This window comes from Ciconia boyciana, chromosome 7 (assembly GCF_034638445.1).
Source record: "Ciconia boyciana chromosome 7, ASM3463844v1, whole genome shotgun sequence".
Taxonomy (NCBI): domain Eukaryota; kingdom Metazoa; phylum Chordata; class Aves; order Ciconiiformes; family Ciconiidae; genus Ciconia; species Ciconia boyciana.
This window is the reverse complement of record NC_132940.1, coordinates 27,818,401-27,876,769: the sequence shown is the minus strand read 5'-3', so window position 1 is coordinate 27,876,769 and position 58,369 is coordinate 27,818,401. Positions and strand designations below refer to the sequence as shown.

Below are 58,369 nucleotides of genomic sequence, written 5' to 3'. Positions count from 1 at the left end.
ATAGGAAACACCACTAGAAAACTGAAAGCATCAAGCAGAGCAGGGGCATGAGGATGAACCTTGCAGAGGTCTGTGGTGAGCCTGAAATGAGAGGCCATTGACTGAGCTGGATCTTTGATAGCGAACCAGAAAATTTATCTCAACTTAAAAATTATGTTCAGTTTCCTCATTAATATAGGTGCAATTCTATGAAGTATTGGTTTTTAATTAGAATTTTCTAATGAAAATATACACTGAAAAATTGCAAGTCTGTCTACTAAGAATGATGAATAAGTTTCCTAATGCTACTCTAGCAGTGCCACAGATTTCTTAGAGCCCCTGGCCAAATGACTTCCTTTTATCTGCTTTTGAAATAAGACCAGTGCTTTTCACTGTTGGGGTAAGCTTTAACAGTTGCTAATTTGTATTTATAGAGCATCCTACAGTTCTGTGAATGCTGAATGAAACTTCCTCATCTGCCCCCTGCCAAAAATATTCTGCAATAAGCTGGCTACTCAGCAGAGATCCCAACAAAGGCAGTTGGGCTCATTTATGTAGAAGGAAGTAGAGAAGGGGAATGTGAATCAGCAAGATACTGCTATGCAAATGCTCTGCATAAGTGACAGATTTCCAAGTTTATTCCAGAGAATCATGGCTTTGGGTTTGTCCAAAATCTCAGGTATACCCTCCCTACCATATCTTGTTGGCTATTGTAACAGTGAAAAGGAATCAGTTACCTTTTGAAAAAGGCTGATAAACATTGCACAGACAGCGGAAAACCACTCATTCTGAAGTGGTTTCCTTTTGCCGACCCTAGGGATAGCAGCTGCAGATGCACTGGTGGCCACAACTGCTTCAGGTGTTTGAGAGTCAAGCAGCATGCCTCAGATCACATGAAAAAGGAGAGAGGAATGCCTTACAGCTTTGGAATTAGGTCTAGAAAAAAACAGGTTTGTGCAGGCTGGGTTTTCTGTATCACTCCTGGAGTCAATGTATGGTAAGCAGATCTCACTACCACCCTCAAAAGACTGAAAAGTTTAAAACTATGAGTCATTTGTTTCTAAAACCTCACTTTACATATCCTTGGCAAGTTTTGCATTTGGGACAGTACTGGGCTTTCTATGTTATTTTCATGGAAAGTTTCTGTGAACATGAGGAAATTTCAAGCTAAACTCTGCTTATCAAGTTTAGGGAGAAGAAAGAAGGTAACAGCTTCTTCCTCGTCTCACTAAAATCTATTGACCTGAGAAAGTATGGGGTTTGGACTCATTCCACAGCACAGCTGCAGGTTGTATGGGAAAAGTGCCCTCTCACTCTTTTATTCCTTTATTTTTTCTTTCTTGCCAGCTCCTTTGTTTCAGTCACCTATTACCATTACCTCACCCACAGTCCTGCACATTGCCATCTTCTGGAAGTTCACATGCAGTAATAACATGATAGAAAGGCTGAGCTGAATGGTCTCTCTAGCACTGACAGAGATGCTTCATAGAAAGAAGAGGATGAAAAGCAAGAGTTATGGTCATAAGGGAAAAAAAATCCAGATAAACTACAGGTCCAGGGCGATACATACATAAAAATATTTTGGGGGGGCAATTATGTTATTTGTTTCTTTGTCTTAGCATTAGCCCTCACTTCATTTCTTGAAAATGTAAGAAGCATATACAGTACTGAGTTAAGTCTTGTGGTTGTCTGTCTTCAGAGAAGAAATGCCTAAAGAGATTCTTTTAGATTGCAAGTGCTCTTACTTCTTTATGAATACAAGATATAACACAAGTTAGGCAGAAAGGAAAGAGGTGTGAGTATGAGCCAGTGAAAGCAAGAAAGTAAAATTCACAGAAATGACATTTGCAGAAAGAACAGAATAGTCTGAAAACATGTCTGGTCTTGAACTGAGCCTGTCAACTGATCAGGTAAACAGCATCCTCATTCAAGAATACAACCATGAGCTTTATAAACTATATATTCCATGTGTTGTAATGTTTTCAGGTCTGTGATAGTCTCTTAGGTTCTGAGATCATATTTTTCCAATTGTTTTGCTCTGTGACTGGAAACCAAATGGAGCCTTGGGCTCTGTTATACCACAGCTCCCTAATATTTGGAATGTTCCATAGCAACACACAGTGAGACTAAACCAGATGACAAGTGAAAGTGGTGCTGGTTATTCAATGAACGTAAGAGGAATTAAAAAAAGAGGTTGGCTTGTAAAAAACAAATCTCGCTACAATAGGAGACAAAAGCCAGTTAAAAAAAAAAAAAAAGAGAACAATATGCAAACAGTATTCTGATCTTCAGATGACACATGTAAATGTTGTTAGGTCTCTCTCTTTTATTATGACCTGACTTTAGAGGCTGATTTGCATGAAACATGAGAATACGGTAAGGATGTATTAAATATTCATCAAGGTTCATTGTAGCTTTTTGTTTAGTATATTCTGCTTGTACCATCCTTGATAGCCAAATTTAGAGTGGCCATGTCAAGCTGAATGTCAGATTACAGGTTTTTTTCCCCAGCAGTAATAAGACATCCTTATTTTGTCATTTACAAAGCAACAGTATTTGTTCATGTGAGGGGGAAATCTGCCACATTCAAGATCCTAAGCAAAACGTAACCAAGCAAAAACATTACAATAGGAAAGATTTTCCCATGGGAAAGAATCCATGAAAAAAAATCTTCATAACCAATAATCATCTGAAAAATACGTGGCATGACATGGCAATTCACTAGAGGAAGACAACCATAAAGTAGGAAAAATCCTGCCATTTTCCAGTGGTAGGAGAAATTTTATCAATAGTCTTCCACTATTTATCTGTGCCCTTCTGGTGCAGGTGAAGACTGTTATTTATTATTCAGCTCTGAAGTTAGCTTTCTTATGTGCCAACTTGTTGTCTTCACTTATGTTGGTCCTTAGGTCCCAACCTTTATATTAAAAAGTCCAGGACGCTTTTGCTCCACACTCTTTTGCCTTTTAACAGACCAAAAAAAACCCACTGTAAATTTGTTACTGAGTTTCCTCCTTCTGAATAACAGTAATGAGAGGAAGGAAATGACAACTAAAAAGAAAGAAAAAGCCTCCAAGCTGAGGGAAATGTCATTACAATTAAGGGGAAGATTTTTTGGCATCGATCAGTCTAGCTCCACTAACTTTAATTCAAACTGTATTATTACTTGGCTCGATTTTTTCATTAAAAGCAAATAGGTGGGGGGGCTATTCTGCAGTTTGCAGAAAAACATATACAGCAAGTGTTAGGATTTCAAGGGCATTCACAAACATAAAAAAAATGAGAGAGTCATACCTGAAAAATCTAAGTAATCTTCCATTTCCTTCATTTACTGTAGGTATTCCTACATTAACTGAGGTAAAACTGAAGGGTGTAATCAGATCCTAAACAATTCTAAAAATCAGACCTGTGCTTCTATATAGAATAATAATCTATCACGTTACTCTTATTTTCTAGTTGTAACACCAACAGTCCAGTGCTTCTGCATCACTGAATACAGCGTGTTCCAATACATTGCTTGAGTGTTAAAGATGACAGCCAAGGTTTAAATGAAAACCAAGAATAAACTGTGTTTGAGTGGACTTGGAAATTGCAAAGCTGCTTTTAACTAACACTAAGAATAAGACATATGTAAAGATCTACAAATATTTCCTAACAGCTATGTTTTCATCAGATCTGCTGCAAACATTCTGATGTTATCTATTATGTATGGAAAGAAGAGAGCCATTCTACTATTTAAAGGGATATTAGGGATAAAGTTATATGTACACATACATATCCACATGTTTTTACAAATATCTTACACTCTTAAGACAGAAAAGATTTAAAAAGTCTTTTTTGCTTCTTTTACACTACCTAGGCAGTGCCAACCAATAGAAAAGCTATCCTTATAAGGGTGTAGTTATCCTGTGGTTTCCAGGCCCCATTTCTCAGGCCAAGGTTAGAACATGTACCAAGCTTTGATGACTGCTTTCAGAGTAACTTAGAGCAGCACAAAAAAGCTCAGCAGTTAATAGCAAAACTATTATTGTCATGAAACTCAGCGGGTTCCGTTTCCTGCTGCTCATATGAAAACTTCCCTCCAGATCTGGTTCTCTTGGTTTGTATACTGAATTTTCTTCTGTTCATCTTCAAATTCATTTCAAAATTAAAGGGAAATGGTCACATATATTAAAACTCACCTGGTTTACAGTACTGCAGTACTGACATGTACACCACACAGTCAACGGGGAATTCCAGACCTGCCAGCGTATAGCCCACATTGCAGAAACGGCAGTTTTAATTGTCTATGGAAGTCACAGAAACAAGGCTGAAATAATTAGTTTTCACCACTGGTGGGACATGGTAGTTACTTTGTGTTTTAATAATGTGAAAATCCATTCTGAGGGTGTGACACTCCTCATTTGAACAAAGTTTATATTCAGTACTCATATCAGACAAGGTCTGTAGACTTCCAGATAGATAATTAGTGAGGAACAGTCATTTTGAATGACAAGGGCCCATCTTTCTATGTCCTGTAATTTAGATGCGAATTAAAGTAGAGTAATTTCCCACCCACTTTAGAGAGGAGCCAGATACTTTGGGACCCAAAGAGGCAGATATGCATTTTAGTAAAACCATGGGCACCTACATAAGCTCTGTTCCCAACTCTGCAAGGAGAAGGTATGTGAAGGATTAGGCTGTTCTTAATCTAACTCACACACCACAGACTTTGCTAAGCATTCAGACTGGCATCCTGAATGATGCATGCCTGAAAACAGGTGCCAAGCACAGGCACTGGTAACATGGGGGAATACATTCAGGAATATGTGTCTTGTCAAACATAAAACCACTGTTTGTTAGAAATAACTTGTTTTAACTAAGTAGTACATGATCAAAGGGGAGTTCAGTTTTCAAAGAAACATAGTGGACTTGCATTGTAATAATGCCTTTGCCCACATTCTTCCCAGGAATGATATGCTAACCACTGGTAGCTGGATTTCCCCAAATGCACAGAAGTGCCCACAGTTCACAAGTAGCAGCCACTCTAGCAAAGACATTTCATAGAATCATAGAATGGTTTGGGTTGGAAGGGACCTTTACAGGTCATCTAGTCCAACCCCCCTGCAATGAGCAGGGACATCTTCAACTAGATCAGGTTGCTCAGAGCCCCATCCAGCCTGACCTTGAATGCTTCCGGGGATGGGGCAGCTACCACCTCTCTGGGCAACCTGTTCCCATGTTTCACCACCCTCATCATAAAAAAATTCTTCCCTATACCTAGTCTAAATCTGCCCTCTTTTGGTTTAAAACCATTACCCATTGTCCTATTGCAATAGGCCCTACTAAAAAGTCTGTCCCCATCTTTCTTATAAGCCCCCTTTAAGTATTGAAAGGCTGCAATAAGGTGTCCCCAGAGCCTTCTCTTCTCCAGGCTGAACAACCCCAACTCTCTCAGCCTGTCCTCATAGGAGAGGTGTTCCATCCCTCCGATCATTTTTGTGGCCCTCCTCTGGATCTGCTCCAACAGGTCCATGTCTTTCCTGTACTGGGGACCCCAGAGCTGGATGCAGTACTCCAGGTGGGGTCTCACCAGAGCAGAGTAGAAGGGAAGGATCACCTCCCTCGACCTGCTGGCCACACTGCTTTTGATGCAGCCCAGGATACAGTTGGCTTTCTGGGCTGCAAGCACACATTGGCAGCTCACGTCCAGCTTTTCATCCACCAGTACCCCCAAGTCCTTTTCCACAGGGCTGCTCTCAATCCCTTCATCCCCCAGCCTCTATTGATACCAGGGGTTGCCCTGATCCAGGTGCAGGACCTTGCACTTGGCCCTGTTGAACCTCATGAGGTTCACATGGGCCCACTTCTTGAGCTTGTCCAGGGCCCTCTGAACATCATCCTGTCCCTCAGGTGTGTCAACTACACCACTCACCTTGGTGTCATCTGCAAGTTTGCTGAAGATGCAGTCAATCCCACCATGTATGTCACTGATGAAAATATGAAATAGTACTGGTCCCAACACAGACCCCTGAGGGACACCACTCATCACTGATCTCCATCTGGACATTGAGCCGTTGACCACTACTCTTTGGATGCAATTTATTACAGGCTTCTTCCTCATTAAACTAAACTGACACTAATCACCCTGCTAGCAAGTCAAACCCCTGGCATTTTCATTGTCGAGGGTTATCTTCATCTTCCTCAAGCATCTGGAGACTCTGCAAATCATCAGATCTCTATCCTGCTCCTTGTTTCCTCCTCCTCCCTTTCAGTGCTTCCTTTGCAGCTCCTACGCATGCATCAGCAACTGTTAAAATACCAGCAGCATATCAGCTCTTTCCCAGCTAGCCCAAGCTCTGCAGGGATGTGTGTGCAAACTCATAAGGCACTGCAGCAGCTTTTGTTTCACTGTGCTATCAGCAGCGGGACTGGCTTTGCCTTAGAGGTCAAATGGATTGAGGGAGGCAGCATGGTTGTCAGGAAACAACCTTCCTGAGCATCAAGGAAACCAAAGATTCAGCTGTACTATCAGGATGTGTCAGGTGCAAGGCATATGGAAGGGCAGGGAGGTAGACTAATAGGATGGATGGGGTCTGTCTCTGTGTTACAGCTTGTAAAGTGCCAAGTTCACACATAAAACAGCAAATATGACAAGTATGAGGCAATTCAAGTCCTTCTGTTGCACACATTCTAATACCTGATAATTCAAAGTAGACAGCAGGTGAGATTCAAAGTAAATTACAGGAAATGGAACTAAACTCTCTTCCTTCCCTGGTTCATCATAAGCAGAGCTAGTTCTAAGAGAACATCACAGAAAACATTTAGCTTTTAAACCTTTATATATTTAAATTGAGACTATGTAGCTATCTTCAATTTTCTCATTTCTTGAAGTAACTTTCTGCTACTTCACCTATATACTAGGCAAGTATTTTCAGAGGGAGATAGAGGAAATGGTAATTTGAATGATGCACTTTCGGTATGCAGTTCTCATTCAAAAAAGTCAAGTTGGAAACTTGTATTAATTTCTACAGTTACTATTCTTTCCTAAGCAGGACTATTCTAACTTAATTAGACTTCTATAGTGTGGTTTTCATTCCTTAGTTATAGATAGGATCTCAGAATAAATCAGGTTGGAAAGGAACTCATGAAGTTTCTAGTCCACCCCCCTGTTCTAAGCAGAATCAGCTATGAGCTTAGACCAGGTTGCTCAGGGCTTTATCCAGTCTGGTCTGGAAAATCTTCAAGGATGTAGATGGCCTAGCCCCCCAAGCAGCCTGCTCCGCTGCTTGACTGCCTTTAAGGGGGAAAAAGTTTTTCTGTATCTCCATGAACTGCTCTTATGCCAACTTGCACCCGTTGTGTCTCATCTTCCTACCACACACTGTTGTGAGAGCCTGGTTTCATCTTCTTGATAACTCCCCTAATAAGGATGCTTTCTAACAGCTGTCCCTACACACCTGGACAATGTACTCTTGTACGCTGCTTTTTTGAATCTGAGCTCTGTCGTGAGTTCCTTGCTTAGCCAAGATAGTCTCCTGATATATCTTCTTGTTTTCCTGAGTGTCAGGACAGACCCTTCTTGTGTCTGGAGTGGGTTCCAGTAACAAGGCAATCTTGGATGAACTCATCCCTTTGAGGATTTTTTTTGGTCAAAGTGAAAGCTGTATCTGAGCCTGCACTGATGTGATAATTCAGCTAGGAAAATTATAACACCAAGTATAAAACAGACACTTGAAACTGTTTGTAATTCTACAGAAAAGTCTTTATCAGCATAACTCCACTTAATGCTTCAGTAATATTTTTCCTGTTTAAAAGTGGCTAAAAACATTTTCAAAATGGAAACCAAGAGTTTTAGCTTGCTGGCTGTGTTCAATCAAACCATTTGTTATTTTAAAAGTGAGGGATACAGAATTTTGCCATCTATTAGAACAATAAAAGAGAAAAAGCACCTGATTTTTCTCCATTAAGATTCAGGTGAAACTGAAGCCTGCAAATTTCAAAAGCTAAACTTGTATTATATTCACATACCACATTTCCACGTTCACAGTGAAAATGCTCAGCAAACTCTGCTTCACACCCCAGTACCTCGGGTCCTGTTCTCACATTTTTTTTGCTTAATAACACACAAGAAAATGCACTGGTGCAGTGCATCAGTCTGCGACTGCATAAAATGTGAGTAGGTAATCAGAAATGTGTGCGTTTCCCAGATGGTGCCTGATGAGCACATTTCCTGCACTACCAAACATCAGACACAGGAAGCATCACCATCAGCACGCAAAAGTCACTGTACTGCTTTTTTTTTTTTTTAAATCCAGGTGTCAGTCAGTATGGCTGAGAACCAAAAGTCCCCCAATTTCACAGAAATAAAACAGTTAATTTATTTCAGATGGAAAGCCCCAGAATGAAAAGGATCTGATTTCTGATAAACTGTATAAGCTTATTACAGTCTAATTAAGAAATGGTCATAAGAAAAAGGAGAGTTACTGGGTATGCGTGTCTCAGTGAAATGTGCTTCAGTGTGATGAAATATACGTCTATAATTCCTTGCACTGACTCTATAGTATAAACATGATTGTTAATGCTAACAACATTTATAATAAAATATTGTTAATATTTTTCTGTAAAGATAAATCAAAGTTTGAAAAGATGCCATAGAAAAAATAGTAACAGTAAGAACAACTTATATTCAGCAATGTTTTTTATTGGAGACTTCCAGTAGCTAATGGTGACCCACAACAGCCACATGAAGTAGCCAGAGAAGTTAGTAACATGACTGAAGTCACACAAGCTAGGAGCTCAGTGCCTGTGGAAATATTTAGAAGTTGAGACAAAGGAAAAACCCATCATAACCTCTTTACAGAGCTAGTAAGCATACCAGAATGGATGCAGGGAACAGACTATATTTTAATCTCCATATGGTCCATAAAAACAGGGAACACTTCACTTATAGGCTCTCCACAGTGATTTCAAGAGCTCCTGCAAGGTCTCCCCTTCACGGTCGTGGTAAAAAAACTCCACAAGGTCCTCTACAGAAGCAAGGGGAACCCCTAAAAAAAAGTCCCCTAAAAGTATTCTGCCAATACTTGAGAAGTAGACAGGGCAATTTTGGACACAACTGGCAGTTTGCAGGAGTGTTTCTGTGAAGCCATTTTATACTGAGGAAGTGAAAGAGCTAAAACAGAATTCAGGAAAGCTCTGCTCACTTGTCCTCCAGAGTCAAGTCTATGGCTCTGTCCATGCATGAACTGAAACTTTGGGCTAAGTATGTCCTTTATTCATTTTATGCTGCCCACATAACAAGTGCAACAAGACTTTTTCAAGTGGAAGATCGTTACCCAAAGTTTAACTTGTGGCATTCCTTGCTCTAGGTTGGCGTCAGACTTCAGGTATTGTTCAACTATAAAAGTCCTCTTGTATTTTGAGAGGTCTGATGCCATACAGCCCTGGTTATGCCTTACTGGTTGCAAAAATAAAACTACCATTGAACTAATTAGGAATAAAAGCTAACGTTGGGAACATCTGAAAGTTCAAACAAAAGAAATATCTCTGAAAAAAACCCAATTCTCAATGAAATCAGTCCAACATCAAGAATGAGACCACTAAAACCAGTACCAAGGTTTTAATCTCAGTGGCTTCAGGATTTCATTCCAGAAAAAAACATTTCCTTGTAGCAGAAATTAGATCTAAAAGAAAATTCATAATGATACCATCACTTCATTACAGTCTGACTACATGATATTAGAGAAAATTTGAACGTTCCAAAATATTATCCTTGCCGCTCAAAAGCGCCCCCCCTTTTTTTGTAAAATGAACACTGTTTCCTCTCACATTGAAACTAGTTTCTATTTCCTTTAAGTGGCTCTTTTGCTTAAGAGATGGATTATCAGTAGCTTGCCTCTTTAGGTCATGTAAGAGACAGAAACATTTCAAAGAAATCACTTGTTTTCATAGTTAAGTTCAAGCTCAGCTACGTGACCGACAAGTGGATATCCTGCAATGGGGCAGCATTGCTTGACTGGGCACTCACACTCAGCCCTCCAGCCCAGCACAGATTTGGCCAGCCAACTCCAGAGAAGTGCATGATGAACAGCAAGAGTACAGGAAAGCTGAAAATTGGCCATACATGGAAGCTCATAGCTTGCCTAAGCCAAAACATAACATTCAGAAACAAACCTAGGTTGAAATGGAGAATGAATGAGGGTAAGGCCAGTCAAGAGCGACCAAAAAGAAACCTAAAAGCAGAAGTCAGAAGGAGAAGCTTGAAATCATTTACACCAGCAAGCAGGACTTAGAGAGTTCATGGGACTTTTTATCCTCTTTGCTTTAACTAAACTTGCCCAGTGTTGTAATCTTGGAAATTCTTTCACATTTTCTCTGTCTTGCACTCTACCAAGTGGTCACTGGAAAGAATGGGAAACAATGCATGGAAACAGGTTGAATACTAGCAAGTATTTGCAGGTTTCTTCTGTGCACATTCTTCTGAGCACATTAAGAAGTTAGATTAATTACTCATCACAAACCTACAAGAGATCTGGAAAACAGTAAAAAACCAGCTGGTGATAGCCAGCTGGGGTACTGTTGATGCAAAAAATGCTCCTCTGTCCTTTTATTGGACAGGCAAATGAGACAATGCCAACCTTAGGACAAAGAGGGTTTTGTATCGAATTATGGGGTTATTCTAATAAGCCCTACAACTGTAAGGCTCAAAGTATACTTTTTGCAATTTCCTGTAATGATAATAATAGAAGAAAAGGAGACTATTTATTAAACAAGAAAGTATTTCAAGCAGTAATTAGCCATCATGCTCTACATGAAACAGAGCAAAGTATTATATAGGTAGATTAAGATGGTGGGAGATAAAAGAGACAGGTCTGTTACCAACCATCTCATGATGAAACTGAGAAAAACCCAGCAAATTAGAAGGACAGAAAATATGTGAAAAGCTTTCCACTGGGTCAGGACATAAATATTCCTCATGGTATCATATTAAAACCCACCAGAGCCTGGACTACACTTCTGTCTACAGGAAACAAGGATAGTGAACCTGAATATGGATGAACACACAAGATTTTGAACTATTATATTTTTAAAGTTGTGTTAAGAATAAGTAGCACTTTTGACACTACAAATATCAAGTCAGGGTATTTGGAACAATAGAATCATGCAAGCTGGAGGGGACCAACATCTAGTCCATCTGTGGGATCTAGTCCAACTCCTGCTCAAAGCAGGACCTTCTACAATAGCCATATTCATAGTTAGCAAGATATTTTTAATTTAGGAAATTCCATGCAGGTGTTTTCCTGGTTTCCTGTGGTCTACAGAAGCAGAATGTAACTCAAGTAACAGAAAAATTCTTGTCAGCCCTATTAATCTTATAGTTTCTCTTTTTCCTCTCACTTCAATTGCACACACACACCTAAGTCTTGTAGACCCATTCTTGAAATCGGGTAACTTGCATTGAGCTCAACAAATAAAATCTTAAAGATAAGTAGGCTTGCATAGAAAGAGTGAATCAGAGTCAGTGAATTATTCCATCAAGAGAAAAAAGGATGCCTTGAAGATCAGAGTTACTCAGAGGAAGAAAATAATTGTCCACGGTGGAAAAAAATGAAAAGTGAATAATAATCAAACTCCCATGTTGAGATATCTGCTACTGAATGCAGTAGGCTTTGGTTTTGTAGTTTGAGCAAGGCTTACAGGAGAATGTGAGGATACTGTCGCTTTACATTGTCTTTACACCTCCTTTGACCCTAGGCTAGAAGTCTAGATGCCACACTTCTTCCTAGATACACATTGTTCATATCTTCTCCAAATCAGATACTCATAAATCCCGGTCTTATTTCTACTTTTGCCAATCTTACATAAATCTTTACACAAGTTGACAAATAGACCTGGCTTAGAGTGAACCAGAGAGGCAGCATTGATTTTATTTGCACAGGGATAAAGAGCAGCAGTAGTAGTCCAGAGACTGGGGCTTACTGATTTGGCAGACTGGAGAGGACTCTCAGATGACAGCTTAGAGGATCAGGACATAACATTAGTATATTACAAGCATTATAAATTCAGAATATGAGAACAGCAGAATGTAAGAACGTCAGCTAATGCCAGGTGGTTTGCTTGGTAATCACGACCTTTTCCTCCTTTACAGTACAGTAGTCCACCTCTTCCTCCTTCCCTTTTGACTGCCTTAAAGTCCAGTAGCACCAGGATCCTAAAAGCAAAGGGCTACTGCCTACCCTAGAGCCCAGTGGTGTAATATCTTCCAAGGGGCTACATACAATCTTTCCACAAATAGGCATTTTTCTTGAACGTACTTTACCTCCCACTTATTCCAACCTTCCTCCAACCTGTAGCAAATGCAGCCAAAAAAATTCCTGCATTTATTTTTGTCGGTGTCTGTTACCATCAGAATATCCTTGAGTGCATTCAGTACAACATTATCAAGAAAAAGTAATGTCATCTCCTATTGATCTCCCAACAAGAATGTCAAAAGCAGAATAGGCTGTACAGAGATGAGGCTGGAAAAGACTTCAGACTCACCGAAGTTTGTTGGGTATAAGCCAAGTGAATTCATGCAATGTGCCAGAAAACAAGCTTGTGGCCTCTGTAGAGGCCTCATTTCAGAATCCTTTAAGATAGCAAGGCCAAAGCTCACAGTGAAATGAATTCCACCCTACAAACTACACTGTTGTCTAATACGAACATAACTGATCTCCACCAAATAAAGTACCTGGAAAACAATTCAAATATTGTGCGACAGGAGCATTACCTGGATGTAAGTGACAAGAATACTAGTCCTTATTTACTCAGGAGAATATTTATTGCAAGAAGGTGAAGTACAAAGTCCATGCAGTAGCATGTGAGAATCTCTTTCTAGAGGAAGGTCTGAAGCAACACCTGTAACATGCATTGATATGTTTAACAAATCCCAAAGATAAAGATAGTAACTTCATTTTAAATGGAGAACAGACATTCCTTGTCTGGTAAATGAACTGTCAACAGTCCTACATTGATAATAGGCACAAACAAACCTACCTTCCTGTTCTTCAGGGGAGGAACTCTATCTAGTCCCTCTTAGACTCACAGAACCTAACTGATGGCTTACTTATACCTGCTTATAATTATAAGTTCAAGGCATTGCCCCACTTTTAGCCTGCAGCTACAAAGTACAAAGAGATGTGGTAGGGAATAGGGATTTTCCCTTGATGTAACTTACGTCTGTTGCCTTTTACCCTTTTATTGCACCCTTCTGAGAAGAATTTGGATGCAGCATCTCTATAACCCTCCCAGTAATTCACTGAGGACGGCTACTAACTGAAGAAATACAATGAGACATTGAGGGGGATGAATGTCAAAAAACAGCTTACTAGGTACAGAAACAAATATGGTACTGATAACATCTCTTCCTTCCTTTTTAGCCTTGTTCAGGGGGTTTAAAAGCAGTTAGTAAATACCTCCACCTTACAAAGGTCAGTGTTTACCTGATAGCGTGGAGACAAATGTTTCCTGCAGTACAGCCTATGCAGACACATTTATGTCACTGCTAATATTCAGAGGATCAGTAGCCTCCTGTGGCTAAAACCACCCTGATGCAGACTGTCTGTCCTTGCGTGCACATCTGTCTGCAGGCAGCTTTCAGTCTCTCCGAGTCCTTTGTATCACAGTCCACTATAAAACTGTAGATATGCGAGCAAGTTCTCAGTTACCATAATCATATGCAGCCCTGTACAAATCATTCGTGAACTATTTATAAGTAATCAAAGTTGTACGCATTATTCAATTAAAAAAAAAAAAGCCTTTGAAACTTCCCAGAAAAAACCCTAAAAACAAACAAGCAGAAATTGGGCTGCCCACAGACTAGATTAAGGACTTAAACCTCTAAATCATCAACCCAGATGGATAAATAGAGGGTAACAATTAATTCTTCATCTCGCTTTATACCCATGATTTCTTCTTGCAGTGGAACTCAAGTATATACAAAGAATACAAACCTCCCTCAAACACATTGTAATGTTTGCACGGTCTTTACAAACAACAGCTCTTTAACTTAATCTTTAAACATGCCAAATCACTTAAAATTATGGAGGCATTCTTGAAATATGGCAGCGTGCTTCCAAAAAATCTGACTTGGAAAAATTAAGCCAAATTAAATAAGTTTTTGCTGCTTCAAAAGCCTTTCCTATGAAAATAACTTTTAAACACTTCCACAGAACATGTGTCTAAACAAATCAGATTCGTCTATGTAACACAGTATTCTAGTGTTGAAGAGCAACTGTTGACTTGCAAATAGCTTGTTGCATATGGAACCTTAATACTGGCATATCTGAAAGTCTTTTTTTCTAATAGTCCATTGAGCCCATCAAATCAATTGTAAAGTATGAAATTTGAGAACACAGGCATGTAGCAGGTGAATTTTGTCAAGACAAAACTGCAGTATTTGCAGCCCATTTGGTAAAAATCAAGAAGTACTTCTGATTTGACAGTACCAATCAGAAAGGGACAAGAATTCAAAGTTCTAAAGGCGATTTTTTTTTTTTTGTAACACAGACATACACAGACACACAAAACAAACGCAAAGTAATTCAGTCTCATCCGGTTTAACCTCAACCACGAGACATCGCTGTCTGTTTTCTTTCTCAAAAGACTCACGTCACTGTGCACTGAAAAAAGGGAACTTCCACAGTTTGTGGTGATGATACACGATAAACAGATCTGTTCACACCAACTAGCAGGGCTGCCTGCGTCAATAAAAGGCGGTAGCAGAGTCAGTGAACTGACATTTGGTGCTTGGAGGATTATCCTTGCAAAAGTCGCTTCGCATTAAAGTTAAGTAAAATGCCAGGATTCTTTTTTCCCCACAACAACATGACTGAATTAAATGGAAAAGACGACTGCAAGCTTGCAGAAGGCAAAATCCATAAAAAGAAGCAAAAGGCTTTGTAAGTATACACATCTTAGTATAAACTCTAATGTATTAGAAGTGAACACGAGAATCTTGGAGATTAAGAATTAGCACCATGTTTCGAGCTAAATGACTGCAAAGCCTGCTCAAAGCCCAGGACTATAGCCCATCACTAAAATGGCTTGAGCTGATGCATACCAATGAATTGATACCCTTAAGTAATGAGGAGTAGATTTTGGATACATTGGGAGCCTCTTAGTCTTTTGAAAAAAGTTACTTGGATACGTAACTTCCCAGACTCCAGTCATAGGATGGAGCTGTTGGCCTCTGTTTAAAAGTTTTAAGAGATTTAAGTAGAACTGAAATGCAACTCCTATTTTGATGGATTACAAAAATGTGTGTTCATTGGTTTCAGTGGTGCAGATGTCAAAAGTTATTTGAAATGCATGGTACCACATATTGAATCTGGGATGAAGACTTCTAACTCCAGAAATGTCACGTAAGTATTGTGATATATTGTTATAACTTAGTGTAAGTATAGCTAGATTACTATAAACTATTTTATTAATTTCTAAACTACTTCTAGAACAACAAATATTATAATAATGCCTAGAATTTCCAAAATACAAAAGAGGTGAACGTTAGGAAGCAGAAAATATTCATGGAGTTAAGAGTTTTTTCTTAGTGATGTCTATATGTTTGCATCAAACAGTGAGGGAGAAGACACCTCAGTTAAATCTATTTTCTTCAGAGGGATGTTGTATCCATTCTCTAAAGATTTACAAGAAATGATGCTTCACACTTAAGTGAAGAGCAGTGGTATTACGATTCTTATTTCAGGATTATGGAAGCAGAAGTACAGATACAAAATTATTTGGTCATAGCTACAGTAAAAGCTCATCTGTCTGGGGACAGAATTCAGGATAACATCATAGTTCCTTGTTTTCCAACTGTGATTATTTTTCTCAATGCGGGCTTGCCTCTAGGGTCTCAGACTATGAGAAAGCCATAAGTTTAATAAATACCTGGTACATATTCCTAGAACAGAATAATAAATTATAAAATTTGTCTCCTTTAAATATGCAAATAAACCCACATGGTTTCTTGCCTAAAGTATTTTCTTTTTCTTGTCATCTTAGGCTTTCTGCAGAGGAAGTAATACAGTGGTCCCAGTCTCTGGAAAAGCTCTTGGCCAGCCAAAGTAAGTCTGTTACTTCAGCATGACTTCGTTCTTATTCAGAGAATAAAATTTTATCTAATCTCACCAAATAGGCAAAGCTGTAGCATTCTGCAAACACTGCCAGAGAATGGCCAGTTGCATTTCAGTTATTTACAGTTTCACTGTAACATGGCTACTGTATTCAGCTTTGCTTCCAAGTTTGTTTGTTTGGTTTTTTTCTTCCATTTCCTACTCCCAGTATAGCAAATAAACCCCAAATAGCTCAATTCAGTTCTTTTCAATCAGTCTTCTGTCCTTGCATAACAAATCAGTTTAATTTGGAATTTTCTCTCCACTTTTACCCAAAGACAATCCATTTAAGGAGGAGTAGAATCTATGGATGTATTTTGGTACCCAGGGTCTAGATCTAAAAACACTGAACATAATTAGGAAGACTCCTATCACCCTTAATATTAGAGCAGCTGTAGTATGTTGAAGATGGGAAGAACAGTGTGTTTTGGCAAGATTTTATAACAGAGATTTCAATACAACTCCTGCTATTTATTTCAACCTCCCTGGTCATAAATATCATGCTATAAATGATGATGTATTTGTGCTGGCTTTAGGTGGTCAAGGTGTCTTTCGGGAGTTTCTGAAGTCAGAGTTCAGCGAGGAAAACATCGAGTTCTGGTTGGCTTGTGAGGATTACAAGAAAAGCAAGTCTGATCACTTACATGGCAAAGCAGAGAGGATTTATGAGGAGTTTGTTCAGTCAGATGCTATTAAACAGGTATGTACAAAGTTAATGTCTAGTGTTACAGTACAAGGGTTCTGGAAAATCAGAAGATAGAAGTGTAGCTTCACTGAAATGCTCATACATTCATGCAGTTATATAGGAAGAAGACAGACACGCATGTTTTTATGAGCATACTTGCATCATTACTGTCTTGAGCCGTGAGATTATCAGATCTCACAAGTAGAGTCACACAATACAGGCCAGTACTTGGGAGCACCACTAGCAGAAGCACCAGGGGCTCAGCACATGATGCTGTTCTGAGTCAGCCCAGTTTGAATTACTGCTGGTGTTTGGAGTCAGATGCTTAGGGAGAGCTTTGATAGTAGGAAAGCCATGGATTATTTCTTGTCTTATAAAACATGTGAACATTCTGGAGAAGTAAGTTGTGTATGTTGTTCATATTTCAAACTGGAGACTCTCATTCTACACAAGATTTCTCCTATTATTTTAATTGGAGGTTTAATTGGTGGTTGTTACTCTACTTATTGCATTATTGAGTTTATTACTTCTGACTCCATAAGAAACTGCATTTCTATAGTGACTAGCAATTTTTGTGCATGACTGGGATATAAGCGTTAAAATTCCCTCATTTTGCAGTTCTGATATTGAACTATCACACTGAGTTCTAAGGCTGCAAATTGTTTATTGACAAAACAAAGTGATAGAAGTAGAAAGAGTACATTAAGATGTCAATGGCATTTGTTTTTCACTTTCCAGATCAACATTGACTATCAGATGAGGGAAGCAACAGCCAAAAGGGCCCAAGACCCAACTCACACAAGTTTTGATGAAGCCCAGAAAACTGTGTACATCCTCATGGAAAGGGATTCATATCCCAGATTTTTGAAATCCAAAGCCTACCTGAACCTTTTGAACCAGCTGCAAACAAACACTTCAAAATGAAGTGTTTGAGGCAGTGAAGAGCCAAGTAGACTCTGTGTTAAATATCCTGTGGAGAGATCCTTCAGGGTGGTTGGATCTCAGCAAGGAAAACCCCTGCCTTGGGAGGAGGGGTACAAGGGAGATGCAAACAGCTCCACAGCCAAGAGAATGCAGGATAAAAGATGGCAAGACTGTTACAAGTGTGAGCGCAGCACAGGGAGAAAATCCTCTCCTCCCAAACACCATGGAGCCAAGACAGGATATGGGATACTATTTATTGTTTGAACTACACTGTGAACATTGAACCAAGTCTTAGATCCCAAAAAACTGCTGATTATTAGGAAGTGCAAGACTAGCAAGCTGAGTGTTGGGAAAAGATTATCAAGTTCAGAAGAAAAATAAGGATGACTGACAATTTTGTGCATAATAAGAAAAAGCCCAGACAAGACTGAGTAATGGCTTTTCTTAATCTGTGAAGTGTTAATATGTGTGAGCACAGCTCCATGATGCTATGTAAATATATTATAAATTGACATGTCTTAAAATAGATATATTTTAAATTATATAAAAAATACATAAGCTGTACTTTTACTAAGTTTGTATTCAACAGGCAGGTATGTAGCATCTTTTCTGTTTAATTTATTGCACAATAATAAGCAACTCTTCAATCAAATCTACTTAAAAATAAACTTTTATGGTCATTTTACATCTTATTTTAAGTGATCTTTCCATCGTAATTACTGAAGTATTGAAACATACGGTTCCCTTCTGTCCCACTACTTCCCATCCCCTTATCCAAATATTAATTTTCCCCACACCACCTTTTCTTCCCCCCCCCCCCCCATTTTACACAACCATAATCTTAGTTATCTGGAGTAGGTGATCCTGACCTACGTAGACCCATCCTCACAACCCCCATAAAGAAAACAAAACCAAAAGGAAAAAAAAGGGGGGGGAAGAGAGAGAGAAGCAGGTCTACATTTACTTCCTATTTTTCATACTCCTCCAGCTACCAACATCCGAGTCAAATCTCAAATATAGAAACCATTTAATCACTGACCCCACAGTTCAATCCGCTTCCATACTGATGATATGTTGAGCAAAGCAGACCACCCACGCGTGCTTACGCAGAGACTGGTGGGACTCACTAGCAGTCAAATTCCTGGTGATATTAGTACTATTCAACCTCATCTTGGCAAGATCCAGACTCTAATTTACAATACCAATACTAGCATAAAAGGTCATTTAATTTCACTGCAAATGTTGCAGTAAATTTACTCTGTAAAATATGCAATGTTATGAGTAGCCTACACCACAGCGGGCAGTGAAGAGAACCAAAGTAAAAGAAGAAAAGTTGCAGTTATGCTTGAACTATGTAACTACGAACATGGGCACTACCAAATCTGAAGTGTTTAAGATCTTGTGACATTAGAGTTCATAATGAAAATAAATCAAAGCGTGGCCTGGTCTTGATGAGTTACCATCATGAGACACAGCTATCACATGGGTGGCAATACAAGATTTTATCACCCTTGCAGTTTTTCCATTTTCCAAAATAACATGAGCTTAGTCAGGCACACTCCATTATTCCGTACCAAATGGAGAAGCTGTAAACCCACAGACATCACCTCATGGAGAGAGCAGACTGTGTTCATACTGCCACCCTTTGGGGACCTTGGGAGGTCCCCAAGGGAGGACAACATCTTCAGTGTTACAAGCAAAACTCTGCTGGAAAGAACGTAGCTAACTGTCAGTTGCTGCCAGCTTCCGCCATCACTTACTGCTGTAGCTGGAAGCCTCTGCAAATCACATCTTCCTACTTTCAAGGCCAATAAATGCAGAACAAAAGAATCTAGTCCTGCGGTATTATTTTCCTTTTGTTGAATATGTATAGCTGAGGGAGCCTTTGATTGCAAAACCTGAATGTTCCTGAAACAGTGTAAACCAGTCTCCAGTTGGCTCTCTCTTACATGAATTAATTTTCCAGGATCAGTAGGAATAAATCTAATTCCTGTGAAGTAGGAATAACAACTATGCCTCCCACACAAGGGGCATCCTCATGTTTGTTCTGATATGGTTAACATGGACCAAATGTCACTGTTTGCATAGCTTCAACCTCCCAGAAGAGAAAAGAGAACTATGAAATATTAGCTACCCTCTAAACATACACTGCCTTCAAGTAACGTTATTCTTTTGGCTGTAAATCCCTTAAGTTAGTATGGGCCCAGTCTTCGTTTACCACAGTTTCACAATTTTTCCATGATTTAGCCAAACACCTGATGAAATTTCTGACTAAAATCATATTTCATAGTATGGCTAGTTAGGATTTTTTTTTTTTTAATGGCTTGTTGCTGCCAGAGAAGACTCTTCGTCAGAAGCAATTTCATCTACTGTTGGGGAGACTGCTGGGTGGGGTAATGGGTGGATATGTGTTTCCAACTCAACATAGGTCTCAGATGTGGGTATAATGAAAAGGAGAAGGTAGACTCTGGAGTCATGCCATGGTTTTGGGTACTGCAGCACCCACTGGTCACTTCAAGAGATGGCCAACATCGCTGCCTGTGCCCACTGCGCTGTGACTTTGCATCAGGCAGAGCAAATCTTTTCACTAAAGTGAGTGCAACCACCACAGCTCCTCAGGTACTCACAGATGCTGCCTGGCACCCTGCACCCTGACCTCCTGCAAAGAGTCACCGGGTCTGCCCTAACAGGAAAGGGTGAGAAAGTGACACTATAACATTCTGGTTTGAGCCCTCTAAAAATAAGCTAAACCTATTCATAGAAGAGACTAACACAGCTCTGAGGGAACACACCAACCACTTGCATTATGCAGAGTTAGTGTAGACCAGAATATTTGAGGAGGGAAGACGAAGGGACTTTTCACTCTTTTCCACAAGCATCTCTCCCTGGTTCCTGATTTGGTACAGTGTGAGAATGGAAAGTGGGTTCTTTGGTTGTTTTGTTTTCTCCCCCCCCTCCAAAGAAACTATTCCACTCCTTACAACCCAGCCTTGGTACCTTTCTAAGTCTTTCACCTCATTTGCAGTAGGAACCTGAAAACAACTACAAAGGTCAATCACCCAGGTTGTTAATTCCAGAGATATTCCAGCCCATTCTAGCATCCCTGGCAACATGACCATGTTTCACCAAGCAATAAACAGTGTAGCAGAAATTCAGAGCTGTCTCTGGGATGCTGTTGTAAGCCTAGTATTATATATCTGTTGCTATAGCAGGGCTATACAAAGTTAGTTGTTTAAACAAGGTCCAAGAGAGCTGGAAGTATTTTATGGCAATTTATGGTGCCATCCATACTAATCTACTTTATAAAAGACAGAAGCTATAAGTAATAGTTCAATGGTAAAATAATGTAAAAATTTTCAGTTGTAAGACACTTAACAATATTTACATGCTTTAAAATAGTCCAGAGGTAGGTATTTTTATTATTTCTTCAAAATCTCTTTTTCAAAATGCAGTATAGTGCTTATTTTGCAGTGAATTCTTTTTTTGAAATATTGCCTATATGGAGGTTCTTTGGACTCAGAAAAACAGCAGAACATACAGATCAAAGGGATTAAGGACTCAATATTTTCTGTGACCCTTGGTTCATTAACAAGATGCCTGCACCATATCAAGTTCCTTTGTGATTTCCTACTCACCTCCTCCTCCCCCCACCCATGCACACAAATAGCCTCAGTACTGCAGACTGGTTTCACAGCTGTGGGTTGTGCCCTGCCTAGCATGGCAGACTCTTACAAAACAGGACATGTTACACATTGAATATGGAAAGCGTGCCTCCCTGGAAACTTCACATACTCAAAGGAGAAATCTGTGAATGCAAGCTCTATTTACTATCTTGTAAATAAATTAGTGGGCAATTGGGGGAAACAGTCCTTTTTCAACATATGCTGGACTGAGTTAATTATCAGTTAACTGCTAAAACTTTCCAGAACAATCAGGCTCTGACTGTCATCCAACACTTACTAAAATATTTAAAATACACGTCAAACAGCTTATTTGATTTTTTTTTTTTAAGTACATTTAGCTTTCCCTTTTTGGAAAAAATATACCCTAAGAGAATGGAAATTTGCTGTTCCATTCATGGTCTCTAAGAAAAATGGTTGAATCAGATTGGCCATCAGTTACAGATCAGTACAGAAAAACAGGATGCAGTACATGGAGAAGCTTTAAGATTTGACAGTAGTGACTCAGACTTTTCTTTAAGTGTTCTACCCTACCCCTGAAGGAAACATTTTCATTGTTTGTCAGTGTTTCAGTATTAAAAAAAAAAAATATAAAAAATAATAATAATTAAAAAAAAAAAAAAAAAAATCGATCATTGTACCATCTTCAGGTACACTTTTGAAGTGAATTAACTTCTCCCTGCTGCAGCTAGAAGTTTTCTTTACAGGACTCCTCAAGAGTCCAGCAGACCCTGAATGTGAATGTAGAAGACTAACTTTAACCTGACCAATTTGGAAAACCTTCTCTAAATGTATTCCCCGAAATAGGTATTTTTGATATTTTCCCAAATAGAACTAAAAATATGGTATAACATAGTATCATTCTCTCCCATACATTGAAAAGGCCACCCATGAAAGCCTGTTAGTAGAGACATCCTATCATTATGCACAGTGAAGCAGGAAAGAAATTAAAGCTGAAATGGTGATGAATAGTACAAATTCATCACCTTAGACCCCTAAGTAGCACCCGTCTCTGCCCACACTCTGAAGTAATAGGTTTTCCAGATGTCATCTCCTTTATGGTTGTGAAATAAGTTTGAAAAGCAAAAATAGATGACAATAGGCGGAAAAATTGGATGTTCTCATCTTCCATTCAGAGACATGGGTTGATTGTATCAGAGATGTAATGTCTATAAATGAAGCTTTTTGAAATTAAGTGTGTAGTCATTACCCACAGGCAGAAACTGCAAAACAAGTTCTTCCTTAATATTTATTGGATGATTTAAATTTGTCTTGGATGCTCAGAAACAAAGTCAGAGAGGAGTTAAGGTTATCCCCTGGCTTTGTTTGGAAAAATACAGCCTCAAAGGTTTTAGTCACAAAAAGGAGATTTACATCAATCAAGAACTGAGGTGATTATTTTGGAAATAAACTCATTCCCCCTCATTTCTCAAAACAGGCCCAGAAAGTACTCTCTTGAAAGACCCCAAAGATGATCAACATTTAAATTTTACTGAGCACTGCCTTTCAATTTCTTCAAACAGCCTAAGCACCACACAACCTTAAAGCACTTATCTAAACTAGTTCGGTGACCAGCTTTCACGTGGTCCCTTTCACTAATAAAACTAAAAATAGCTCGAGTAAAAAATGAAATGCAGAAATGTAAACCTTTCAGGATCACTCTAGACTTGTGTGCAGAGAGAAACAGAGCAGATTAGCAATGCTTCTCTTCAAAGTTTGTTATACAGCCAAAGTACTAAAGTGACAGTACAACTGCCTACAAACTTGACATCACTTGAGTCACAAGGGGTTTTGGCTTTTTTTCAAGTTACTGTGGCCTGCTTCTGGCTATTAGGCTTCTGCTATTAGAGGGCAATCTTTAAAAATAAAACAAAATAAACACTCTTTGCATAATAGTAATAACTTAGTAATCCATGAATTTCATACCACTTATGGAAAAAGTCTGTACTATATTTACTGTAGCAAATGATTTATCAACCATGAAGGTCAAGAAGCCAGCTTTAGAGATAGAAAAGAGACTTGCTATTGAACAGAATTTGACCAGACATGAGTTTGAGCAAGTCAACATACTTGTTCATGCCAGTCTGAGGAAACAGTGAACACACTCAGGATGTTCAAACAAACCCCAAAGTCCAACCAGGAACTGTTCATATGCTGGAACAAACATCTGGAAGATAGGGTGCCCTGGAATAACATGGTCAAATATTCTGACCAAGTTGGACCAAACTGTAATCAGTAGCTTTACACTAAACAAACAACTGCAAGATGGACAACTGGAATCTTCAAAATGAGTACACTTGCAGGAAGTGTACATAAGTAGCCTTGTTTACTGCTGCACTTTTGTGCAAGTGTGCATACAGAGTCTGACAGAGAGCTAAGGGCCCACAGTGCTTTGTACCCAAGCCACAGTACCTACCTCTCTGAAGCCCGATCGAATTGGAGGGTTGAAAGTTCATGTAAAAACTAGTCCAAGCTTCCAGTCACATGATTTCCTTTTCTACTTCAATGGTAGCAGAATATCAGGCTCACACAATGACATCACAGCTTTTCAGAAGAAAAAGGGAAAAGAAATGGCATAGTGTCCAACTGAGGTAAGGTTTTCAGAAGCGCTGTCTAGACTTCAGTCTGTTTTCACTCAGCAAATGATTGCTAACAGAGTTTGCAGAGACCTGTTGCAATGTAAGATTTGTCCAACCTTATTGGTAAAGCCTGAAGCCATGAATATAGAAACTATTCAAATTCTTGAAGTCAGTGACTACTAGCAGGCCAGATCTTTGCTGCACACTGAACCTACCTTTTCTTGAGGCTATTTTCAATTATATAGCAAGAAAGTTCCCAACAGTACCTGATCAAAGCCACCGAGTTAAGATGCAACCAGAGAAACAGGACTGTCCTCTGGAAACCTCAATGGCTGTATTAAGTGAAAAGCAAGAACGTGATCTGTTACTTCTATACTACACCCACTAAAACAGCAATGAGGATGAGCAGCACCTAGATCAGAGTATCCACTTTGTGGTCTCCTCAAGGTTAACAACGGCCTCTTAGTATTTTACTGCTTTTCCTGTGCTTGGCCCTAGATCTCTAGGCACATCATCAGTGCTCCTATTTACATGCCCTTGTAAGACACGGCATCAGGACTGTGAGTACCAGGCAAGTCCCAGCAAGCAGTGTTCCTACATTCATGAATGCCAGTGCGTGGGTGTACTGCAGGAGAAAGGGTAGCAATGTGCAAGCAAGGGAGTATGTGGGTAGATGGAAAGAATGGGTACAACACAGAGAATGAGACAGACAGTACTTCCATGTTCACTAGTGCGAAACAGATGTAGGTGGGAGATATGTTTATTGACCAGAAGAGCATTAAAATAGAAACATAAATAGGAAAGAATGAATATAAGGGCAAGAGGAAAAAATAAAGAGAAGGCATGAGAATTAAAGATGCTACTAGGTATGTGAACACAAGAAAACAGAAAAGGAAATACAAGACTATGAGCAAGAACTCATCTGGGAGCATTATCCTTGCTGATAAGAAAAAATTGTTGCAATCAAGATGGTCAACATATATTGTCTAAACTAGCTGGCAATTGATAGTTAATCCCTAGAAAAAGAACAGGCCAAAACAACTGACAAATTCAGCAGCTCTGATATGATATAGCCATTTTCTCCATTTGATACTTTGGCTTTTCAATTTTCCTCATCATTTTCTTTCTGAAAAGCATGTCCAGCTCAACTGCTGAATGAACCAAGCAATAATTGATTTTTACATAGCACATGCCCTCATGTCACTAAAGTTGTTCCGTGCCCATACACATGGCAACATAAGGAATTCAAAGCAACACAGCCATATCAGAAGCCATGTTAACCAGCCTGTTCAACATATGCCTCAGTTACCTGCTCGTCTCAGTGTCTCACCTATCTGGGCAAGGAGTCTCTTTCAGGCTAGATGAGACCATTCGTTACAATGAAACTCCAGAGAGTTTACCAGAGTCTGCACCCACATCCACCCTCATGAGACCACAGTTTGAAATGATGCACACAGAAGTTATGCCTTCTCCCTCAGGGTGATGCCAGATGACATCTAGTGGAATATCTATGTAATAGGAGGAAGGGTGTGATTTAGATTCAATCATGTAATCTTTCAGTGAAGCAGCATACCTGGTTAATGACTAAACCTTCCACTCCTATGTGCTTTAAATATTCTGGAAAGGGAAGTGGAAAAGGAAGTAGAAAGGTAACATTCTGGATATCAAGCTATGAAAGAATGTTAGTGGAAAGCAGCTGACTCAGAGAAACAAGTTGTAACATCATATTTGCAACAAGTTTAATGAAATAGCAACAAGCTTGAATGGTAGCTGTCCTGTTGAGACTAAGAAGATAGAGTCCTCATAGTGGCTAGGAAGCACAGTGATGGCAAGCAGGAACACATCCATAGCCCTCCGGGTCCCTCGGTCTTTGAAGGCTTCCCAGCCAGCCAAATTCTCTGGTTTTACAGTTCCTCCACACTGATCCAAGGACAGATTTGCCAGCAAGTCAACCACCCAATGCTAAGGCACTCAGGCAATCCTAAGTGCCTGCAGATACCCATTACATTTCAAATGGTGCTTTAGAGCATGGTCAAGGATACAACAAAACTGCAGACATGAAATAAGCAACAAATCCTGCACCTAAATATCCTCCCACTGTACAAGTCAAGAGGAGGTTTGGAGAAGTATTTTCTTCAGCTCAATAGTAGAAACAACTTTATGGAAAAAATGCAAAACAAGTTTATTTCAATTTTAAGCAATATTACAGTATTTTTTAATGTCCGTAATATGTAAAAGAAAATATCTGAACACAAAGTCACTGGTTACTGATACTCAGTCACTGCATAGTTTAAATTTACAAAGAAATGATCTCATATACACTGTCCTGATAATGAACATCACTTGATGATAGAAAAAAGGCCTAAACAGTTCATTATCATTCATTTTAATACTAGATATTAGATGAACTATCCTTTAATGCCAATAAAATTTACTGCAAAAATAAGATATATTTAAGCTTTTGCAAAAGAACTTGCATATGTACATATGCATACACACAAGGTTTTTACAAAATATATGTAAATCAAATAGTTGAATACTGGTTCAAATCACTAGTGGAGACTATCAATATAATTGGGATTTTCATTATGTAACTTTTCCAGAGTCACATTTATTCATATGGTGCCGCCCCCTTTTTTTTTTTCTTTAAGTAGTTCTACAAATAAGATTCTTTATAGCCATTTTTAGCTTGTCAAGTTCAGGCCAAAGTTACTTGCCTCAGATGCTTTTAGTATATAACTGCCTGTATGTGCAGGCATTAGAAATATTATTTTTGAGGAGGCATGTGAGAAAGTTGGATCATCTCACTATAGTGATTACTTGATAATCAACTCAAGTTACATTACATAGATATTTGCTCCTGCCCATTTCTATTATAGAAATGGAACAAAATAGTCCAAAAACCTTTGTGAAAGCTACGAAGAATACAAAGTAAGATTTAATGAAATGGCAGCCATAGAAAATAGATCACATTGTGATATTTGTCCCTTCCTTTCCACAAGCACAGGCCAGGTCCCATGGCAAGTTCCTTATAGGCAGGCTCTCATGCTGCCCTGCTCAGACACCAAGTTCTGCTGTAGGAGTCCACACCACACACATTTCCTCCCTAGCAGAATCATTACTGTTGGAAAATGGATATACATCCTCCTGCACTAGGCCTGTATACCAGTAGGGTGAGCTGCAGTAAAATAAATGAGTACTATATTATTGTAGGCTCAAACTTCAATTTAAGTTCAAATACTACACAGTTCATGCTTTGCCCAGGAGGCATTGTAAAAGAAAAAGAAAGATGAGTCAAAACAGAGAGATAAGATTGAAAGAAACATTGCACACTGCACACAGCTGGGCTGTCAGATGGAGCAGGGAGAAGACCAAACTTTCCCTCCTGACACAGTCAGTCTGCCTTGCAGGCAGTGGCAAATCCCCAGGGATCACAACTCACAACTACCCCTAGAAAGGATAGAAAGCCCTGTAGAAAGATCCCCCCCCCCCGTGACTAATTTACAACAACTAGTTGAGCTAGTGCTGCCAAAGCCCCAGTATCGCTACAAAGAGAGCAACTTCAGTGCTACTGCACTGCACAGCTGCTTTGAAACGCTTAGCTAGAGAATAAGTGAAACGTAAATAACTTCAGTCTCAATTTAAAATGAGGCCGTAACCTGGGCAACAGCTATGAGAAAAGTGACAGAGGACTTCATACAAGTTTAAAGAAAGTTCTGCTCTAACATCACTCAGATGGTGTACAATACCAAGTTGACCAGTTAGAAGCACACAAAAGCCTCACACTAATGGGTCAGAGAAGAAAATAAAGGCTCTCCCACAGCAATCTGAAGTACTTGCTTCATAATGCTGCCTGTAAGAGGATGAAACTTGGTTTTAGTGCAAGGGTACTTTTGCCTTTCATCTCATTTCAACATTGACTTTATATTTCATATAAAGAACTTTGATAAAGAGATGGAAAATATTAGTCACAAAACTTGGACAATACATGCACAATTTCAATGAAGTAAAACACAGCTTCATTTCATTACAGCTGATCAGTAGAGATGCAAGATAGTTTCAGAGCAAACAGCCTCTATCAGTGGTGCATCAGAGTCCAACTGAACTTTTTCTGATAGAAACCACAGCCACTGTTTGCCTATGGACACTAACATGAGCAGCATAGACACAGGCAAAGGGTAGTAAGAGCTTCTACAGTAAAAGAAAATAATGAAGCAAAAAAACAGGTCAAGGAATTTGTAAAACTATCCCTACAAATGCAACTATTAAATGAAACTTTTTAACCAAGGGAAATGATCCAGGAAGAGTTTCTGTAAGTATGAGGTTTTGTACTTCAAAATATTAACAGAAAAGTATAGCATAAGCAGGGAAACACCTCTTTTTCTCTTGGCATGTAAAGTTCTCAGAATAGCAAAGGCATTCATTTTAGAAGCATTTCTGATGTATAAACAACTTTATCCTTATTTATATATTAATATTTTCTGTAATACTCTTAGTACAAACTAAGCTGAGTGACATTACAGAAGGCAAATAATTGGAACTTTTATATAGCGGTTTCTCTCTGAAGGCTCTGCCGAAACCTACATTGTGTACTAAAAACTGTGACATTAGGTAGTTTACAGATTTGCTAATGCAGCATAAGGGTGCTGGAAAAATCAAAATGTATGTTGTAGTTTGAAAAATAAAGAGATCTTGTTCTTTGATCTACCAAAGCAGTTTTCCTGATATTTTTCTAATATAAAATATAATTGCAGTTAAACAGTCATTTCCAAATCAGTACTGCTTGTATCTTTTACAGACATGAATAATTTCAGGACTTAGATTCATTTATTATCAGACAGGCAATTCCTTCTCTGAAAGCGTTGCAGCCATGTGACTTTCTTTTTGATTACAAGACCTGCAGGAAGCGCAGATCCTACACACTAAAGAACTCGTCGCCTTGTTGCAATGAAACCTTATATTGAACAAATGAAATGCATACTAGATGTTAGTTATATGTATCAGGTGAAAAGAGCTCCCACGATCCAAATCTAGTTAGCTGAACACTGCAAAGCTGTATTAAGTAGTTAAGATGTAGATGGGCTACCATCTACAATAGAAGGTAGAACACTAATATAGGTAAAGTCACAGGCTGCACTTGTGAAGATTAGCCAATTCAAAACTGACACAAATTGCTCCAGGGCATGTTGTAGCTTTGTGTACTATTCCTGTCTTATTTTAGGGCTAAGACTAGTGCCAGCAGAAACAAGCAACGTTAGACTTATGCAGCATAGACTATGCTTCAGTGGAAGGAAGACATTCCAAAGAAGCACTGAAAAAGATAAAATCAGCATGCTCTTTCCTCGGTCTATTAGGAAGTGTTTCTAATATAAAAAGAAGAGAGAACCACAAAGCCCTGGATGTATGCTTGGCAAATGTGTATACTCAACAAGCCCTGGGGAACAATATTTGCTTAAAGGCTCTAACTCAAATTAAAGTGGTTCCTGAGAACAATAACATTTCCTTATACAAATGTGACTTAGAGCAACCACCTGAAGAAAAAAATTACTGATTGACATTTTGAATTTAGATGGAAGTAGCTGAACTAGCTTACTTAATATTGCTTCATCTAATATTTCTTGAGCATTTCTGTATAGTAGGCAACCTACATAAGCTTCTTCAGGTTTCAAAAAAGCCACAACGGCTGTATTTTGTTTATATTTCAGTGAATAGAAGACTAACAATTGCAACATGAAAACACCCAAAATAGAGGGTATTGGGTAAAATAGTCTCAAATAAGGTGATAAGCAATAACCATATGCCAGAATTTAAATGCATAACTATCTTAAATATGGAATATTGTGTAGTTTTAAAAGATTGCTTTTAGGCAGAGGGTGAAATGAGTAAATACTAGCGAAATGAATAGGCAAGTGTAGAGAAAGTCATACAAAAACCAAGCAGAGAGTGTAGTTCAGAGAATTCCACAAAAGTAGGAAACAGGCAATGGCCACTGGCAATCCTACAGGGCTGCAGAGGGCCTGAGCAGCAGGAGTTGCAGTATAGCAGTCAGAGTTATGAAGTTTCAATATCCTGTAGGAAATCTACTGGGTAAGACTCTCGTATAATGCAAAATTGGATATAGATGTCAGGGAAACAAGGAAAATAAGACTAAAGGTAAATGCAATCATTACACAGGATCAGAATGCTAGGAGATACCGCCTTGTTCTGTATTTTATTGTATGTTTCAGTTTGAAGAAAAAAAAATGGGTTGTAGGAGTAGTATGTGCCAATCAAACCCAAACCTGAAAATAAACCTGTGAGTTTAAATAAATAATGTATAAGACTATTGTTTTGATTTCAGGCAGGTATATACAAACCTACCCACTGTCTCATGTAAACTTTGCAAAGAATTTGGCATCTCTTGAAAGCCAAAAGGAGAAGAAATAAACATACTTCAGGTCATAAGATTTTTTTATTATTATTTTGTTTTTCAGACAAACATATTCTTGACTGCCTCATTCTTAAAAGAATTACACTCTTTCTTATGGATATCATCTCTATACAAAAGCAAGTTTAATACCAATTTTTATTGACTTTGAGATGTTTGCTGGACAAATATCAATGTTAATCTCAGCCACTTAACAAGTTACTCAGCATTGTCCAGTTTACATTGAGCTCTGATCCCTGATCCAGGTCACCCTGAACTTTCAGGGAAAAGATTCCTGGTTTCTTTTTGCCTTGGGTCAGGCTCAAACTTGTAATCTCTTTTTACAATTGGAGAAGCAAAGAGGGAGAATTATTAACACTTCTATTTTTACCTAAGAGATATCCATTCAACTGCTTGATTTTTTTTTAATTAAATTTTTTTGTTGTTCAAGTTCTTGCCTGTTACAGAAATATATTTTGGTCTAATGCTTCAGCCATGACTCATAGATAAAGATTAGATGCATAAAAAAAGAATATTACTATAACTGGTAGCACTGCTATACGGAGACTGAATTATAAGTAGAATTTAAGATAGCCAGAGCTGAGTGCAGCAGGTTTAAAACTCACCTATTTTCCATGTTCAGGAGAATGAGTCCAAATACTTGCTGGCTTTGCAAGATATTCAGAGCAGAAGAAAATGGGATCAGTTCTAAGTAAGTAACAGTAAGATTCTTATGTTCTGCAGTACATGCAGTTGTCTGAGTAGGAGACACAAAAATCTCAAAATTCACAGTGGAAGTTTTCTTTGCAAGCTTAAGATCATGCAAAAGAGTGCAACATCTTCACAACTGCCCCAGCTGACCACCTTCATATAGCCAGTTCCTTTATGGTACATGAAGTGTAAACTGGCTTTTCTCTAGTGGAAGGAGGATATATACCAGTGGGAACTTCTTTTATATTAAATAGGCATAGGTTTAAACTAATCCCTAGATTAAGTCCAGACTTGGGCCTGTGAAGAATTTGTAAGCCCAATATTTTGGGTCAATCCTTTAAAAGGATTCAGACTGTTGGCAAAGGTTGAACACACAAGTGGTGGATAAGAGACACAGCCAAGTGCCTTCTGCAAGTCCTCAGCTGCCACCAACCTCAGTGGAGGCCAACCATAACTAGAACTTTGGTTGGCATGTCACATCAGGTTGGTGAAATGCTTCCATCCAACACACCTGCCAACTGGTATCAGATCATACATGGTGTTGGTTTATTGATTAGAGAAAAAAATGTGTCCTCCACAGCAGTACTGAGGTGTGTCTGATGACTCCTGAGACTGCCATTTGGGTGAGGTTAAGTGGCAGAAATCCAGACAGCATTTCCAAAAGAGCCTCCTGGATGAGGACTTCTCCTACACAGCAGTGGCCAGGGAAGCCCCTCACACTAGAGAGGGTACAATAAGTGAACAATAGCTCCCACAAGACACTACAACAGCATTTTCCAATGTAAACTTTGGAGTACCAGCTATAAAGCCTTAGTTATTTTTGGAGAATAATCAGTTTTTTCAGTGTAATATATGTTCTTCATATTCAATCATGTTGCAAATCAGTGCAGCAAGAAGTTTACTGTCAGCACTGCAGCTATGAAAGTGACATTAATACAGATCCTAATAACCCATGTTCACATTTCCCTTACTGCCTTTCATATTTGCCTGATCTTTTAAAAGGAAAGTAAAAAGGTAAAGAGGTTTTCCCCTGTGTCAGCTGCCCTATCAGGCAGCATTCCTTCCGCTGAACAGATTAATGCTAAAGACAATCAGAAATGGAAATAAGATGGCCCTACTGATGATTCTCAGCAAGACAGACAAGGTTGTCACTCATTCTATATACAAGCGCTATTGCTGACAGAGGTGAAAAATTATCTGCATCAGTAACAGTGAATATGACTCAGAAGCAGCTCTTCAGGAAGAAAAAGCATTTAAAGGACTAGAGATTCTCACTTCCCATAACTACACACTTCATGAGTTTATACAGAGAGGAGGCCAGTAGCTCATGAGAAGGAAAAAAAAAAAAAAATCTTTTACTGGCAAGAGTTACTAGAGAATTATTGACACCACAGTTTGATAGTGGTAAAGTTTCTATTACTATATATTTCTCTGATCAGGTCAGACTGATCGGGAAAGCCTGACAAAATAATCAATGAGTCACAGCATGTACTCTTTCAGAGAAAGAGAGAATTATATCAAGTTAAAAATAAACAGGTGATCACCAATTTTAAAAAGCTACAAAGCTACTAATGGCTGTTGTGCAGCAAAAATCTATGAAGCAGCATGCAGGACTCATACCAAAGCCAATTTTGCCTTTAATTTAAATACAAAAAAAGTTCTCTGATACTAAGTAGCTGTTGTCAAAATTGTAGCTCGTATGAAAACAAAACACTCAATGAGAAGGGATCTCCTCCCAAGTTTGACTGACGCATAATGGAAAGCACCCACTGGAAGACATCACTTGTGTTTTCTTCTACTAATATAAGCATAAGCATTTTTTCCAAGTTACCAGCATTGATGTCCTATAACTGCAATGCTTAAAAATCAGTTGGTGTAAATGGAGCTACATGCACTTAAATGGAGCTATTGGCCCTCAAACATTTGTTTTTCCTTAAATTGTTTAGTCTCTCACCTCACTACTTCCATACTCTTTCCCAGAATCAGGCAGGAGACTCCTACAAGCTTATGAAATTATTGCTTAAGAATAGCAAACATGAAAGAAAGAAATCCAGTTTTAGTCACCTCCAAGAATTGTCTAGATTAGTAATAATGTGTCATACCACATCGTAAACAACTGGAGAGAGATGGAATTCCCTTACAGCTAAGATTCTATTAACCTTTCATTATTTACCTTCGGTTCAGAGCTTATGTTCGGCTCTCAGCTGATAAGTCAACTTAGATGTTAAAGGCCTTTACATATTACAATAAGATCTGGAGCCCTTAAAGACTTTGCTACTAAATGCAAACATCAGTATTTCATAAACAAACTATATAATGATTCCTGTCCCAATGCCCTGGTTTCAGCTGGGACAGAGTTAATTTTCTCCCTAGTAGCTGGTATAGTGCTGTGTTTTGGATTTAGCATGAGAATAACATGATAACACACTGATGTTTTAGAAGGTTGCTAAGTAGTGCTTATACTAAATCAAGGACTTTTCAGCTTCTCATGCTCTGCCAGCTGTACAAGAAGCTGGAGGGGGCACAGCCAGGACCCCAACTGGCCAAAGGGCTATTCCATACCATATGGCATCATGCTCAGTATAGAAACTGGGGGGAGTTGGCTGGGGGGCAGCGATGCCTGCTCGGGGATGGGCTGGGCATCGGTCAGCGGGTGGTGTGCAGTTGCATCTTGTGCAGTGCACTTTTTTTTCCCCTTGGGCTTTGTTCCTCTCTTTCATTGCTTTCCTTTTCATTACAATTTATTATTATTATTTTATTTCAATTATTAAACTGTTCTTACCTCAACCCATGAGTTTTCTTACTTCTGCTCTTCAGATTCTCTCCCCCATCCCACCGGGGGGGGGGGGGGGGGGGTGTGAGCAAGCAGCTGCGTGGTTCGTTGCTGACTGGGGCTAAACCATGACACCCAAAGGAGTTGCTATCTAGAAAGCTAGTACTTTCCTTGTACTTCTCCTAAGCACAATTTAAATAAGCAAATGCCATTTCCAAAGGAATTACATTACCTTGAGATCAAAATTTATTTGTTACGGCAAGAAGAATATTTGCTTCAGCATAGTAAGCACAAGATCTAGGACACCCACAAAAACCTCTTTAAATGTACAGATCTTATTTAAATTAGGGGACAGATTTTCAATAATGTAATTTAATTTAATTTTTTATTCTTTGAACCACAGCTAATCCCACAATCTTTTTTCTAAAGATTGTCTTTGGAGGAAGTGCTACAATGGTCCCAGTCTTTTGAAAAGCTGATAACAAGTAAATGTAAGTAATTGTATGTTTGTATCCCAGATGGATTACTGAAAAAAGTTCCCACAAAGCAAACTCAGTAAGTCGTGCAGTATAGTGTATGCTGTCTTATATGCAACTAATGAAAAACAGCTTTGTATGACATGCTTAGCATGCATCACACTGAAAATAGATGTAGCATGCTGTAAATACTTTCCCAAACTTGCCATTTCTGCAAGCACAGGTAATTCTTTTAAAGGCACGTGATAAGGGCAAGTTTATCTGCCATGTCCCCACTCAGACCACTGTATAGCAATATATATTAGAAGAAAGTGAAAGAAAAGTTGACTGGGAAATCCTATGTATGGCAATGACATCATAGCTAATAGTACATCTATACAGTATAATACCATGGAAGGTAACTCAGACCCTCATCTCAGGTATGGGAAGAACTGTAGCTGCAGTAGCAAATCTGAACTTTCCCACTCCAGCATCCCCCTGCTTCATTCAGGGCTCAGAGCTCATCCACATTTCTCATACAGCTGGCCGTCTGGAACATCACTGCTGAATTACTTTTTTTAAAAAATATTGACAAGAAAGTCATATACAGAGTTACAGCATGGCACAAACCTCAAAAAATTATTCCTAAGGACTAGCATAATTTTCAAACTACAGAAACTACAAAGAGCAAGAAGATTAACAGACATAATTTGTAGCAACTATAAAGAAAGAGATTTTGCCATTAAAACCTTTAACAGCAAACAACATAGCTATGTTACAGTTTGCAGGGAAAGCACAGGGAGAAAGTGCACAACAGAAAACATTTAAAAGAGACAAAATTATAGCACAAGCAGCCAGCATGCATGCAATCACCGTTACTGCCAGATGACAGGCGGTGCTCAATGTCTTTAGAAACATGAAAGCCCAGAGTGCTGCACCAGCAGGAAAGTTTGCTTTAAATAAAATACTTGTAGCTTCCAGCAGTACTCTGATGCTGCCCTTCTTAAAATACCTCATTCACTGCACTGAGATGGCACTATTCGTTGATTTTTGCATTCATTTAAATGCCTAATGACATCAGAAAATGCAAAGGTGTATTCACATGAAAAATCAGAAACTCTGAAGCCAATGGATTTGCAGCTTTTCATGAAAGATAGGCAAAGTATTTGCCTATCTTAGGTTTTACTCTGAAAGTACATCTTAGAACTGCAAACACCATTCCTGCTCAAGTGCTAGCACTAAGTGAAGCCTCATAAATGTTCTCCTGGCTAGAGGCATTTTAGCAACTCTATCATACCTAATTCTGTACTGAGAAAGTCTAATGACATGACAAAAGGCAGCCTCAGGAATTTAATTTTTGCCAAGATCCCACTGATTGCTGCTGTCAAGTCCATTGCCAGGTGTTTCAAAGACATCCTCAGGTGCAGAACCACTTATTTGCTGAACATAGTATTCTTTTAACTGCTTTACTTCACTCAATCACAGAAGCAAGAAAAAAGTTATTTCCTTTTTTTGCTAATTGCTTTTTCCCCAGATTCTTACACCAAGAAAAGGTGGTCTTATTTTTTTACTCAGATCATGATTATTTGATAATACTTAGATATCTTCTGTACAAAACTAGAACTGGAGTTTAAAAATACTTTTCAGTCTTTGGATATGTTTGACAGTGTTCACAGAGACCAGGAAGAACAAAGTTTTCAGTGCTCTGTCCCTGCATAGTGAAATGCCACTGAGGTTAAAGGGAGCTCTGCACAGGCAGGAAAATGCAATGTTGAAGTGTAGGGCTCTGGAGTGAGTTAGCATGTCTAATTCCCCACTTTGACAATCTAATAAGAATATTTATAGGTGTACAATCAAGAATTATACTGCCTTGTAAACTTCCCTATTGCCTTCAAAGGACTCTAAAGGTAATGCATATACATGGTATATAAATTTGGCTTCTGAAATATTTACAGATGGGCCTATGATCTACAAGACCTACTTGAAGACAGAGCACAGTGATGAAAACATAGAATTCTGGCTTGCTTGTGAAGATTATAAGAAGATCACGTCACAGAGGAAAAGGATTTCCATGGCCAGGAAACTTTTTACAAGTTACATTCAACCCCAGGCTCCCAATGAGGTGACATACAGTAGCGTGAGCTCTTTATTTCCTCTCATAGAAATGCCTGATGTGTAATGTAGCTGACAAAAAGCAACAACAAATGCCTAGTACCTCTTGTATTAACGGAAGTGAAAACTGTTGCTATTCATCCTCCCCAAACTCTTTTGCACCCAGAATTTTAATACTTGCCATCACATCTTGTCTATAGGCAAATCTTTGACCTATATCTGCCAAGGATACAAGCAAAAGGCACAACTAGATTAACAACCAAGTTCTTGGATCTGTTCTGTTCTTTTTAGTGTCTGATCCAGGGGCCATTGATATCACTTTGATAGATTTTGGATTATGCCGTTGCTACATGTGTATACTACTCTGGTCTTTGCAAGTGTAAATATAAATGAACAAAGTAAAAACTCTACCCAGTGCTGTCCCCTTCGTAAAATGGGCTAAAAGAAAGGTTCCAAGACAGATTATTTTCTGCTTCCAGCAGCACAAGATTTAGGGAAACCAGAGCAGATTTATATGTAAAAAGTTTGAGAGTTATTTTTTTCTGACAAGTGGCTATACCCCCAAAAAAAGTCATTCCTGCTCAGCCAGTCATGCTCTATGACCTTTAACTATCCCTGCTTATTACTCTCCTTGCAAAAATAAGCTAATACTGGCTTCAACTGCCACTGCCTCTGGCAGACTGACATCACTGAAAAATCAAGCTAGATAGTTTTATTGTTACATGTAAACCAGAAAATAATTATAGAGTCTCAGAATGCAGCCTCCCTGTTGACACTGAAGAGGAAGCCAAAACCAACTCAGCTGGATTCCCAAATGTTGGCCAAGAGCAGTTGCTCCTTTAAATGACTAAACCACTCCCACTAATCCAAAACTTGAGGAAATTTGAAAGTTCCCTCTGTTGGTTTTAAATTCCAATTGGAAAGACAAAGCATTTTTCTAACTTATTTTATTTTTAGCATGTGCAGCTATAGAAAACTCAGCAAGACATTTGCATTTCCAAAGAGAAATGTCAGTATTGCCAACCACAAATTCATTAATCAAAAGTAAGGGCTTAAATCAGGACAGTTAAAAATAAGCTGTGTAATTTTTTTTCTAAAATAGTATGTATTTGAATCTTGCTATTGGCTGTCTGGTTTCTAGGTCTTCAGGAGACACTTCACATTTTCTTGATATTCACTATTAACACAAGAACTAGGTACCACTCTAAAAAAGTAGACACTCATGAGGATTTTAAACACAGTTTACATTCAAATTTCAGCAGTGTTTAAAAAGGTGAACTCAAATGGCTCCTCTGGAAGAGCAAGATCCCAACCCATGAAAGAGATCAGAACTAACTTCACATCTTAGAGCTCTCCTCTCAACACTAACAGACAAAGTCAAGCTGAAAAAAAAGCAATGTAATTCACCAGGAGCTAATAGATTATCAAAAGTTTCCATTTTATCTGGTATATTTTCCTATCACTAGACCTTTCTACTCCTACACACCCACAGAGCATCAACTTATCTGCTACAAACCCTGGATTGCAGCAGAACAACTCTAGGAATCAAAACTTTTCCTAAATAAGGTTGGTATATGGGCTCAGTTTTATCTCAGAGATCATAATAATTTTTGCAATTGGTTTTCACCAGTACTGTGCACTTCCAGCCACTTGGACTCATTAGAAATCAGAAGTCAGGCTTTCTCTGCAGGGATCTAATCCTAGCTCTATGAACAATTCTTAGCAAAAGAAAGGGGGTTGGATGTCAGCACCTTTCAGCTACTCCTTCCACTGCAGCCACTCCATGCAAACCATGTCCTCAAGACTTCTTCCTCTGCCTAAATCATATGTATGTTCCTATTCTTTCTAGAGAATAGTAGTGAGCAAATCAAACATATACCGCTTAACCTCCCTAAGGTTTTAAGTCTTGGGCCCACATTCTACACATGGGCCCAGAAGTAGTGACTTTACTGCTGCTCTTGACCTCCACTGATCACAACAGTTCGGATTAAACTGGCTTTTCTATTAAGGATGTGGGGCAGACTGGGAAATTCAGACACCTCTGTCTTCCAGGTTTCTTGTCCCCAAGGGAGCAAGCTCCCCATCCAGCCACTAACATACCCCTTACTAAATCAAACACAAAAAGAGGAGCAAATTGGTCAACTAATAAGACAGGGTTTTCTGGCATTATAAGGAGAAATCCATTCTGCTAGAATCAATGTTTTTTTTGTTAGGTGCTGATTTTAGATTTGAAGGTATATAAAAAGATGTAAATAAAAGGCATTCAGCATAGGTCCCCTAAATTCAATCTTCCTTACCCTTCCTTTGCATATATTCAGTGATACTTTAATAATGTTGTTTTCTATTTCAGATTAACATTGACAGTCCTGCAAGGAAAGCAATTATAAGGAATATTCAAGAGCCAACACAGTCCTGTTTTGATGAAGCACAGAGAATAATTTACATGCATATGGAAAGAGATTCTTATCCACAATTTCTTGAATCAAAGTTCTATCAAAAACTTAAACACAGCCTTCAAACTAACTGCCATAATTCAATGGTAAATTAAAGAGAAAGGTTGAAAATTTGGAAAAGATTTCTTCTAGCATGCAAGTGTTTAAGATTTAAAGTAGACAGAAGAAATCAGGCAGTAGACAAATATTACTACTAAACTGCTAAACTGTTTGTTTGATGTTAGAATTGATGAGGCATTATTGTCCCCCATCCCTTTCTTTTCCCATGGAAGAATTCTGTTTTTGTTTTCTTCTCCCCTCAAATAAAACCCTAAAAACTAGTGAGAACTAGGTATAAAAAAGTTTCAGCCAAAAATTATAGCCTAAGGTTCTAGTCTTTTATTAATATTTGACAACTAAAACAACATATTTTCAGTATTCTTGTTTTGAGAGATCTGAAATATAGTTTTGCTGCTAGGAAATAAATGTTTATTTGGCTATACATAACACAAGAAAAAATATCTGCATTGCTGCATTTACTTTTGTGTTGTTGTTTTATTCTTATATTCATTCAAAGTAAAAGATAAATTGCAAAGTACAGCTGGTTTGCTTAATCTTAAGCTACGAAGTGTAGTATTCATATGGTGTAGAGTCAATTTTATGAATTATGATGTACAACATATGTTATAAAGGTACTTCGTCTACAGTACACTATAGTACTACCAGTGTTTCCTGAAGTTATCTCCAGTGATAAAACTAATTAGTAATTTGTCTTTTTTTCTGGGTATGGACACACAAATATATTGCTTTCCCTTCAGGCACCCTAATAATTATATACAAGCAGACCTGACATTTGAACATCATACTGTAATAAACAGATCTGTCTCTCATGCATAAACTGTAAAAGACAACTTGCCGATTCATTGGTCAAGTATTGATGTACTCTGGTTTACATTCAAAAGCCAATCTGACTTCTCAAGTCTTATTAAAACTGGAATCTCTTAATTCTTTTAATGGACTTCAGCATAGACACTACAAGCCATAGGAAATCAGAGACTTTTCTAGCATCCTCTCAAGCTGCATTATTCTAAGGAACACAAAGAACAAGTCATTCTGAGAGCAGCCCCATAAACTCCAATAGCATCCCACTGATCCTCTGGGATCATTTCACAGGAGAAATAAAGTATTTATTCAGTTGGATACATTTATTTGACTGAGGTTACTTCAATCATGTTGCCAGTTCATGCTTTTGAGCAGTTTACTTTAAGCTGTAACTTCGTTGCCTAGTTTAAAAAGGCAATTTTTGTTACAATGTAATAAAGCATTGCCTCACCTCTGTTGGGAAAACCTAGTCTTTATATGGGAGGCTCACAGCAGTTCATTATGCCACCTACTTAACCACAATAGGTTTTTGTTCTCACTGAGAACCTCCCTTATTTTTTCAATGTGAATATCTAAGCCTTTTCCTTACAAGGCAAGCATGATAACACAGGTCAGTGCAGACAGTGAACAAACAATTGCGTTTCACTTTTGTGGCATCGATCTTGTAGTGAGGAGAAACTATAGTTGTTCTTTTAAGATGTTCCTCTTGCCAGTGTAATAAGATACTATATATGAATACATTTTAAGATAGAGTCTCAATCCCTCCTAAAAGAAAGAATCATTGTTTAGGGCCTCTGAGCAGTGGTATTATTGTGGTGCACAATATAGGTTACATTTGGGAAGAGGGACAGTGATTCATTGATGACAGATAAGTATGTTTATCAACAGCTACCAAATGCATAATGCGATGTCTGGCTTTGGATGAAGTTATATTGGTAAATTGTAACTGTGTATGTAATGCCAATATGTGATCTACAGTATGTTATAAGTGATCATGTTGTAATTTATCAGTTATCTAAGGCTCCACAAATTCTTTTTATCCATCATTTTTATGAAATTCTCAAGCAAGAATTTATGTACATGTCTAAAGCAGAATAAAAAGCAAGCCTGAGCATAATCTACACTAGTACAGAAAGCTTTAAGGTAGCTTCAGGGTTGTAAGAAAAGGGATTGTTAGTATAGGAGATAATCCTTTCCTTTTGCGTTATCATACAAATTATCACACAGTTATCATAGGATTATCATACGAATGTGTGAATATTCAGCTCAAAACCACTTTCAGCAAGCAAGGACTCCATAGCAAATCCAGCTACAGATAGTACAGCTTTTGCTGCTGTTAACTTCTGAGGTACGTACAGTGCATTGGACTTTGGCTTGATTGATCCTGCAGATGTCTCACAGCAAAGAAACTGTAGGAACTATTAAAAAGCAATTCCTGCAGGGAAGCAAATCTGTGACAAAAGCCAGCCTGAGCAGAGGAAAACACAAATAAACAAGGGACTACACTATGAAAAGCCTTCCCATTTCTGTTAGAATTAGAAATTCAGAAGAGCTAGATATTGGTCTCTGAGTGGAAGAGGCTTGTAATGACCAAGGATAATACCTCTTCATATCCAAAGAGGCTTAGCATGCAGTCTTCTGAAGGGGTTACACAAAGAGGCTGGTCAGGTAGTGTGTTGACATACAGAACCTTTCTCCCTGCAGAAAGGGGATTATCCGGAAGGCAAAGGGCAGAAGTCACCCACAGAGAATGCTCAGAGAAATCATAGAGGGACTCACAAACACATTCTTATAGCATGAAATGTTTAGCGTTTATTTTGCTAACAGGTCATGAGTCTGGCAACCCTTATTGCTGGAGGGCTTATTAACTTTACATTTCCTTCTAGAAATAACTAAAAGCTTTTATTTATTTATTTTTAAAAGTTGGAAGAAGAGAGGGTCCTTTTCCCAAAATAGATTTATTGTTAACTGGTAGAGATCTTTCTTTTGCTTGATTTTTCTTCTGTGTTACCAGATGCATGACAACAGTGTATTTCATCAGGTCACATGATTCATAAAACAGTAACTAATGGCAGCAGCAATAACAAATCACTGCTTTTAACATTTTCATTAACAGCACTTGAACAAGCTCTGGTATACTTTCCAGTGGCAGACAACACTAAAAGGCATTTGCTCACATTAAAGATTTTTGTCTTTCTTAGCAGTAGCTTTGAATGATTGAAATAGCTAAATTGGCAGAATTATCTCTTATTCTTCCCTCACTTACTTAATAAGAATAAAAATAATGAAAAAAAAATCAATAATGGCAATTCTTCAAACATTGAATCTGGCAAGATAAAAATGTAGATTAATAAAACCACTATAGCAATTAACTGTACCTGACCTTGGAAACTGTAGACCTATTGAGGGTCCCTAAAAAACCAAAAACCACCATACAGGACAGATGGTCTGGGGTTTTTTTGGTTGGGGGGGAGAGGGCATGTTTGGTGGGGTTTTTTTGTTTGGTTTTTTGTTTTGTTTTAAAAAAAGCTGACAATTAGATCATTTTCACTTTGTAACTAACTATGAGCTGTGTTGGCCTACTTTCTTGAAAGAAGCGATGAAATTCATACTCTATTGTTATACTGCTGTTTTCATGAGTTTTACATCCACTCTTGGTACCTAGGTGATAAGTGTAAACAAATGCAGATTGCATATCAGGTCTAAAAAACAAAGTAAAAGCTGCTTATAATTAGAGTCAGTCAAAACAAAACTGTAAGAATAGCATAGCCTAATCTTTTCTGTACAGATGGGTGGTAAATAAGAATATATGTCTCTCCGTTATGTGATCAAAAGCCTGCAGAGAATAAGTTGTCAGGAGGCTCTTCTCTCAAGTTCTCTCAATCATTTGGTACTTCCATATTAACTCTAGGTATTTCTGCTTTTAAATCCCAAGAAATAAACTATAGGCAGTCTCACTCTGAGCACAGTAATGAAGTAATATCCAGAACTTGGTACTGTAGACAATTGATTTAAATATTATAAGCAGAGATGTTTATCACTAATTACAAGGCAAATGAGGATGTTTAGGAACCTACAGCCTCAGAGGAGAGGGAAATGACTAGCATTTCCAAGTATTGCCAAATATACACTACTGTTGCAATAACAGGTCCCTTCAGAAACTGATGTTTGGCCTAACGTTCACTAAACACAGAGCGCAATGGAAGAAGTCTTCCAAAAAGAACATTTTACTGCACATACCAGTTAGCTAGATTACGTGGCTACAGACTATAGCCTTTTCAGGGCAAAAACTGCATCCTAACACAGGCTTGCCTACAGTTTCCTACAGCGAAGCTTCATAGTGGCAGTAACCTCTCTGGATTTCAGGCAGTGTCTTTCCATTGATTTTAATGTCTGCATATCCTTATAGAAACAGTGACATGGAATGAGACATCTTGAAGTACACTGCAAATGGTCAGCACATATACATTAAGTACATATACATTCTGTCTTGACTCAGTTGCATAAACACTTCATAGTATGCAGTGCCCTTGGGCTAAGACTTCCCCTGGGGCTGGTAGATCTGGCACAGGTAGGTGGACATACTGCCCATTCTCTGCTGCAGTGGCAAATGGAGGCCACAGGCATCCTACAGCATCTCAGTAGGACTAGATGCCTGTGTTTACACAACTGAAATCAAGCCTGCTTTCTTAACTTTGTTAGCTAAAGGTTTCACATTTGCTAGCTATTTTTACCCACCCCTGGCATCTTAAACCATTTACTGAAAAGCTGTTTTAGCTATAACTTTATTTTCCCTCCAAAATTGCTATCACAATTATCTCAAGATTACCACACTTATACAGAAACCTTTGCATCCTGTAGCTCAGATTTTGCTCAACTCAAAGTACAATGCAACTATCCAGGGACTAAGAGCAGCTCCTTACTGCAAGGACATGCACCTCACAAAATGGGAAATAGGGTAGGTCCACTCTGAGAAGTTTATACGAGTGCAGGGTTTTAACTATAGCAAACCGCTCTGATGGGCTACAGACCTCCTTCACAACCCTAGCTCCTCAATCCAGGTCCTCTCTCTGGATTTCTGCATCAGGCGCAGAGATCTGAAGATAAGGGGAAAAACCTGGGGCTTTACAGCATGAGGGCAGGAGACAGGGCTGCAGTTCCTCTTCTGCAACCCCATCCCCCTGCAAGTCATTTTTACAGGACCCCATAGATCCATAGCCTGTACTTCTCAGTGGTAAACAAGTCAGTAAGCCAAAACCTAAAAACTACATCAAAGGCTTTATATGAGCATTGCTTTCCTGTCCAGCTGCAAAGAGCAGAAGCTTTGTAACGGTGGTAAGAGTGCACTCTGCTAGGCTGGTAACAAGGCCTAAGGTGCAATGTGAAACCACAGCTGAAAGATTGCATTTCGTAAACATCAGAATAATCAGAAATGACAAATTGTCACTGTATTTGCCAAGTCCTGAAGGAACATGGCATTCATCTAATGACAGATTTAAACTGTTACATCTGCTTTGTGTCCTGGCTTGCCTATCTCACCAGTCTCAGATTGATAAATCAAAAGTTTCCCAGAATATCCATCACTAGGGCTGTTGCTACATACAGTACCAGCCAAGGCAAATAGTTTTTTCTCCCACACTCCTTGTCTGCAAACTGTGATTCCAGTAATCACCTCAGTAACAACAGGTGAGTAAATAAGAACAAGATTTCCCCCCCCGCCCCCTGCAAAGAAACAGTTACATACTCAATTACTTCATGGACTTATTTCCTTTCTACCATGCCATGATCTGCTTTGCCTTCACTGAGAGAAAAAGAGTACAGGACTGCAACTTTACTTGCATAAATACACAGGGAAAGAACTTTCCAGTCAAAGTTCTAAAGGCAGTTTTCAGACATTTGCAATTATAAAGATTTACCATTCACAACACATGATCCGGTCAGTTATTAATGAGTTATTCGGTACCATGGCAGATTACATTACTTCAGTGGGAACCATCAATATTTTCGATTAATTACTCCCTACCAACAAAGACATACTTAGTTTTTAGTCTCATAATTCAAGAAGTCCACAATTAATTAAAAAAATTCAAAAGGAAGAAATATCTAGAAACTTCTAGCCTGTGAATCATTGCTCATGTTGTTCCCTCACTCAATTTTTTCTGCTGCTGAAATAATCTTATAATAACAAAAGAGGACCTTGTAACTAATATTTGTAATCTCATTTCAGTTCAGATACCAATACAAAAATTATGTGTTTATTCCTCATTATCTTCTTTACTCTCTCACTACTTTTCATTTTAGCTGTATTTTTGCAATAGTTTCTGTTGGTGGTCACCCTGCTCTTGTTTTCTAGAACACATTTTTCTTTGTATATTTATTTCAGTAGCTCTCCAAACTCCTGCCCTCTCTATTTGCCTCCCATTTCTCTTTACATTCAATACTGATTTATTTTTTTCAAAAGCATATTTAACACTCACGTATTTTAGGATATTTTAAAGCGTTTGTTGTTTGTTTGTTTTAAATAACTCAAGACTTATATCCTGTGAATTGTATTGGTTCTAGATTAACATCTATCACTTACAGCCCTTTTGGACAAGTTCATACTCTCAGGAGTAACCTTGATGCTACTTTAAAGACCTCTCTCCACTCTATACACATTGAGCCTTCCAGTATGGTCTCCAGCATCACCACAGTTTGTCTCCATAATCAGGCCAGAGAACATGCCCCAAAGCACCACTAATGTGTCAGCATACAGCAAAGCCTTCCCAGAAGCGTTGTTCACAGGTTTCCTACAGTCCCACTCAAACTGTGGCAAGGTAAAACTTCATTTGCTTATGGCAGCTCTCTGCTGCTCTGAAGGAGTGCCACCCATCTAGCTCACAAGTTGAGTGGGCCTGTTGATTGACTCAGAGGTCTACTCAGAGGGATTATTTAGAAGGCTGAGGTGATTAATACCACGTTATCAAATGCAATTCCGGAATACAAACACAGCAACAGTTCCACAGAACAAATTACAGTGGGGCGACTCTAGTTAAACTTTTGTTGCTGCTACATCAGCATGGCAATTACTTCCTAGCAACATGATTAGTGCTAAAGTAAGATCAAATTGCTCAGAGGATGATAAGCCTGTATTGTCTTTGCAATTGTAGTACACTGGATGAACAGTTCACTGACATTCAAAACCAGATAGTTTTACATTGCTAAGTATTGAAGAGTGGGTGAAATCCACCTCTAGTATCAGCTATAGAAGTAATATAAGTTGCTGTAAAAATCAGAACAGTTGCCGAGGTAATTATGTTCCGTCTAGCTCTGCTTCTCTAATAAGTTTAAGGTATAGTATTACAAAAGCTTCAGGGAGCTTTTGTCAGCATGATTAGAAATGATATCAAACAGTAAAGATTAAATCTAGCAAACAAGTTACCTGTTCTAAGAGATGAAAGTTTAATGGAACATGCTAATCATTTTGCCTCTAGCAACTTAGTGTGGGTTTACCGATTATCGTGCAGTGGTACATGAAGCTAATAGTCTAAATAATCTAGAGTTATTTTTCCACAGCTTTTGAAAGAATTCTTCTAATTTCTGTATCTGCACTGGGTCTGCCAGCCATTTTGGCTGTAAAAATAGCTTTTCTACCCAGCATCTGAAGGTTTACAAGTGAAGTCAGCTAACTGGAACACATCTACAGCATTTGTAGAAAAGTGTTAATCTACTCTGCCTGCCCTTCACATCAGCAGAAGGAAGATCAGTTCCAGTGCCAAGAACTACCCGACCCCACTAGCACAAGTTTATAACCATTGCTGAGAAACTGGTTTGATAAAAGCACATCTCATGACTCTCAGGCAGTTAGGCTTTAGCAATGATGTAGTTTGGAAGGATTTCTGGACAGAGAGGACTAGACTGTCATATATTTACATTATGTTAATGCTGCATCCTCAGGGAAGCCCCAGGGCACTAGTGCATGCTGCTTTAGAAAACTCATGAAGGAGTAACAGAGAGCTGAAGAGCCAGCAGGTAAGAAACTTAGAGACATAGGGGCATACCAGGTTTCCTGGAGAAATACTGCCCCAAATAAACAAACAGCTCAAAGAAGCCTGGAAGAAGGCCAGCTCACGCCCAGCCTGACCTCTTCCCCTCCACCTTCCTCTTTGGCCAGGGCCCACACTGTTAGACAACCCACTCCCAGCCATTACAAGGGCTTGAGAAGAGACCCTCACGATATCCCAGGAGTAGGCTGCATCGGCACAGGCCTTGCCTCACAAGGCAGCTGGATTTTCAGGACTCCAGGAATGGAAAACCACAACAGACTGGGGCACCTTCTTTGCCTGCTACAACAACCAGATAAGTGTTGCCCCTGCAAAAAAGACAACCTAACCACAGTGTTGTACTTCCTGTAATCCATCAGTTACAGGAGTGCTTTAGGTACTATTACCACGCTGTTAATGGTAATTGTTAAGTGTTCAAAAGGGATAGAGCTAAAAATTAAGAGACAATATGAATAAAACTCAGCTATTTATTAAGATAAATACTTCTAAAATTTCAAACTAAACCCAGAATATACACATTACCACATCAAGCCACCTTAAATTACATCTTCTATTTCAGTAAGAGTGCATAATTCTGTATTTTTATATTAGAATAGTATTGTTAATATGTACAGCTTAAAAAACCCACAAAACAATCAGTCTTAACCATTTAGGTATGCAGAGACATTTAGAGAAGCAAACTGCACCAGTCAAACATCTAAACATAAATCAGAAAATTAAAGTTTCCAACAGACTTTTCTCATTCCATTTTATTTGATTTTTTTAATTTAAAAATACAATTAACATGTGACCAACAGGCTTCCGAAGGCAGAATGTTTTAATTAGGACACCACTCCTACAAGACCAGAAATAACAAGAGCTAAGAAAGAAGAGAAACAGAACTATAAAAAGACTCTGGCTTCCCATCTAGTGTAACACAAAACTTTCTAAAACCCTCACAAACAGTTTAAAGTCTACCACATGTGGAGTAGATCGGAAGCTTTCTTCTCCCTCCCAACTTGTGCACAGTCCATTCATGCAAATGCACCAGCATACATTGGAACAGCAAGACCTAAGACTGATCATATTTAGCCCAGATGTGTAATAATATTACTGAAGCTATGAAAAAAGTATTTATGACCAGTGTCGTAAAAAGGGCAATTTGGATCCCATGAGAAATACCAGTATAGAAACTCAACGTTCCTTTGGTTCTCAATGAATTAAAATGGCTTTTGGTTAATTTTTCTTTTGTTTGGAGCTCCACTCCTCTTTTTTTCTTGGCCAAACAGCTCTGTTGATAGATGTACAAAGACCTGCCTGGACAGGCATAGCAGAGTCTTGTCTTATGTGATAAAGAAAATATGGTCCTCAAACACATTCAAGAAACTAAAATTGTTACTGCTTCCTGTCTAAAGAGCTCTATCAGGAAACAATTGCATTGTTAGGTTTGTCATTTAAATTCAGCTGCTTACCATTAACTTTCTTTTTAATGTGAAGTGAAAGATTTGAAAAGAATTTACATCAACAAATGATTAAAGTCTGTGACAATTAGTGAGTGATAAAGCTCACTGAAGCTAAAAGCACAAAGTGTACTCTGCTTTACTGCAGCATGACAAATGAAATGGCAGATGTGACCACACTATCCAATGCAGAATTAATCCCAGAACAGATTCTGAGATAAGTGAAGAAACAAGAACTACAGTGTCACAGGAGGGGATGTGCCTATACCTACAACATCAATCAAAAAAGAACAAGAGAAACAAACACAAAACGGTGCTTTAAAAGCAAAGGCACAAGGTGAACAACTTTCACATAAAGTACAGTAATTTAGAGTACATTGCATTTTATTCCTGTATCAGTCCTGCACTGGTCCTGATCCATACTAATCAGGAAAGGGGATGAACAAGTTGCACCTTGACATGCATGGGGATAGCAAAAGAATTTCTCTGTGGTACAGAAGTGAGATTTCAAAGGTAGCTTCATAAACAGAACAGCATTTAGGGAAAAGATCAGGAAACATGCAAGTTATACCCTTTTACACATGTCCTTTCCAGCCTCTCCAAAGCCGCATTGATTTCAACATGTGAAAAGATCAGTTATATCACTCTGTCACTTCAATATTAAAGTTCAGTTGGAACCATCCCTTCCAGTTAGCATTGCTGTTCAGCCAAAACTGCCCAGAGAGAAGGGAAAGCCAGCAACCAGATACAGCCCATGATTTCTGTCATGTAGCCATAGGTCTTATGCTTTCCTCTGTTTCTAGGTCATGCTTTTAAAAGTAACACTACTGTCAAGCATCAGTTTGAAAGCCCCCAAAGACATCTGAAAGGCCTCATCAGCTCCCAGCAAGAAAGTAATTTCCCAACACTGCTTAAAGCAGTACTACATTTGTCACAACAGTTTCCAGGGAACATATGTCTAATCTCACACACACAAAAAAACAACTGGACTCCAAAAATGAGTAAGCTCACCAACAACATTAACAAAAATCCTAGCCTTTTTGGTGTATAAAAAGATGTAGTTAGCTTAGATGAACAGTTATTTGTTTCTTGAACTATTTGTTTCTATACTTGTTTCTACTCAATTTGCTTGTTCCCTTCTCATTCTTTGTTAAAGATCACATTTAAAAATATGTGGGTCTGACTTCCTTGTTTAATTACAACTCCCTAATTTAGTTCTTAGATATGTAACTAGTATCTTCCATGGGAGAAGTTTTACTTCAAGTGTAATGGTACCTTTACAACCATACCACATCTGCACAACCTGCTGCTGTAACCCCTTTTTCCTATTCAATGCAGATTATATTAGCCTGCTAGTAATATAACACACTGAAGTAACAAAACATTTCTATCTAATGACAGGTGATGCCAAAGTACTCCTAGAACTGCAGATGACAGTGTCCAGAATGGGAATGTATAATAACTACTGTCTGTGGAGAGGAAAAAAAAAAACCAACAACAAAACAAAAAAACCCAACAAGCTTCCTTTAAGAGTTCTTACCACATCAGCTTCTCTCCCCACCAGTACATTCTTGAGGACCCAGGGGGAGGTTTTTGTTTTCTGTTTAGGTTTTTCTCTTCCCTACCATTAGAAAAAGTCTTGAATAGTCCAGTTAAATTAAGTATACTTTATTTTGGTTAGTTGCTGTGTATACCCCTCTAGATTCTCAACAAGAGTACTCAAATTTTTTGCATTAAATTTCTTAAGTTATTTTTCCCCCTTAGAGACAAATCTGATATTTTATATAGTGGCTATGCTTAAATTTCAAGAGACACCATTTATTCCTGCCATCCAGTTTTGAAGAACAATGTGGCTTTATTTACTATTACAAGTATGTAGCACATAAGAAGGCCTCAACATGCTTAAATGGTGCTACTTCAGATTAGATAAGAATATTAACTGTCAATCTCCAAAGAGTTAATAAGAGCTGTTAGGCATTGTTAGAAAGACTGATTTATAATATGCCTGATATATATACATATATATTATACAGTGACCACAAATATTTATGTTAAGCAAGAGAAGCAGGGGAATTACCTGCCTTTTGTTACAACTGCATAATATTCTGCCCCATGTAAAACTCTGTCAGAATTTGAAGGTGAAGAAAAGCTAAGCTTACTTGTAAGAGACAAGGCAGACTCCTTCTATGAGCCTATAGTAGGTCTAATTTGTCACTACTGCTTCTTATCCTTCTCATGTAAAGAGAAGATAAACCATACACTTTTCTAGTCCTTCTGAGAATTAACTCCAAAAAGCAGAGTTGAAATTCTGATGCTAGAGAAACAAGCTCCTAGTCTTTGCTGATGGTTTGTACACTCATGTACTCTGCTATTTAGCCAGCTGCTGGGCTCAGGAGCTCATCTTTTCAGCAAGAGCTAGAATTTGAAATGATCTGACATAGGTCCACCCTGGGAAGACCAAGCCCCCATGCAGAACAGCAACAAGGAGCTTCTGTTACTGTTACTCACCTTAACCATATTCTGTGTAGAAAGAGATTTTAATTTTCTTATATATAGGCTATCTCAGCACAGGCTAGAAAATCTGAGGCAGAAGACTTTAAATATTATAGGTGTATTTGATGTCTCTGCTTTCAACTGAAGTGTCAGTATTGTGCAGGGCTCACTTAAATCAAGTCAAAAAAAGTTTGGAGATACTCTTCAAACAATCATCTGAGTCTAATTCTGAGACTTTCCTATCTTCCATTCATAGACTCACACTAAAAAAAGACATAAAATTTGTTAAACCTCTACAACTTCCTTATAGGAATTCATTCCCATTACTGATAAGGGACTCCTAAAAATCACTTAAAAGCTGCTTTTTTTGCCTCATTCCAAATTAGACTGGAAAACTGCCAAAATCTACACTTGTCCTTGGTCTTGTCGCAGTTTAGTCCATATAAAGCAGTCTGGGCAACCTGTTTACAGTGAAATTCATATTTACCTTCACTTTGTGAAGATTGCAGTTTGTTTAACAAGAGGAAGGTGACTTCGCCAATAGCTGACGTTACTGAAACTGTAGTGGGTACGTACACATTGCAGAACACACAGTAGCCAATCAAGCAGCTCATGTTGTTCTAGCACATTAATAAATATTCATTAAGATGCATCACTTGTGTTCCTGCCTTTTAGCAATTCCTTAAAAAGCTGCTGCTATCAGAGGTGCAGCTTATTTCTGCGTTCTCACTACTGTAAACAATGCAGCTCTGCATAAGATTTCTTCAGAGACCTCCAAATTCTGGAAACTTGCCAGCTATTACTCATAAATAAATGAATTAGTACTGAGATATAAGTGTAAAAGAAGGGAAAAACCTTTTTAAGTTCAAACATGAACGAAAATAAGCTAAATAAGAGTCTGAGTAGTGTTGTGTCTAAATAGCATACTGATAGAATTTTACACAAATACAAATTGGAATTTAAATGGCCTGCAAATTAACCTTCAAATTTTGCTATTAGCTGATTATACAGTGTGTACAGAAGTTCAGCAACTTTTACAAGTTGTTTACTGTTCAAAGCTTCTATACAAGTGTAAGATGCCTATGTATTTTGGAATATTAACTACCTACTGAGCTCTTAATTCAATATCAATAGATATTAGAGCTTTGTAATTTGCTGTCTTGAGGAGATGGAGTGAAGGTCCAGTTCTACAGACCACAGAGCCAGCAGATCTCTCTACTTGTAGCTTAGGTTCAGTAAGAAACTAGCAAACAAAAAAAAAGGAAGGAAAATCCAATTAATTATCCTTCAAAAGGTCACTTTGCTTACTCCAGTTAGAAGAGACAGCACATACAACTGTACACAGTCTCCTTAGCATTAACAAAGCACACTCTAAAAGGACAGATGCAACCCTGAGGCTTGGCAAGGAGCCAGGAAGCACATTTCTTTACCGATAGCAGTCTTGGAGGGATTTTCAGAAGTGATCCTTTCCTTTCCAAAGGTTATGTGTCTTCTGTAAAGCACACAACCTTAGAACTAGCCAATCGCAAAACAATACCTTCCACCACCACAATTTTCTGGTTATAATTTAGAGAGGCATTTAAACATCTCTTTAAAGGGTATATAGAACACAGGGGTTTATTTTGTCAACAGTTGTTGCCACCAAACAATTCTGATCCAAGAAAATCCCACACCATAACTTTTTGCATAATCAATTGCTCTCACATTGTTCACAGGAAGCAGGGACAGAATAGAAACTAGCCAATATCAGCTTTGTAAAATTAAAAGCACTTGTTATGAATCTCTCCACCCATTGCTGGGATTTGTGTCAGTAAATATGGTGGACTTTTTAAAATGTTTAAAGTGTGTAATTTTTCTTCTAATGTACTATGCATCCACAGTCATGTTAATCCCCTCATCTTCCATTTCTATCAGCCTCGCCTCTATATGTGTGCACAAACACTGCAGTTTTAGGGGAAGAAGATTAAACTGCTGCACTGTCAAAGCTCCCTTTCCTCATGGAGATGTCTGAAAAGAGCAATTTTTCCCCATAGAGCTGTCCAGGGGTGCTTGATAGCATCTCCTGAGAGATGTTCTGATACCATAGGCTTGGGACACAGCACATTTGACCAAAAATTTACCAGAAACTTAAAGCAGCAAAAAGTGTGCTGCCTCTGGTGTCAACTGGAACAAGTTTTAATGAGTAAGAGGAGTAGATCTGCTGAGTAAGAATATCTCAATAGTAGTTTGTAACTTCTCAGAATAAACTTTTTATACAGTATTCCAGGAATATTACCAAATAACTTTAGTGTATTGGGTGACTCAGTGTGCCGGTGACATGGAATAAGTAGTTAAAAGGAAAAAAACAAGAAAGACAGAGTTTCATGTGCTAATGCTGCTGAAAAACTCAGCCACCTAACACTTGGCAAATTAACAAAGCACTAAATGGTAATATAACCTCACAATAAATTAAAATTGCATAGTGCTGGCTCAGCAATCTAAGAAAGAAAATGTGACTATTACAAAGCAGATGGTTCAGTTAGTTTGTTATAATACTCTAGCTCCAAAGCTATGGTCTATGAGGAAATAATCCAAGACCCAGACCTAGCCCAACACAGATCTGGTAGTATTAGCAACAGACACATAAGCTAACATTTACAAAGCAGAGCTTATCTGTAGTCTCTGAAATCAGCATTTTCAAAATCATATAAAATACACACTGCTCAGGACACTGGCAGTACCTGAGGCTCTTACTGTGCTTAGTTTTAGCTGCATGATTTCCAGGGCTTGCCCACAGGCTGATGGAAACATCCCCCATTTCATCCATGCTTGCTGACAGAGGTGAGCTCTGTGATCATGGTGTCAGTGTCAGAAAGATTTCTCCTGTAGAGCACAAACTCTCCAGGTGATCTCACAAGGTGCCATTATGAATAGCCAAAAGTTTCATTAAGAAAGTGTTAGTGAAGACTTAACCAGTGTTAACTGAGGCTGAGTGCAGGCTAGGAATGACCCCCATCAGTTTTGGGTCCCATTTGTGCTTTCAGGAGCCATACCACACGAGATGGCTAGCTACCAGCCCTTGCTGTGCCTCATTCAAAGCCAGAAGTAGATGTCCTAAATCCCTACAAGTAGATAGCTTTAGGTTGTACCACAGTGAGTTTCCACATCCCGCCAAAACCTGGTTGAAATAACGATTTGATCAGCACCCTCAGCTGCTGTATGGAAGAAAACACTCCTGTTAAATTAAGTTACGCAAAGTTGAGCAGAAGAGAGTTATACTGCCAGCCATGGCCAGCCAGTAGTCTGCTGCTTTAGATAGACCTCTGAAAACAAGTGGAGGACATTGGGTTTTCGAGCCAGGTCTCCCATACCCCACCTGAGTGTCCAGGCAATGTGTTTTAAAGGTGTTTTTCTCTCAACTTTGGAAAATAATTTCACCACAGACCTGCGAAATCTTTGCTAGCAGCAACTCAGATACCATTGATGTTTATCAAAGCTGAAAAGACTAGTGGAATTGTCATTTTCTTCTTCCATAGAAAGCTACTGACAAGTTCTGATAAGGAGAAAACATTAAGACACAAAGTGCTTGTAGCCAGGGCAACTGAAGTGTTCAGCTGAGCAAAACCTTTCATTTCTGAATAGAATGCAAGTATGCAAATAAGACATCCATATGAATTTTGCCTTCAGTTTGTGGATATGTTTATGCAAGAGAATAGGAATAAGATAGGAAACCAAACTTACTATGCTTGTTTTTATAAGCTTATTAGCAGGGTTAGAGACCAGGGAGGGAAGGAAAGACAAGAAAGCTGAAGTTCATCAGCTACATCTCTAACTGCCACATATCTCCAAGTGATATTTGCCATAAGTAAAATGTTCCATTACTTATCATATGGATCTGCTGAATGGCTGTATGTTAAGCTTCAACTCCCTTATGTCATTAAGTCTTTCCATGAAAATAAAAGGAAAGTGATGCCATAAGTGGGGAAAAAAGAGCACCATTACTACATAGATTTATCATGCTCATTTAGGTAGCAATCCAACAGCACAGATCAGATTAGAGGTGTAATTGAAAAAACTCCATCCTCATGCTTAAGTGCGCAAGTTTAAAGAAACAGACAGGCATGCTGAAGTACAAGAATCCTCTGCCAGGCACTTAGATGAGATGTAAAGATTGCCCTAGTTATTTCCTCATCATGCACAACACACCACTTTGCTGTTATTTCTCTTCCATCAGATATGGGCCAAAACCCTACTCAAAAGCAACTGACGGCAATGAACTTATATCAGGAACAAACTTAGCATTTCCAGGCAATCCTACATGGACTACAATACTTGGAACAGAAAACCCAACAACAAAAGTGAAATGGGCAATGTGTATGTGCCACTATAATTGCAATCAGAGAGATTAAAATGACTACCTACTGTGCAAATAAAGGATCAAAGCAAACAGTATTGCTTCTGGTACCCAGGAGCCAGAAGTGGGTTTTTTTCTTTTTGTTTGTTTAAATAAAGTGTTCTATTTAGTCATTCTTCCATCTTTCAGTAGAACCATGAATGTCACCAGTTGATGAGGCATACTTCCTCCTGGTATACTTGGAAAGAGCATAACACGTTTAGAGAGCTACCTCAATCACAAACATTTATTCAGTGGTGTCTTCAGAAGACCATCCATGTGATCTCTTAGGTTTTGTGTTGGGCTTTTTTTTTTTTTGCTTCCCCTGAAGCCTGGACTACAGGAGAAAGAGGCACTTGCTACCCTGTGAGATATGAAAGCCTTGATCAAACAGATAACCTTTTACCAAGGAAAGGAACTGGAAGGTGACAGCAGGCAAACAAAAGGGTAGCTTCTGCAATAAAATGTAAAGCAATACAGGAGTAACAATGAAAAATTACACCCCACTCTCCACCAACATTGCTACCTCAGGAAAAACTCTGCTGTGGAAACTTTTGTCTACTTTCCCCAGTGCAACAGGCCCCACCAGCACAGCTGCCTTCACTCAGCTCACAGGCCTGAGCAGCAAAAGGCCACCCTGCTGACAGACAGCCCACCTTACCTTCCCCTGCCTAGGAATACCCTCAGGAGGAATAAGTGGTGGAAAAGGTAGGTCCTTTCCTACTATGCCCAAGCTACAATGTGCGTCCTATTAGTACACCAAACCCATAGTAAAACTGAGATAAAGCAAAGGGTTTTTTTGGATCAATTTATTTTTGGTTACATTTTAAACTGCATGTTTTCTTTCTAGCTTCTGAAAAGAAAGTCTGAAGAAAATATTTTTGAAGCTATTTTAGAAAAGGAAGATTTGTTTGAAAAGGTGAACAATCCTGTCTCTCAAAGAGAGAAATTCAGAAAGACACAATTTAGAGATGGATAAATTTTAGCCACCTTGACCCAGGACATGGTACTAACGGTCTCTAGTGATCTAAATCCTTCCAGACTCCTTGTAGATTAAGTATATTTTGGGTTTATGTTGTAAACAAATAAATTAAAGGCAATTAATGAGACAAGCTTTGCACAAATTCACACATACAAGACAGGATGGGAATATCAAGCCTGATCTCCAACATAACATTAAAGCCAACAATTACCTCCACATTAGCCTGGTCCTGATCAGCAAAGCTGTACTGACTTCAGACCACATAGAGATCTGACCAGATTTAACCCCCCCGCCCCCTCCAAACACATAACTTTCTGCAGCTTACCAACATAGCTTTTCTGTCTTTCTATGCCAGAAATACAAAGTATTTTAGAACAGACTGTTCAAATTTGCTTGCAGATTTATAACTGGAACATTAATTCTCTGAGACATATACTTTTTTGCTCTGTTTTTCTTTTCAGATACTATCTCCTATGACATAGTAGCAATATATCAAAAACTGTAATTATGCAAAACCCTAACTAATAAAGCAAATGCCAAATTACTTCAAGGAAGGTTAGCAAGAAGGGGTAATTCATTAAGCCCAGGTAGGTTTATGTGACATAAAATGAATGTTCTTTTGTATACATTTGCAATATCAAAAACATTTATTCTACACCCACTTTCTATAACAGTTTTCAAGAGAATATTTCATATGGAAGCAAGGAAATGTGCTCTGACATTCGTTTTCTTCAAAAAGAAACATACAGTGACAATCTCAGCATTTTCTTTGGTGATTTTTCATTACTAAAAGTCCTCATACTTCTAAATGTTATATCCCAGTGACTCTTTTTTAACCCTTTAATTTGTAAAAGGATTTTTAAACTCATTCACCACCTAATTTTATAAAAAAACCCCACAAAACCAAAAAACCAACCACCTGTGATGTAACCCACTCTCTCTTTTTCTCCCCTCTCCCTCTTTATGGCTACAAAGTGCAAACATTAAACAAGGAGGAGGAAAGAAAGAAACTCTACTGGTTTGTAAAGAAGACATAGCATCACTTGTACAAATTTGCAGGTAGTGCAATTTTCATTTAAACATGACTTATTTCAGTGGAAAAACTAACTTACTTGTTGTGATGCCCAAATTTGAAGATAATCAAGTCCAGAAAGTAGAGCTGCAAATATAAGGAACAGGTATATTAATGACATTCTTCACAAAGGCAGACACTTGCATAGCTGTATTATGCAAAGTAGTTGCAGAAATAATGGATCACACAACAAAATAACATTCCCATTTCCTTTTGATGCATTTAATGTTGTCAGTAGCAAAACCATCCCTAATTCATTCTAAAGCACGTGTTGCATTTTACATATTGGACATCACTTCATATAGACTATGATGCAATCAAAACACTACAGCTCTTAAATGAGCCACTTGCAGGCTCTGCATTGGATTTCAAAAGCAAATTAAATGAAAAAAAGTGAAGCACCCACTTTTTGCCTATTTTTTCTATTATTATTTTTTACAGGGTCATGTATGTGACCAAGGAAACAGCTGCAGTGACATAAGGTATTTCATCGATAAGCAGCCAGTGCAGCTCACTAAGTGCCAAAAAGCAAAGGAAAAGCTTATGGGAGCTACTGGAGCAGGTCTGGGCTCAGATCTAGCAGCATTGCTTTCTGTTGAATATCCCTGGGTGCAGGGCACAGAGACAGCAGAAGGCAACAAATGTAGAACTTGACTAAAAACTCTTTCCCCAGAAAAAGCACAAAGATGAGTTTAAAACAGAGAAGAACGGAAGAGTACATACACACATCTCTGTGTAGTGCTGGGAAATACGACTAGTCAGACTCTAAGCATCAGATCCATAAGCTCTTCTGAGCTTACTAGCTTTAATAAGTTACTGAGCAGCGAGTACATTCTGTCCTCCTGGTAGCAGTTCAAATCTATACCCCTGCTCCCCAAGCCTATTTCTCAGCAGTTATGGGAAGTATTACAATCAAATCTTTATCAAAAGATAATAGAAAATACAAAGAGGAAACAGAATTGATAAGAGACACAATGTCTTTGCATACTCTGGCCGGACATACCTTAGCCTTGTATTGAAAATACAGGTTGTCCTTAGAGTACTTTGCAAACAGAATCAAGCTTGACTGGCTTATTACCAAACCAGACACAACCTCTTGCCTGTGCTACAAGATGCTCACAAGTTGTACAGCAAAAACCCTGAAGTAAGACTCCTGGCCTTGCGGACAGGTCTAGTACAGCACTGAGCTCAAGGCAGCTATGGTAACGTCCCTTCCC

The 58,369-nt window shown here is 38.5% G+C and overlaps 2 protein-coding genes across 2 annotated transcripts; both read left to right on the top strand.

The window, feature by feature from the left end:
- The first annotated feature begins 14,776 nt into the window (after positions 1 to 14,776).
- On the top strand, positions 14,777 to 18,252 carry RGS1 (regulator of G protein signaling 1). Its single transcript, XM_072867151.1, has 5 exons — positions 14,777 to 14,900; positions 15,279 to 15,362; positions 16,003 to 16,064; positions 16,649 to 16,812; positions 17,536 to 18,252. Exons 1-5 carry the CDS (start codon positions 14,797 to 14,799, stop codon positions 17,719 to 17,721), a joined length of 600 nt encoding a protein of 199 aa, XP_072723252.1. The 5' UTR covers positions 14,777 to 14,796; the 3' UTR covers positions 17,722 to 18,252.
- A 12,359-nt stretch (positions 18,253 to 30,611) lies between these two features.
- RGS13 (regulator of G protein signaling 13) lies at positions 30,612 to 57,806 on the top strand. The gene is made up of 6 exons (XM_072867221.1): positions 30,612 to 30,652; positions 31,030 to 31,098; positions 34,300 to 34,361; positions 36,281 to 36,447; positions 38,788 to 38,976; positions 57,594 to 57,806. The coding sequence occupies exons 2-6, from the start codon at positions 31,034 to 31,036 to the stop codon at positions 57,804 to 57,806; spliced, it is 696 nt and encodes a 231-aa protein (XP_072723322.1). The 5' UTR covers positions 30,612 to 30,652; positions 31,030 to 31,033.
- Positions 57,807 to 58,369: the final 563 nt, after the last annotated feature.

Bases quoted from the DNA above. Each gene is read 5' to 3' on its own strand.
- RGS1 (XM_072867151.1), top strand. From the start codon at position 14,797: ATGCCAGGATTCTTTTTTCCCCACAACAACATGACTGAATTAAATGGA. The intron at 14,901-15,278 runs GTAAGTATACAC...CATTGGTTTCAG, and splicing joins AAAAAGAAGCAAAAGGCTTT to TGGTGCAGATGTCAAAAGTT. The intron at 16,813-17,535 runs GTATGTACAAAG...TTCACTTTCCAG, and splicing joins AGTCAGATGCTATTAAACAG to ATCAACATTGACTATCAGAT.
- RGS13 (XM_072867221.1), top strand. From the start codon at position 31,034: ATGAGTCCAAATACTTGCTGGCTTTGCAAGATATTCAGAGCAGAAGAA. The intron at 34,362-36,280 runs GTAAGTAATTGT...AAATATTTACAG, and splicing joins AAAGCTGATAACAAGTAAAT to ATGGGCCTATGATCTACAAG. The intron at 36,448-38,787 runs GTGACATACAGT...TTTCTATTTCAG, and splicing joins AACCCCAGGCTCCCAATGAG to ATTAACATTGACAGTCCTGC.